This window comes from Lathyrus oleraceus, chromosome 3, assembly GCF_024323335.1.
Source record: "Lathyrus oleraceus cultivar Zhongwan6 chromosome 3, CAAS_Psat_ZW6_1.0, whole genome shotgun sequence".
Taxonomy (NCBI): domain Eukaryota; kingdom Viridiplantae; phylum Streptophyta; class Magnoliopsida; order Fabales; family Fabaceae; genus Lathyrus; species Lathyrus oleraceus.
Window position 1 is genome coordinate 234,235,709 of NC_066581.1, and position 72,089 is coordinate 234,307,797.

Genomic DNA, 72,089 nt, shown 5'->3' on the forward strand with positions numbered 1-72,089 from the left:
AAACGTGTAGATCTTGATTAAATCTCAAATGCCATGGTTATGTTCTTGAGCTTCACATGCACAATTCTGGTCCAAACTTGATGATCCAAGGCTTGATCTCTGCTAAATTAACACTAGAGAACCAGAATATGGAAGAAGATTCAAGGTTTATGTGAGAAAATTTTGAATTGAGATTGAAAGAAAATTTTGGAGGGAAAAAATTCTTAGATCTAGAAATGGTGAATTGTGATTAACCTCCCCAAATTCTGTTACAATTATCTATATATACCATGTCCTAATCTCATTTTAATTAAAATTAATCAAAGTTAATTAAAGATTAAGCAAAATAAGGGTGCATGGCAAAAATTGGAAATTTGGTGGTGCATGGCAATTCCAAACGTGAACAGTACCAAACCAATGATCAAATGCACTTAAAAACACCCCATGCACATACTAGCAATGGTCATTTGTTCCCATGATGCACCATTTTTAAATTTATGAATTTCCCTCCAAAAATGGCTTGAAAAATCAAATGATTATGTGATGAGATTTTATGAAATGTGATGAATGATTTGGAAAGTTCATGTCAAGAGAAGAATATTGCAAAAAGAACCACCAAATTTGGAGTTATGAACCAAAAGATATGGCCATTTGAAACCCCCTGCACACTTGACAATGATTGGATCATATCTCCTCAACCATCCATCATAAATTCATGATCTTGGACTTTTTGGAAATGGGAGAGAGAGATCTTCAACTTTCATGTTGGGAAAAAATTCATTTGAATCTTATTTGATGATGCAAGATCAAGTTGAATTTGAATCAAAAACTTTCCATTTTGGGAAACTTTCAATTATGGGTCACCTTCCATTTTTGGCAACTTTTGCCATGACCTCAAATTCTTCAAGATATACATTTGACATGATTAATAAGCCTCTTTTGAACATGAATGAGATGTTGAAACTCATTTCTCTACCTCCTAGCCCTCAGTTGACTTTCTATTGACTTTCTGGTTCTCAGATGACTTAGAAGTGCTCTGATCAGCCCTGAGCCTCAACCACTTGAGGAAATGGATCCAAAATGAACCCTAGCTCTTGTAAGCTCCACATAATAATCATATGATCCTCATCCAAGCAAATAAACCCCATCTCCTTGATGAACCCTGACTGGTAGAATGTAACTGATTAGGGTTGACCAGAGGTCAAAACCCTAATCCCAAGGAATCTGAGCATGAACAATGAATCCATGGAGGATGACATATCCATAATGATGATGATGTATCCTTGCAACCAAGATAATTCTCAACCTCCTTGAAGGACCAAGAAACCCTAATTGAAGCACAAACCCTCAGATGGCTAGTGATCAATTTATGAGCCCCCTCAGGCTTGAATCTCTTAACCTCTCTATCTTCTGAGAAAGACCTGGGAGAATGACTTGTTTGTTTCTCATGATATGCAATATGCAATGACTAATGCCCTAAACATGAAATGCAACATGCTAAGCTAGTCCCAAGAGAGGAGGGCAAATTTTGAGGTGTTACAACAGTGAGAATATGTAGGCATAAGGATGTGAATCCTTGGCGAGCATAATCCTAATTATTCCCCTATCATTTTGTCCATCTTCATGATGCATTCATATTCTACCTTAATTCACTTCATGTGATATAATATACCTTTAAGCCAAATACATTATCTCTTTGAGCTCCATCCAGTGTCAGCTTGTGAACCAAGAGATGTTTGCCTTGATGTCAAACACCTAATTCATTCTTTCGGTATGACAATACAGTGGGTATGCCTATGTCCCTCCACATCTTAGTTCATACCAGTTTACTCTTGGGTTCAGTTTTCTTCCCTTTTTGGAGTTCAATCATACAATTCTTTGGTTCATACCATACCTTGATATCACACTTATTTTCACCTCCCGCCACTAGTTCTATGAACTACAGAGTTATGAATTCCTTATTGCACTATAAGGATACGTAGGCATGAGGGCCTCAATCCTCACGGAGCACTTTATCTATTTCTTTCTTTTTCCCTTATTCTTTCGCGAGTAACCTCAGATATCACACACACTCAAGCAAAAACAATCAAAACGGTTCCCATGGAGTACCATGGATGTTAGGGGTGCTAATACTTTTCCCTTGCATAACGGACTTCCTTACCCAATTATCTCTTTTCCCCGGGTTTTATCGATGTTTTCCCTTTTCTTCGGGAATAAATAAAGTTTGATGGCGACTCTGTTGTATGTTCGAGCGTGCGATGCATTCGGGTATATTTCCGCTAGCTTCATATATGAATAAAAATGTATAGAAAAATATTAAATTGTGAATTAAAGAAAATGTATTAAAAATGTAAGATAAAAATGACAAAAAGAAATTAAAAAAAAACTAAATCAGGGGTTGTAAATTACAATCTGTGTGGGCTTAGATAGTAAAATCAATGGGCCTGCAACAAGGGAAGCCCAAGACTGACTTTAGTTGTGTTGTAACCAATCCAAGGGAGGTGTGTGTTTTTTATGTGGGTGTAGGAGTGAAATTTTGACCGGGCTTGAGGTTCAGCAGCACAAAGCAAAAGTTGCAAATCAGATGGGATGTAGCACATGGAGGACGTGTGAAAAGAAAATACATGGGCTTGAGGCCTATGTAACAGTTCTAAATATGGCAGAAAAGATGGGAAGCAAAGTGAGGATAATATTATATGACTTTAATCAAATAGTTGGCATACAATAAAAATCCAGATGTGAAAAGAAAGTTTGAGGGAGAAGAATAATAACTTTACTCATCACATAATCCTAAAATTTCTCACTACTACAGTATTTGTACTGACTCATTCCTTCACGTAGTCCCTCCACATGATGTGCGGTTTGCATGGCCTTGCTCCTGTGCGTATGTCCAATATTTCCGCGTTATTGTTAGCCACTTCCTTTCCGTGCGTATTTTGTGGGCCCTCCCTCTGTTTTGCTGACTCATAGGCTGCTTCTAAAATCTCTTTCTCTTTTGGCTTCATTACAATACCATCCCCATTAAAAGCAACCTTGTCCTCAAGGTTGAAAGAGGGAAACTTCTGTTGCAAGTCAGTTATTTCTTCCCAAGAAGCATCTGCGACATCATGCTGATCCTATTGAATTAAAACTTGGTGAATTGTTTGGTTGCCTTTGATAACAGTTCTAGCTTGCAACACTTTAATAGGAGTTATAATTGGTCCTCTGTCTGACATAGTCAAAGGTAACGACAAGTATTGCTCTTGGAAAGTTCCCTTGAATGGTTTAAGCTGAGACACACGGAAAACAGGGTGTATTTTAGCATGATCTGGAAGTTTGAGTTTGTAAGCTACCGAACCCACACGAGCTATGATCTCAAAGGGTCCAAAATAGCGCATGCCTAACTTTTGATTCTTCCTCAAGGCCACCGACTGTTGCCGATATGGTTGGAGCTTCACCAACACTAGCTCTCCCACCTGAAAGGTCACATCCATTTTATGCTTGTCCGCTTATTTCTTCATGTACTGCTGAGCCTTTTCTAAATTTTCTTTCAACTGCTGTAAAATTCTGTCTCTCTCCATCAGCTGCTCTTGGAGTGCTGGAGGGTCAGTAGCTTGAGGTTCATACCTTAATAAAGTCGGCAGATCTCTCCCATAAAGAGCCTTGAAGGGTGTCATGCCAATGCTGGTCTATAAGGTTGTGTTGTACCATAATTCAGCCCATGATAATGCCTTGTACCATGACTTAGGGTTGTGAAAGGTGAAACACCTAAGAAATAGCTCTACTGCCTTATTAAGGGCCTCAGACTGCCCATCAGATTGGGGATGATACGCCGACGACATTGCCAAACTTGTACCTTGTAGCTTGAACAAATGTTGCCAAAAGAAACTTGTAAACACTTTATCCCTATCAGATACAATGGATTTGGGCATTCCATGTAATTTGACAATATTGTGCATAAAAATTTCAGCCACTGACTTACTAGAGTAATCAGTTTTCATAGGAAAGAAATGAGCATACTTTGATAATCTATCTATGACCACCAAAATAATAGTGAACCCAAAGGATAAAGGAAGTCCTGTGATAAAATCCATAGCCACATCTTCCCATACTTGTGACGGTATTGGAAGTGGTTGTAATAACCCCGCCGGTACTGTGTTAGCAGTTTTAGCTTGTTGGCACACACCACAACTTTGCACATAGTGATAGATATCCTTTTTCATATCCGGCCAGTAGAATTGGGACTTTATTCTAGCCATAATTCTAGTAAAACCCGCATGACCATCCAATGAGGATGTATGTAATTCATATAAGACTTGTTGTACCAATTCAGTGTGTTGAGGAATCACAATTCATTGCTTCCAATATAACAGTCCATCTCGGAAAGTGTATTGGAGATATGAATTACCTTGGCTAATACACTTTTGTATGATGTCACTCCAATGGTTATCACTTTTCAACACTTCCTTTACTTGTTGAATGAATTGACACTCAGGCTCTGACCACGACAAGGTCATTAACCTCGATAAAGCATCAGCTGTTTGATTCTCTTTGCCAGGCTTGTACTCTATAACAAAATCGTAACCCAAAAACTTATGTAACCACTGCTGTTGTTCGGGTGTCTGGAGGGATTGGTCCATTAAACTCCGCAAACTCTTTTGATCGGTTCGAATAATGAACCTATGACCCATTAAATAATGTCTGAATTTGGCTATAGCTTCAGATATGGCAAGCATCTCTCGAAAATAAGCCGATTTCTTTTGATTGCGAGGAACTAGTTTCTTGGAAAAATAAGCAATGGGGTGACCATCTTGGTGCAACACTGCACCAACTCCGACCCCTGAGGCATCTGTTTCCAAAATGAAGGGTTTATTGAAACTCGGCAAAGCCAAAACTGGACCAGAAATCATTGCAAGTTTTAACTGGTGAAAATGCCATCTCAGCTTGGTCATTCCACACAAAACTCTCCTTCTTAAGTAATTCAGTCAATGGTGCAGCCACTCTTGCATATGATTTTATAAATCTCCTATAGTAACCTGTGAGACCTAAAAAACCCCTCAATTGCTTCACGTTCTTAGGTACTGGCCAATCCTGTACAGCTTGGATTTTATCTTTATCCATGGCAACTCCTTGACTTGTAACTCTATGTCCCAAGTACTTAATTTCTGAAACTCCAAATGAACACTTAGATAACTTGACAAACAGAACATTGTCTTGAAGTATTTTTAGAACTGCATCTAAATGGTCCAGATGTGCTTGCCAAGTAGGGTTGTATATGAGAATATCATCAAAGAAAACCAAAACATATTTTCGCAAAGCATGTTGAAAAATATGATTCATTAAGCTTTGAAACGTAGCTGGAGCGTTGGTCAGTCCGAATGGCATGACCAGCCATTCATAATGTCCTTGGTGTGTTCGAAAAGCTGTTTTATACCTGTCTTCGGGTTGGACCAATATTTGATGATAGCCAGACCTGAGATCCAATTTTGAAAAATATTTAGCCCCGAATAGCTCATCCAATAGCTCGTCTACTGTAGGAATGGGAAAGGAATCCTTGACAGTGATAGTATTTAATGCCCTGTAATCCGTGCAAAACCTCCATGTACCATCTTTCTTTTTCACCAATATGATTGGTGAAGAAAATGGGCTCGTACTTGGTTGTATGATACCTTGATGCAGCATTTCATGGATCATTTGTTCAATTTGTGTCTTTTGGCTATGAGGGTATCGATATGGTTTAACTTTGACAGGATTAGAGCCCTTCATTAATGGAATATGATGGTTATGTGACCTATCCGGTGGCAACGCAACTGGTGTGTTAAACACCGCTTTGTATGTATGCAATAACCTAGAAATCTCTGGTTTGGTATCAGTAGGTAGCTCCTTGAACATGTCCTCAACAACATTTGATTTGAGCCATTGAATGGTGAAACATTCTGCTATAGCATCAGTGTTCTGCAGCCTCTTCAAATGGTTGAGTTGAGCAACTGAAGGTCTGGGAACTTTCTCTCCTTCTAGCGTGACAAACTTTCCATTTAGAAAGAGTTTCAGTGTGAGCGAAGCATAATCAGCCACATGCGGTCCTAGAGTTGCTAGCCACGATGCACCCAAAATCATATCTGCCCCGGCCACCGGTAACAAAAACACAGGAACCTTCAGTTCATGACCCTGTATCTTAACTGACAAGTCTGAAATGACCCCTTCTGCATTCATAATTTCCCCATTGCCAACCAGAACTCTGAACGTCGGACCGGTTTCTATGGGCAGTTTCAGAAACTTAGCGATTCTTGGCTGCAAAAAATTGTCTGAACTACCACCATCAATCAACACTTGCACTTTAATGTTCTCAATTAACCCAGAAAATCTTAGCACACCCATATGAGAATCTCCTTTCATTGCATTTAATGACAAATGATGCTCCGGCTCGACGGTGGGAATGCTGTCTGTGCTGAAATCAGATGGTTTCAGGATATCCCCACTGAGTTGATCATCCTCAGTATCATCATAATGTAATAACATAAGTTGTCTGTTAGGGCATTTATGAGTAAATGAAAATTTGTCATCACACCAATAACAAAGTCCTTTGTCCCGTCTGAGTTGCATCTCTGCAGGGGAAATGCGTTTGATATTGGGATTCTTTTGGAACTGACTCATAGGTTTGGTGGGGGGTGTGTTGAGGATGGGGGCCGTGTTTCTCTGGTTAATTTCTAGTTTGGATGAATTGAAGGGTGGTTTAATATATGTGGATGGGTTGGCTCTTTGTGGTTTGTGTGTTTGAGTGTATTTTTCCTCATAGACTTTGGCTAGAGATACCGCTTTCACAATGGAGGTGGGTGTGTGAATTAACACGTCACGACGGATCTCAGAATTGAGACCACTTATGAAACAGTCAATTAAGGCATCATTACTTAGGCCGTAAACTCTATTAGATAATGATGTAAATTATAGATAATACTCAGAAACAGTTCCAGTTTGAGTCAATTTAAACAGGGTAGCACGGGGACATTCATAGATGGATGGACCAAAATCCAGTTCTAAAGCACGAGTAAAATCTAACCAAGAATGGAATGGATTAGAACGTTGTAACATTTGAAACCAAGGAACCACATCCTTATCCAGATGCACAGATGCAATAGTTAATCTATCAGGATCAGGGGTATCGTAATAACCAAAAAATTGCTCAGCACGAAAGATCCACTCATGCACGTTAGTGCCATCGAAACGAGGAAATTCGAGTTTGACATTTCTCACCTGAAACGGAGGCCTGTTGTTGAGTTCTACACCATGGCGATGCTTCGACGGTGTCTGCTGAATGAGGATGTCAAGCGCTGCGTGGATATCATCAAACTTTGATGTGTTACTAGCTTCTAATCGTTCCATGCGCTCAAGGACTTTAGTCTGAAACAACCACATCTCCTCATTAGTGCGCTTGATCTCAGCTTGCAGCTCTTTGTTTTGGGGTTCGGCCATGGTGTAATGAAAGCACCAATGTAACAGTACTAAATATGGAAGAAAAGATGGGAAGCAAAGTGAGGATAATATTATAAGACTTTAATCAAACAGTTGGCATACAATAAAAATCCAGATGTGAAAAGAAAGTTTGAGGGAGAAGAATAATAACTTTACTCATCACATAATCCTAAAATTTCTCACTACTACAGTATTTGTACTGACTCATTCCTTCACGTAGTCCCTCCACATGTTGTGCGGTTTGTGTGGCCTTGCTCCTGTGCGTATGTCCAATATTTCCGCGTTATTGTTAGCCACTTCCTTTCCGTGCGTATTTTGTGGGCCCTCCCTCTGTTTTGCTGACTCATAGGCTGCTTCTAAAATCTCTTTCTCTTTTGGCTTCATTACAGCCTAAAATGAAATGCTTGAGAAAATCCATGGGCTCGAAAGTGTTTGATGCAAAAATATTAGAAATGATTTATATGAAAATATTTGAGCACCTAAGATTTATAAAAATTGAATTGCATATTGTATCTTAGTTTATGATCCATTTTTATGAAACATAAGAGCTTGATCAGTCCATTATCATAAAAACTTCAATCCTTTAAAACTTCCTTGAGATACTTTTCCTTATTTTCATGTATTTGTCTTCCTCAAAAAAAATTATCTTCACAAAAGCTTCTTCACATTGTAAACCAAGAGAAGAAATATTTCTTAAATTTGTAAATGACAAACTAAATCGACTTTAAAACGTGGTTTTTATTGAAATTACACTACTTCTAGAGAACGATCGTAAGCCAATTAATTTATGTTGAATTAGTATAAATTTTAGTGTGTTATTTCATTATCTTATCTCTTATTTTAATTACTTACCTTCACTTTATTTTATTTTATTCATGAATATTTTAAAATTAAACCCTTTTTTTATTTTATGCAATTTTTTATATCTACAATTTACCTATGTTTTATTGTTGGTCACTTGTCCAACGTTATCTCATGGTTGTACTTTCCAGTTACAACCGGCAATTAGGTTTCATTTTTTGAAGGCAAAGATCTAATAACAACCAAGTGAATAATAACACTTTGAGGAACATTGGCCAGTTTGTTTTAATTTTAAAAAAATGGATTTTTTCTTTATATTTTTGAAAATGGATTCTATAAAAATGTTTTAAAATATTATAAATTTGTTTTTTATAAATTAAAATATTGAATTGTTCATTTTATAATATAAATATACATTATTGAAGATCAAAATATAGTCAAAATCATAATTTTTTCAAAAAGTTGTATCTTAAAAATGATTTTTATGAAAAACTATTTGAAATAGCTTCAAAATTAAGTGATTTTTTGAAAATTTGAAATCCAAATTTTTTTTCGATAAAATGATGAAATACCTAAAATAATATTTTAAGAATAACTATTCAAACCAAATTTTCATTTGAAACTTTTATGAAAAATTTCTTTGTAAATTTTTTTTACACTAAAATATGTAACACTGTAAAAATCATTTTTAAAAAAGTCAAAACAAACGGATCCCATATATCTTTTAATTTAAATTTCTTCCCTCAAAAGATTTAGCATTGATGTCTGATTAGGGCTGGATTTAAAGGTGTGAAAAAAATTGATGTGTTAGAATACATAAGAAAAACTAGTGCACTATTTTAAGACAACCAATTTATTTTAGAAAAAAATTGAACCATTGTCATTTTCATTAAATATTAAATAACTGATATTCATTCTTTTGAATCGGTAACCACCCAAACCTCTAATCATCAGAAACTATCGCACTCTCTCACGCAACCATCTCTCTCACCGGCTGAAACTTCTCCCTGGTTTCTAAAACAATCTTCCACAAAACATAAATAATAAAATATGATATGATGCATGTGTGAAAAGGAAAATCAGCACAACATTCGCCAAACATTTTAAAAAACAAAAATTAACGTTGAATATCACAAATCAACATTGGGTTCCAGCCAGTATTAAATTTACACGGCATTAGAAGTTAAGTCTTGAAATTATAGTTTCTATTCATAATCCACTCTTTAATTAAACTTTTATAGCCTTAATATACTTTTATATTTTTTTTCCACACATATATAATCTTTAGTTTAGTTCATATCCATACATCATTGAATTGAATTAATATCACATATTATAAAACATTGACCATAATATTCAACTCTATCTCATTCAATTTTCTCACGTTGACCCAAACCCAATATTCTACTTCTAATTGAGCAAACTCATATACATCATAGTTCATCATTATATTCATCACAACTTAGAAGAAAACAACTACCTAGGCAACAAAAAAAACAATGGAAGGTGTTGTGGTTCAGAATGGAGCACAAGTATCACAAGGATCATGGGCTCATAACCAATTCACAAGATATGAAAACAATCAAGGAAATTGGATGGAACAAATGAGAGGTTCTCTAATGATAGTAGCAACAGTTATTGCATCGTTAACTTTCCAAATCGCAATCAACCCTCCAGGTGGTGTTTGGCAAGAAAACTCAGGTATTCAACAAGGTTGTGCTCCTGACCAAACATGCAAAGCTGGTACTTCAGTTTTAGCTTTTGGTGATAGTGCCCAAAAGACTAGATATGAACTTTTCTTACTTTTGTGTACCGTCTCTTTCTCGGCTTCTCAGTCGATAATCGTGTTGCTGATATGTGGATTTCCTCTTCGGAACAAGTTTGTTATGTGGTTTCTTATACTTATTACGTGTCTCTCAGTGTTTTGTACCGCTGGTGCTTATGTGATTTCGATTTGGATGATACTGAATCCGCTTGACGGAACATTTTATCGTGTCACAATTTATTATGTGGTTTTTTGGGTAGGGTTGATTGTTTTGTTGTTTGTGATACTTTTGTGCCGTTTGGTGTTTTGGATGCTCAAGAAGTTCTTTCGTTTTATCTGCTGCTGCTGAAGGATTGCAGGCTATCATGAACTTTTGTGAGATACATTTATTTTTATTTTTTTTACTTAGGTAAATTTATGGGAACATTACATATTATCAAGTTGTGTTTTGTTGTTTACACAATAACAGATGTTATTGAATTGTAATTCTCTTATGTAAAATCATCTTGGTCAAAAGCACAATAATATAGTATAAATAATATATTTTTAATACTAAAATACAATGTCAATATTTGAGCGTTCAAATAACCCTACTCATTAAAGATAGCGAGAAAATGGAATAATGCATTTCTACGGTGCTAAAATGCAATGTCTATATAGAAGGAAATGTATCTCCACTTTTTGTCTCGCTTGTGTTCTCAAAGTTTTCAATCTTTACCAAAATACAATATTTCTCCCTTTTTTTTATGTTCTAAAGTTTTCAATCTTAACCAAAATCGGACATTTCTCCTTTTATAAATTGCAAAACCCACCCCTCTATATTTTGATGGTATAAATGTTACACATTATTTCTTAGGAAAGAACTTTTGCCTAGTACAATGGATGTGGTGCAACAAATTTAGAGTGCGTGAATGGCTTATCAAAATTTTATTTTATTGATGATATATACACAAGGACAAGAAACAAATTAAAGCAAGTTTGGTAGAGGTAAAGCTTTTGAGAAAGTAATAACTAAATATTAAAGAATAATTTAGAGTATGAGTAATTTGGCTTCAATAACCAAATAAATAATTGAATTTAAGAGAATTTTTTAATTTTTTAATGCACCTTATATATTATTTGTGAATTGCGTGATAATATAAAAATGTCTTCTGATTTCGGAGATGCATCTCTGGACGCATCTTAAGCAGAGTCGTGTCAAGTTTTTGGAGGTCCTGTGTAGGTTAGTCATGGTTCAACTATGAAAAAATAATTATAGGTCATATTTAACCATATTTAAACAGTGATCGAAATTTATGAATGTTGGGAAATAAGTGTGAGTTGTGTTGAGAAACAAGTGTGAGTTCTAAGTCTCGCATTGCTTAGAAAATTGGAGGTTGAGCACTTTATAAGTAAGAGGACCCATACACCTATCACCTTAAGGTTTTGGATGAATATGTGGTGTTTCTCTCACTTGTTTGGGTGAGTCTTTAACCTTTAGATGAGTGGTTGACCCAATGTGAATGTTTCCCCCCTCATGATGACCCATTAGTGGTATTATAGCTCAGTTCGAGTAAGAGATCGGCTCCTTGTGTCAAAAGTCTTCTTGACATGGTGGTCAGGCAGTGTGTCTCATTGAAGTGCCCATGACGAATAAGGATGTCTGTCAACAGTGGTACAAACATGTGAATGAAAGAGCTTTCGTTTGGGGGGGAGCATAGTGGATGAACTCACACTTGAGGGGGAGATTATTGTGAAACAAGTTTGAGTTCTAAGTCCCACATTGCTTAGAAATGTGGAGGTTGAGAATTTTATAAGTAAGAGGACTCATACACCTATCACCTTAAGGTTTTGGATGAATATGTGGTATTTCTCTCACTTGTTTGGATGAGTCTTTGACTTTTAAGTGATTGTTTGACCCAATGTGAATGTTTCCCCCTCATGATGACCCAACAATGAGGCCCTATTTAGTTAGGATTTAACCGTGAAAAATTTGAGGCCTTGTGCGGTAGCCCGCCTTGCACGCCTTCAAAGACGGCTCTGACCCTAAGTCAATAGAATTCTGAGTTAATGTGATAACCCTACGGAGATGCATATTCATGTACATTACGGAGATGCATCTTTGGACGTTATTTGTTCTAAAATGCGTCAGAACCCCTTCTCCTACCTCACTTCTAAAAAAACAACTCTAAACCTTTCTCAAACTCTCTCAACTCACATTTTCAAAACCAATCAACCAAGTTCAAAGCTTCTTCCATCAATAGCAAGTGCATCAAAGAGATCATTCAACACTGAAGTAAACTCTCAATTTGTAAGTTTTTTATTTTTGTAAACTTTTTTAGTTTTTGTATAAATTTGTAGAAATTGATTATTAGGTTATGAAATAAATTGTTTTTGCATGAATGATAGTTTATACATAATGAAAAACATCTTTGATGGTTAAAACTAACGATCAATGCATTATTTTTCGGGGTTTGGAGGTCTGCATTACTGTTATTGACGAAGAAGAAAGTTGTAGGAAATTTCAGAGATGCATCTCCATAATTTTTCAACGTTTGGATTCCTAGGAACCGGAGATGCATCACTGTAGTTTATATGTCTGCTTTTTTTTCTCTTGCTTGTAGTATTTCTTGTAGTAATTGTGTGACACTTGTCTAGTTTACTTACAGGAATTATGGTTGATAGATACGATAGACTGAGACAAGGAAGGATTGCATAGCATGTATGAGGGAAAAGAGACAGATTTCAGAGGCTCGTGTTCTAGCCCAATTCATGCAAAGGCGTCGACTTCTGGGGCTCATGTTTCTCCAACTTCTTCTTCCTGTATGAGAAGGGTGCCATATAAAAATGCATCATTTCCTCCATCTTCCCGTAGGCAACGGGTTTCACCTATTCAGGCGTTAGAGGTACCCGAGTCACCGGAGGTACCTAAGTTGTAACACCCTAAACCCCGCACATTATTTATCGCGTAAATTAAATATAACACAAAACCATGTAGGGTGTCACATTCATAACACACATAACCTGCTCCGTAACACGGGTTTCAACAGTAAATTTCAATATACATATTTCTAATAAGGATGTTTACATGACATCCAACTTATCTGAATCATACCTAGGATGTTTACACGACATCCATCTCATCTGATAGGTATTACATATTCACATAGTAACACACTCATAACTTGTCACCTCACGCTCACTTCCATTTTAAAGTATCAGCGCAGCGGAATTATCATCACAATTATGGAAGATAAAGCAAGTAATAACATCTAGTCTCAACTTCAATTGTAATAACAAAATAAGAGATTTGTAATCAATCAACTCAACATCTTAATAATTCTCAACAGAAAAATTAGTCTTATGACTTCAACATAATCAGACATAAGGAATAAAATAAGCGTTTAATCCAACCCGATTTTACATGATCAGAGCAAGGTACCACTAGTAAAAGCGACAAAATAAAGAAGTAACTCCAAGAGCTAAATTCCACTTACTTCAGTAATATAACTCTTAAGTATCTGTACGATGTCCAGGTAAAGGCAACACTCAAATAGAAGGGGTGAGAATCCATTTCAATAATAACGATATAAAATAAAGAATAGAGTACAGCATCTACACAATCATGCGCAACAATATATCACATTCTTACATCCAAATCATAACCAACATCATACACGACAACATCTCAATTATCATAAACATCATATAAAACCACATCTCAATTATAATTAACATAATATGCAACAACATCTCATCCAACAACACATCAACAACAACCAATACAAATGCAACACTTATACAATATACTCAACATCGACTCGACATGCATGTGGTACCAAATATAAACACTCAGGTTCATCTCACTTCATGATCCCCGTCATAGGATCGATTCCCTCTTGGAACCGGAACACACCAAAATCACTATCATCACCATAGGTAACGCTTCACTAATCCCCCATAACAGGAATTAGCTACTCGCACCTGATCCATCACAAAGGGATTGAGGCTCACCAAAACTCGTTACCATCAACATAGGTAACACTTCACTATTTCCCCATAATAGGAATTAGCTACTCGCTATGATTCACCACCATAGGATTGAGGCTCACCAAAACCGGACCTAAGCCCGTACACCAAGATGTATGACTCTTAAATAACATGCATTAACACAACAAGGTTCACCAGAAGGATCCCACACACATCTCATCATTTATGCATCTCATCATTTATGCATCACATCCTTCATCACGCAACAACCAATTCATGTTACCACATGAATAATATCAACAAATAGCAACAACTTATAAACTTCTTAACATCATCGACATAATAACATAATTATCACCCCACGATATTACAATAATGCAACGATTCATCAATCAAAAGTATAAACCAATACATTTATTAATATAGTAGGCATGTTAATAATTTTCAAACATATCAACAATCATTTCCATGTTATAAGTCTAAACGTTAGTTTTCTAATGCTTCAAACGGCATCAAAATCGGACTTACGGAATAAAAGTTATGACCAAAAATCGTCGGGATATGTCAGCAATTCATTAACCAACGTATGAACAAGAACTTCTCTAACACAGTAGTCATAGAAATAATACTCAAACAATTCACTTATCACCATCACGTTATATCTTTAAGAGTCAACTTTCTAATGCTTCAAACCCTAACCCAAAATGATTCACGAGTTGAAAGTTATGATCAAAATCATGCATGAAGGCGTTACTCAAAAGTTGTTGTTTTTCTAAAATTTTCAGCATGATTTTCATCTTCTTCAACCCCAAAAACGTCCATGAAATAATCACATTAATTATTTCATTCCTGAAATAAAGTTATATCTCTCTATTTCAGATATTCAACACTTCAAACGACATTCGATTTGGACTTACGGATCAAAAGTTATGGTTAAAATGATTTTGACCGAAAAACACGAATAGAGGCTCCCGCGCTGAGCGCGGTCGTGATGGACAGAATGCAGAATTTTTTGCATTTTTCATCGTTGGAGGTCTTCCGGATCTCCGATTTTGATTCCATAAAAACCCAAACGCTCAGAAAATTACAACCCATGCAATAATCTAATTATCTTAAGTTAATTTACAGTTTTAACACAATTAAATCATGTAATCGTTGTTTTAAGATTATGTCTAAAACCTTCGAAATTGCAACAATGGTGGATATAGGTTCAATCATCAAAACAGAAAAAATACATGCATATAAGGTACATGAAATTCATCATATAACCATCATATAAAAATCATCATATCATCTCAATTCAAATTATGAATAAAAAGACCCAACCCTAAGGAGGTTAAGGGTTCCTCCATTATACATTTCTACCATACTCTTTACTATTGGAATAAGTTTGCACCCTTACCTGAATTTCTTCCAAAAATTCTGAATTGAAATCTCCACTCTCTTCCATTGATCATCTTGCCTCTTTTCTCTTTGATCTTTTTTCTCAAATGTCACGTACCGTGAAAATCTCCCTTAACCTAAGTTCTTCTTAACTTTTTATTTTTAGGATAAACTTTTCCAAATCACCAACTTGACCCAAACTTAATTATCTCATATTCTTTCCTCACATTAACTTTCTCAATTTCTCATATTTGGCCCAATTATTCTATCTTCACAAATTAATATAATAAAAATAAATAAAATATTATTTTTAATTATCAAAACAATTCTAAGTTATTCTACTTACTTATATCATCTCTCTATACCCCTAACTCAAGGATACATACTCCGCCAACACCCAGCCATAAAATAAATCATCAAAATGCAAACAACTAAAATATAATAAAATATCTAATAAAAAATAGGGTGTTACAAATCTCCCTCACTTAAGAAATTTTCGCCCTCGAAAATCACCTGAGGAAAGCAGAGTCGAATACAACTCCCTCATTTGCTTCTCACGCTCCCAAATCATGCTCCCATCAGCTGGTCCACCCCAAACTACCTTCACTAAGGCAATCTCTTTACCACACATCTACTTCCTTTTCCTGATCCTCTATCCGCACGGGTGATACCTCAACAGTCAGGTTATCTCTCACCTGCACATCATCCACCTGGATCACATGAGATGGATCTAAAATGTATCTCCTTAACTGACACATGAAACACATCATGAAGATTAGCAAGCGGCAGAGGCAAAGAAATCTGATAGGTCGCCTCTCATATCCTCGTAAAATTTGGTATGGACCAGCAAAATGCGGCGTGAGCTTTCGAGACTTCAAAGCTCGACCAACACTAGTTACCGACGTAACTCTCAAAACACATGATCTCCCTCCTGGAACTCAAGTTCTTTCCTCCTCTTGTCATGGTAACTTTTCTGACGACTCTGCGACGCTTTCATCTTTTCTTGGATCATCTTGATCTTTTCAGTCATATGGTGAACAATCTCGGGTCTGAGCATAACACTCTCACCTGACTCATACCAACACAAATAGTTCTACACCTCCTACCGTATAACGCCTCATACGGTCCATTTTGATACTAGAATGGAGACCGTTGTTGTAGGTAAACTCGATCAACGACAGATAGATATCCCAAGTACCTCCTTGTTCTAGCACACAAGCCCTCAACAAGTCCTCCAAAGACTGGATAGTCCTCTCTGTTGGACCATCCGTCTGCGGATGATAAGAAGAACTCAACTTCAGCTTAGTACCCAAAGCAGCTTGCAGACTCTCCCAGAACCTCGATGTAAATTCGGATCTCTATCTGACACAATACTCGAAAGATTGCCATGCAGCTTCACAATCTCATCAATATACAATTCATCCAGCTTTTGCAAAGGATAATTGATCCCCATCGGTACAAAATGAGCCGATTTGGTCAATTTATCCATAATTACCCAAATTGAATCGCATCCCTTTGAAGTCTTCGGAAAATTTGTTACAAAAACCATGGAAATACTATCATATTTCCACTATGTAATATTCAATGATTGTATCATACCCAACGACTTCTGATGTTCGATCTTTGACTTCTAGCAGGTCAAACAAGCATACACAAATTCGACAACCTATTTCTTCATTCCTGACCACCAAAACATCTTCTTCAAATCTTGATACAAATTCGTAGAACCAGGACGAATACTCAATCTACTTTTGTGACCCTCCTCAAGAATACTCCTCTTAAGTTTAGGTACATCAGAAACACAAACTTTGTCTCTGAACATCATCACACCATTTTCATAAACTCAGAAATCACATATGTTACCTTGGTTGGTTAATGTGAGACGATCTATTAAACTCAAATCAGATCTCTGACCTTCTCCGATCTCTTCAAGGATACCACTCGTCAGCTTCAACATACCTAACTTCACACTATTAAGAGTTTCTCCACCCACTAACTCATATTTTTGAATTGCTCAATCAGTTCTAACTCTCGAGCCACAAGCATCGACATGTGTAAAGACTTCTTACTCATTATATCAGCTATAACATTAGCTTTACCCGAATGGTAACTCAAATCAAAATCATAATCCTTCAGAAGTTCAAGTCATCTCCTCTGCCTCATATTCGACTCTTCTCATCAAATAAATATTTCAAACACTTGTGATCACTGAAAACTTCAAATTTGGAGCCAAATAGGTAGTGCCTCCAAATCTTTAATATGAATACCACTATTGCCAACTCAATATCATGCATAGGGTAATTCCTTTCATGAAATCTCAAATGTCTCTAAGCATAAGCCACAACCTGGCCATTCTGCATCAACACACCTTATAGACCCATTTTTAAAGCATCACAATATACAACAAATGACTCATTTGGTTTTGGCAAAACCAAACTGGAGCAGACATCAACTTCTTCTTGAGTTCTTGGAAACTCTTTTCATAATGCATATCCCAAACATATGCTTGACCCTTTCGAGTCAACTGAGTTAACGGTAATACTAAATTTGAAAATCCTTTAATGAACTTTCTTTAGTAACCAGTCAATCCAAGAAAAACTTTTAATCTCAGTGGCAGACTTCAGAGTCTCCTATTGTAACACAACATATATCTTTGATAGATCCATAGCTATACCACCACTAGAATCACATGACCAAGGAAACTCACTTCCTTTAACCATAACTCGCACTTAAAAAAACTTTGCATACAAATGCTTCTCTTTTAATTCATGCAATATAACTCTCAGATCACTCATAGCCTCATATTATCGTCCCTCTTCTTCACTAACAGCACCGACACACCCCACGGAGAAACACTTGGTTTAACAAACTTCTTCTCAAGCAAATCTTCTAGTTGTTTATTCAATTACCCAACTCTGAAGCAGACACCCTATAAGGAGTCATCGACGCCGGACTAGTACCAGGTACTAAGTCTATAGAAAAATCCACTTCGCGTTTTGGAGGCAAATCACTGATGTCTTCAGGAAATCCACACACTCCAGGAAGATCACGAACTACTCCCTTTCCTCTAGCTTCCAACGAAGCTAACATAACAAACACTTGTGTCATATCCTTCATGGACTCTCTCACTTTCTTAGCTGATACAAATGTCACCTCTTCACCTCCATCGAATTCAAATTAACGCTCTAGAGACAAGTCGCAGATATCTTTATGGAAACATCATGAATCACACGCCACTGGCATAACACTAGTTGCCACATTGCTCTCTACTCTATGAAAAACAACATTAATAATACCTGATCACTTTCCCTAAAGGCTTCCCAACTTGACCGGTAGACAGGAATCTCGAACCCACAGCATCTTCAGTGTTAGGAACAACACAGCTTTAACATCGCATGAGCTCTTGCAATCAGTGGCACACTACACCAACTTATCAAAGTAATTGGTAAATACTTGGTTTAACTCCAAACAATTCATTCCAAGAATAACGTCAACTTGTTCCAACAAAATACAAATCATACACATCCTTAGGGAGCACGTCAAGATACTCAACACACCACTGGCTCATCTCTGGACAAAACATAGTCTTCCCCCTCACAAGGAAGCGACCAACGCAAACACTTAATTGTATTCCCTCAAGGATCTAACCATTTTTCTAACCGACACCATCCTCGAATCCGACCTCTCTTCGGATTCAAGAAAAGCACAACATTCTCAAAACAGGTTAACTAGCCAACATTGAACTCTTGCATGCAGCAACATGACATCCAAGCTCTATATAGTTGGAACATCTAATAGAAGCAGGCACTTCTCCCTCACTTGTTTCATTCCTAACCTGCAAATGGAAAACAAAACAAGCATCGATAGTGTTCTCACACACATGTCGCATACTAGGGAACAAACATAATTATCATCACAATTATGGAAGATAAAGCAAGTAATAACATCTAGTCTCAACTTCAATTGTAATAACAAAATAAGAGAGTTGTAATCAATCAACTCAACATCTTAAGAATTCTCAACAACAAAATTAGTCTTATAACTTCAACAGAACAGACATAAGGAATAAAATAAGTGTTTAACCCAACCCGATCTTACATGATCAGAGAAAGGTACCACTAGTAAAAGTGATAAAATAAAGAAGTAACTCCAAGAGCTACCTTCCACTTACTTCAATAATACTACTCTTGAGTATCTGCATGATGTCTGTGTAAAGGCAACATTCAAATAGAAGGGGTGAGAATTCATTTCAATTATAACAATATAGAATGAAGAATAGAGTACAACATCTACACAATCATACACAACAATATATCAGATTCTTACATCCAAATCATAATCAACATCATACACGACAACATATCAATTATCATTAACATCATATAAAACTACATCTCAATTATCATTAACATCATATGCAACAACATCTCATCCAACAACAGATCAATAACAACCAATACAAATGCAACACTTATGCAATGTACTCAACACCGACTCGACATTCATGTGGTATCAAATATCAACATTTAGATTCATCACACTCCATGATCCCCACCATAAGATCGATTCCCTCTTAGAACCGGAGCACACCAAAATCTCTACCATCAACATAGGTAACATTTCACTAATCCCCTACAATAAGAATTAGCTACTCGCACCTGATCCATCATAATGGGATTGAGGATCACCAAAACTCGTTACCATCAACATATGTAACGCTTCACTAATCCCCCATAATAGGAATTAGCTACTCACTATGATCCATCACTAAAACTGGACCGAAACCAATACACCAAGCTGCATGACTCTTAAATAACATGCATTAACACAACAAGGTTCACCAAAAGGATCCCCACACACATCTCATCATTTATGCATCTCATTATTCATCATGCAACAACAAATCCATGTTACCACTTGAATAATATCAACAAATAGTAGCAACTTATCAACATCTTAACAGCATCGACATAATAACATAATTATCACCCTACGATATTACAATAATGCAACGATTCATCAATCAAAAGTATAAACCAATAAATTTATTAATATAGTAGGCATGTGAATAATTTTCAAACATCTCAACAATCACTTCAATGTTATAAGTCTGAACGTTAGTTTTCTAATGCTTCACATGGCATCAAAATCGGACTTACAAAATAAAAGTTATGACCAAAAATCATCGGGATATGTCAGCAATTCATTAACCAACGTATGAAAAAAAAACTTCTCTAACACGTTAGGCATAGAAATAATACTCAAATAATTCACTTATTACCATCATGTTATATCTCTGAGATTCATCTTTCTAATGCTTCAAACCCCAACCCAAAATGATTTACGAGTTGAAAGTTATGATCAAAGTCGTGCACGAAGGTGTTACTAAAAAGTTATTGTTTTTCTAAAATTTTCAGTATGATTTTCATCTTCTTCAACCCGAAAAAAATCCATGAAACAATCACCAAAATTATTTTATTCCTGAAACAAAGTTATATCCCTCTATTTTAGATATCCAACACTTCAAAAGACTCTCGATTTGGACTTACGAATCAAAAGTTATGGCTAAAATGGTTTCGACCGAGAAACACGAACAGAGGCTCCCGCGCTGAGCGCGGTCGTGACTGACAGAATGTAGAATTTTCTGCATTTTTCATCGTTTGAGGCCTTTTGGGCCTCCGATTTCGATTCCATAAAAACCCAAACACTCAGAAAATTATAACCCATGAAATACTCTAATTATTTTATGTTAATTTACAGTTTTAACACAATTAAATCATCTAATCATTGTTTTAAGATTATGCCTAAAACCTTCGAAATTGCAACAATGGTGGATATAGGTTCAATAATCAAAATAGAAAAATACACGCATATAAGGCACACGAAATTCATCATATAATCATCATATAACAATCATCATATCATCCCCAATTCAAAATTATGCATAAAAACACTCAATCCTAAGAATGTTAAGGGCTCCTCCATTCTACCCTTCTACCATACCCATTTACTATTGGAACAAGTTCCCATCCTTACCTGAATTTCTTGCAAAAATTCGGAATTGAAACTTTCACTCTCTTCCCTTGATCACCTTTCCTCTTGCCTCTTTGCTCCTTTTTCTCAAATGTCACGTACTGCGAAAATCTCCCTAAACATAGGTCCCTCTTAACTTTTTATTTTTAGGGTAAACTTTTTCAAATCACCAACTTGGTCCAAACTTAATTATCTCATATTCCTTCCTCCCACTAACTTTATGAATTTCTCATATTAGGCTCAGTTATTATATCTTCACAAATTAATATAATAAAAATAAATAAAACATTATTTTTAATTATGAAAACCATTCTAAGTTATTCTACATACTTTTATCATCTCTCTATACCCCTAACTCAAGGATACATACTCCGCCAACACTCATCCATAAAATAAATCATCAAAATGCATAACTCAAACAATTAAAATATAATAAAATATCTAATAAAAAAACTGGGTGTTACATAAGTCACCAGTGTCACCCCAGGCACTAGAGGGACCTCGTGTTAATGAGCTAGTGCCACCCTAGGTTGATAAGGTTGATAAGTCAGTGCCAAATCAAGTATTTGAAGGAGGCCCTCTAGAGTTGTTGTTGTTGCCTCTTTACTCATACCATATTGTCAGACATATCTGGGACGGAGACGTAAAGTTAGTTGGATTCATTCTTTTTAAATTACGTTTACTATTATAATACAAGTATGATATGGATTTATTTTTCTGCAGGACCATGATCCACTGAAATTTATTAATCATAGTCGGAAGATTATTGGATTGCATCAGCTTAATGGCGAATGGATTCAGACGGCTTTATCCCTATCTGGGATGAAAGACTTATGCAAGATTGATTATGTTGCGATCAACCACATGATGTTTAATGCATTTATGGATATATGGCACACTGAGACCTCATCCTTTCATCTACTACTTTGTAATATGTATATCACACTCGACGATGTGTTGTGTTTGTTGCATCTTCCGATTAGGGAGAACTTCTATTTCATGGGAGGATTAGCAAAGATGAGGCACTCGAGTTGATGGTAGACTATCTGGGAGTTAATCTAGAGGTTGTCTTGCGGGAGTTGGAAAAAACCATAGGGGTCATGCTAGGTTTGAATTCCTGAAAAAGGTATATACATATGAGCTCCTTAAAACAAGGGAGGTTATAGGTGATGACGATAAGGTGGGGTTCCATAAAGCGTATGCTATGAGAGCATACCTGTTATATTTGGTTGGCACTGTGATTTTTATGGACAAGAGTGCCACTTATGTGAATTTCGTCTACCTACTATACTTCGAGGACTCTTAGTGGATCCATTAGTATAACTGGGGGCACTTGCTTGGTATACTTGTACTCTAAATTATCTGAGGGTTGTAGGTGGAAGACGAAGCAGGTGACAGACATCATCACACTTTTGACGGTAATATTTATTGGTCATTTAGTGTTTGTGTGTCATTTTCATTACATTTTTCAACGCCATTGGTGATTATTCGTGTTTTCCAACACTTTTCAGGCTTGGATCCTCCATCACTTTTCGTGCAACTTCGATTAATCGTGTGTACCGACCTATACTGAAGATATGTTATGTGCTTCTGCATTTTCCCCGCTCATGGGGAATCAAGTGATAGAGTCATCTTGAGTGTATCTTGACCGCTTGGTAGCCGAGGATATGCACCTTAACAGCTATATCAATCACCGTGATACACATCCATTTGACGACTTAATATTATACTCTGGATGGTTGGCTTGCGGTTCACGTCTGACATTTTCTTATTTGCCTTGGCGTGTCATGCAGAAGTTCGGCTACACCCTGAGTATTCCCAGACACCCTGTTGTCTCTTCTCCTCCTGCTATGACACGTATAAATATTGATGTCATGTTTGATGACTATCTTAGTCATCTAGTATCAGAGGAGGCATGGAGCATCATAGTTGAGAACGACTGGAGCTATGTGGATGGGTACATCACGTGGTTCTTCATGGTGACACATCCATATATGGTGCAAACTGCTCCATGAGATTCACCTAGGTTAGGTCATCAGGAGATACTAGAGGAGGAGCTGGCGCAGTTAGATCATGCTCATGACGTGTTACCTAGATGTCTTTGTATTGTAGAGATTGCGCGGGGAGGAATTGACAGAGGTATCTTTCATGTGCGAGTGCAACTTCCGTTAGATGTGTTTTATATGATGTCAAAACTAGGATACTTTAGTGTAAATGAATATTGGACGGTATCATATAAATCTCTATGTGCATCTTAGCATTAGGAAGCATAAAAGTATTTAAAAACAATGTGGGAAAGGTCTCATGCATCAAACATGCATGAAAACCATTTTTTGTGAAAAATAGCAGTACAGGTTGACACATAGAACTATAGCTTGACCTATTGAATAAGTTTTCTGGCTATAAGTCGACACATAGAACTAAAGGCCAACCTATGGAAATATTTTCTTAGCTATAGGCCGACACAGGAAGTCTATAGGTCGACATGTATGTTGTTGTATTAATGCTTGTGTCCTCTATTTTATGTGTCAAGTCTTCAAGTCGACATATAGGGAGCACATAATTGTCATAGATCAACACATGACCTTGAACAGGTCGACCTATGCATCGAACAGGTCGACACATAACCTATATAGGTCGACCTATCCGATATTTTTCTTCAAAAATTCATATTTTTATATCCTCCCTTGCATTACCTTTTGCCCTAAATCAACCATGTATATAAATACTTCATACATGTATCATTCTCTAGCAAGGTTTCTAGAGTGAGTAAAACCTACATAAATCTAGGATTTCAAAGCATCTCATCATATTCAATTCAATCTATGCATACACACAGTTAAACTACACATAATCATTATTTTGATTGGGTTCCATCTAGACGAGGATTAATAACGTCCAATTAGATTTGTTGTACCAAGAATATTTGGTTGATATTTTTCAGGGATTCAAATAGGAAAATCGGTTTGGGGTTTTCCTTAAAGATATTTAGGTTTTGAAGGTTTTTGACAAGATTGTGCAAATAAGACTAGGTCGACAAGGGAGTAGCGTAAAACAGTGGATCGTGTTGACAAATCTTGGGTTCAACAAGTATGCGTTTGGGATTAATTCAGTCGGATGAAATCCTTGAGACAAAGAGGTCACGCAAGGAAGTAGCAACAACATATGAATTGAAGCGGAATTATTGGTGACTTGATCAATCTTTGAACAAGGTTTTTGGAAGTGCTAGAGTCAAGAACAAACTTAGGGTTTGTGGGATTTGATTTCTCACCTCTTGTATTCATACATTTACAATATAAGATTTATTATAATAATATCTAAATTTGAATTGAGGGTGGGTGTACCAATAGCGAGGATGATTGGGGAACTGTCTAAATAAATCATTGCATACTCTTTGTTTCTCTCTATCTCTTTTATTTTTCGACTCGCAAATTGTCGATTGCATTATTCATCGGATCAACATAGTTTGGATCATAATTTTCATTACATTTTGAATAGTGTCTTTGTTGTCTTGATCATTAACCATTTGGTTGTGATTGGATTTCTTAGAACAATAAACACCATATAAAATTCCAAACTTTATTTTTCGCACACCAAGTGTTCGACAAATTGTTTGACTTAGTTTTTTGTGTGTGGATATCATTTGAGATAGACTTTTACTATTGTAGAGTATTTAATTTGTTGTGCTTAAAAGTTGTTGATTGACTTGTGGATTATTATCATTCTATTGGTACTATTACGTATATCCGAGCTTTTCAATAGTAGGTTCAGTTAGACGATTTTGAATCCGGGAAATATTTGAAACGCGCTTCCGCGCCAAAAAAATTCTAAATCAAAGTTTCAAATAATTTTTTAACTTGGTATCTATTAAACCCTTCTATAGATATAGGCATATAGTCTAACAAGTGGTATCAGAGCTCTGGTTATTTCCGGTCTTAAGATTTGCTTATTAGATAATGGCTACCGAACCTAAAGGGGCGTATAATAGAGCACATATTATCACCGGCAAAAATCATGTCTATTGGAAAGCTTTTATGTGTATCCATATCAACTTCATTGATAAGGGTGTATGGGAAATCATCACCAATGGTCCTAATCAAATTACAATGACCAATGGGATGAAAATGATAAGAAGTTGTGGTCTCATGATTGGAAAACACAAAATATTATCATATTCGCATTAGGTATTGATGAGTATTATCGTGTCTCTCATTGTGAAACCGCCAAGGATTTGTGGGGCGTATTAGAAGTTGACCATGAGGGAACTAATGAAGTCAAACAAGCTAGGATCAACACATTGAACCAAGAGTTTGAACTCTTTCATATGAAGCATGGTGAAACCATTGTCGACATGCAAAAGAGATTCACACATATTATTAATAGAGTAAATGCTCTAGGTAATCCTATATCCAATTCTATTTCTACTAACAAGATTTTAATATGTCTTAATAGGGAATGGCAACCCAAGGTCACCGCTATCAAATAGGCGAATGATCTTAAAGCATTTGACCTTACCACTTTGTTTGGTAAATTGGAAGAACGTGAGCAAGAACTCACTTGCTTGTAAAAACATGAAAAAGAATATGAAAATATGATGAAGAAAGAGAAAGGTAAAGACAAGGTGGAAAAGAAGAAGTTCATTGCTCTAAAGACTTCTAGTTTCAAGTCCTCAAAGAATGAGCCTAGTGAGTATGAAGAAAGGGATGACAAGATCTCCGATGATGATGATGTTGGGTTGTTTGTCAATAGATACCAAAGTTATATTCGGAAGAATAAGGTCAAGTACTCCGAAGGAAACTTAGCAAAATTTAGAAGGGAGTCCAATTCTTCAAAAGATGGTGAGAATAGGAAATGTAAATTTAGAAACTCTTGTTATAATTATGGTGAAATTGGTCACTATATACCGGAATGTCCCATGATTAAGAAATACAAAGAAAGAGGGCATCACAAGAAGCCTATTAAATCTAGAAGAGCTTATGTATCTTGTGAGAGTGCAATTGATTCCTCAAGCGATGAAAGTCCCACTTCAAGTGTAGAATCGGCTCGGATTTGTCTTATGGCTAATGGAAGGAAGAAGAAACAAGTAAGTCCTTCTAAACTTGAGCTTTCTAGTGATTTATATTATTCTAAATTGCAAGACGCTTTTGATAATCTTCATAGAGAAGCATTAAATTCTTTTAAGAAATTAGTTTCACATGAAAAGATATTTTTGCAATTAGAAGCTAAAGTATTAGAATCCGAAAGGAAGTTGAAAGTTGTTAAGAGATTTATGATAAATATTCAAAATGACAAGAATATGTGTGAATAACCTTCTAGGTTTAATTGTGAATCTTGTCATAATTAGCAAAAAAAGATAAATGCTCTTCAAGTCAAATTAGACACAAATTTACAACCTAAAAGTGCATTTGTTATTGATCCTTCTAAGTATGAAAGATATCTGAATCATTCATACAAAATGCATAAAAATTTCAAAAAATATTCGAATGCTAAAAGCATAACTCATCATAATATATCTTGTCATTATTGTTGCAAAAAGGGTCATACCATTGAAAAATGTAAATTTAGGAAGAAGTTATTTCCTAAAGGAGTCTCTCAATGGTTTCCTAAATGCAACCTTAATTTCACTCACTTCCAAGGATCCAATGAAAATTGGATACCTATTTCCTTTGTTTAATTCTGCAGGTTGAATGTCTTGAATATATCGAAAAGATGTGGTATCTTGATCTTGGATGTTCAAGGCATATGATGGGTGACATATTATTTTTCATTGATTTTGTGCCAAAGAAAAAGGGATTCATCACTTATGGAGATAACAACAAAAAATATATTCTTGGAAAAGGTGGTGTAGGTAATTCCTCATCTACTACTATCTCTGATGTAATGCTTGTTGATGGTCTTAAACACAACCTTCTTAGCATTAGCCAACTTTGTGACAAGGGTTTTAAAGTCACTTTCACTAATGCTTGTTGTTAATTTGAGCATAATGAGAAAAAGGATTGTGTGTTTAAGGGCTTGAGAGTCAATAATACTTATATGCTAAATTTAGATGATGTGTCCTTGGTTGGTACTAAGTGCCTTGCTACCATAAGTGAAAATTCTTGGTTGTGGAATAGGCGCTTAACCCATATTAACTTTGACTTACTAAACAAGGTAAACTCAAAGGATCTAGTCATTGGTCTTCCTAAAATGAAGTTCATAAAAGATCACATATGTGAAGCATGTCAAATGGGGAAGCAAACGAAGGTATCTTTTAAATCAAAAAATGTTGTTTCAACGTATAAACCTCTCGAACTTATTCATATGGACCTCTTTGGTCCTAATAGGACCAAAAGATTAGGTGGAAACTATTATGGCTTTGTTATAGTTGATGACTATTCTAGATTTTGTTGGGTTATGTTTTTGTCTAGTAAAGATGAGACATACCCGACTTTCAAACAATTTGCTAGATTTTCTAAAATAAAATGAATTTGAAAATTGTTTCCATTCGAAGAGATCATGGAGGAGAGTTTGAAAATCTTCTTTTTGAAAAGTATTGTGAGAAACGTGGTATTGAGCATAACTTCTCGGCTCCTAGAACTCCACAACAAAATGGGATAGTGGAGCATAAAAACCGAGTTTTAAAGGAGTTAGCGAGGATGATGCTTAATGAAGGTAATTTACCAAAGTACTTCTGGGTCAATGCTATTAGCATGGCGTGTTATGTTTTGAATAGGATATTGATACGTCATATTCTAAACAAAACCCCCTATGAATTACTTAGAGGTAGAAAACCTAATATTTATCACATTCATGTCTTTGGATGTAAATGTTTTATTTTAAACAATGGAAGGAATAATCTAGGTAAATTCGATATTAAAGCCGATGAGGGTATCTTCCTCGAATACTCACAATCTAGCAAAACATATAGGGTCTATAACAAGAGGCTACTTATTGTTGAAGAGTCTGTTCATGTTTCTTTTGATGAGTCTTTTTCAAAATATGTTGGGAAGGGTGTGTCTTTTCATGATATAGGTGTGTCTTTGGATGACATTCTCAATGAAGCCGATGAAGGGATTGATCAAACTCAAATGGATAAAAATGAGAAAGTAGAAGATGAATATCACAAAAAGGAAAAGGAGGAGAGTCCAGTTGTAGTAGACAACCTTCCTTTGTCTTAGAGAACATCCAAAGATCACCTTGTTGATAATATTCTTGGAGATATCACAAGAGGCATGACAACACACTCTAAGATAAGTAACTTTTGTTATCACTTCGCTTTTGTGTCACAGATTGAGCCTAAAAATTCTAAAAAGATGCATTACTTGATAAGCATTGGCTTATGGCAATGCAAGACGGGCTAAATCAATTTAAAAGAAATGATGTTTGCGACCTTGTCCCGCGTCCAAAACATCATCAATTAATAGGCATAAGACGGGTTTTTAGGAACAAGCTTGATGAAAATGGAGTGATAACTCGGAATAAGGCTCAGTTAGTCGCTCAAGGGTATAACCAAAAGGAGGGTATTGACTATGAGGAGTTTTATGCTTCAGTCGCCCGACTTAAGGTCATACGCCTTCTTCTTGCCTTTGTTTTCTCTGAGAACTTCAAATTATTTCAAATGGATGTGAAAAGTGCATTTCTAAATGGTTACATTAATGAAGAGGTGTATGTGTTGGTGTTAGCCCTAGAGGCCAATACTTTTGGTACTTGTATCGAATTATTTATTAATAATAAAAGGCTTTTTCTTTATTATGTTTGTTTAATAAAGTCCCTAGAATAGTTAGTTTGTTTAATGTATCAAGTGTGACTTAATCATGAGATCCCATTAAACATAAGGCCACTATTCTTAAAGTATTTGTAGTCGAGCTTTGTTGTAAAGTGGGATAACATTAAAGCATTAAGACTATTATGTATATAGACTGACGATCACATCTCATGGATCATGGATAAGGAGTTATCAAGTCTTAAACATATGTATGAATATTAAGAGAAATATTTATACTGGATTGACCCGCTGTAAGAATACTATATAGAATGTTATGCAAAGTGTCATAAGTTATTCTCATGGTGATAATGGTGTATACCACCCTTCGACCTGAAACCACTATGGACCCTAGATGTAGAGTCGAGTGCCTTATTGCTGATGAAACATTGTCCGTAACTGGATGACCATAAAGATAGTTGATGGGTACTCCACGAAGCATACTGAGGGACATGAGTGACCTAGATGGAATTTGCCCATCCTGCATAACAGGATAAATGTCTACGGGCCCAATATTGAACTGGACAAGGATGACACGGTCTATGCCTTGTGTTCAATATAAACATAGGGGAAAAGGGTAATTGTACACATAAGTATTATCACAAAAAGGATTTGTCAAATCACATGACATTTTCGTGTCTTCGGTAGCAGTGATGTGTTACTAGATACCGCTCATTGTTTATTATGTTAAATACGTGATTTAATATAATTGCTAATGTCGCGAAAACCTACAGGGTCACACACAAAAGGACGGATTGATGAGAGATAGAGTAACTAAGGAACGCCGTAAGGTACGGTGCACTTAAGTGAATTGTAGAACATCATAAGGTACAGTGCACTTAAGTAGAATACGAAATATGGTAAGGTATCACACGCTTAAGTGATTTTGGCATATCATAAGATATGGGCTTTTTAGCTTGCAACCCACACAAGTGATTCTATAAATAGAATCCTTGTGTAGAAGCATTTGTGCAGTTGTAATTTAGTTTCTCTCTCACTCAAAGCCTTCATTCGTAGCACTTAGCACTGAGATTGAAGGAATCCGTTCGTGTGGACTGAGTAGAGGCGTTGTCAACATTCAACGTTCGTGATCGCTCCGTAGATCTGGATCAAAGGTTTCAATCACCACAAGAGGTAATGATTCTATCATTGATCATGCCCATTCGTAAGGATCACTAAAGGAGAAATTTTTAAATTCCGCTGCATTTTGGATCGCTATTCTCCTTCATTGGTATCAGAGCCACTTACGAAACCATGCATCTAATAGCTGTTTATTTCTTGTATTTTCTGTATTAGTATGATTAAAAGACAGAATGAATCAAAGAATAAACGAGTAACTAAATATGGCATCACGTGTGTACGATTTGGATGATTGATGTTGACTATGCTTTAGAATCCGCGTTAGTATGGTGAAGCAGCGATACATCGATCGTCCATAGGTTACGCAATTAAGATCGATCAAGTTATATATATGATATAAGTAATCCTGATGCAAAATACGGTATATATGATATATTGTTTCTGTTTTGTTCATTCAAACACTTAATGGTTGTTTTCCTTTGAGCGATCAATGGTCATTTGCTTCTTGATCCGAGATTAGTATGGTGAAGCAATGACGTGTTGATTAATCATACTGAATTAACATTCGAAGTGTGTTTGACGGTCTGAAATTGGTGCATTAGGGTTCATGACGGTACAAGGTTGTGTTGTCAAAGAGTTATGCGGTTAGGGTTGTGACTGTGCAAGATTTGTGCTTTAAAGTATCAAGTGTTGATGCGAAAAACGACGTCGATTTCAAATGAATTGTTCATTAGAATTTTGACCGGGCAGCGGAACCCCCGGCTAACTCTGCGTAGTGTGATAGGTCGCCGAAATTTAATTTGGTTTATTTAATTAATAGAATTTAAATTAATAATAATAATGTGTTTATTATTATTGTCTTGTGGTGATCGGTTATGGCCTTAGTTTTCCTTTATTTTGTTTTGAGATTTTAAAATACGGCCTGCGTGTTGTGCCTCTCTTGTAATCTCTTAATGTAACTTCTTTTCTCATCTCACTCCCTCGTATGTAAAACGAGTTTATTTTATGTAATGTAATGTTATGAAGAAGGAGAAGAATACAATATCAAAGGAGAACAACCTTGAAGATCTTGCCTGGAGAAGCTTAGATCGTTATTAGGTTAGCTTAGGTTCTCTCATTGGCTTGGGAGAACAATTGCGCTAGGGGCCATAACTGTTTCATTTTGTATGTATGTTGATGCATATGAATGTATGTTGATGCATGTGAGAGACGATTTATATGATAAATAAGCCGGTGAGATCAGAATTATTGCCAATTCCCTCAAAATAAATATTAAGTTTATGCTTTCCAAGTTTTAGCACTCATCAAGACTAGTATCGAATAATGTAGGTTTCGCCTACGCGAGGTGCATGTTCTATATTAGTAAGGTTCGATGGGATAATTGTAATATCCAATTGCTAAAACAATGGGTCAAACTTAACTAAACAAATTATAATAAGATTATATATGTTTAGAAGAAAGTGTTGGAAATGATCAATGTGATGGATTGGAATAAGGAGTTATTCACCCAACTAAAATATTTGAGAGTTGTATTATATACAATTGGAAGGAGTTCATACCTAAATAACCTATTTTTGTGTAATCCGCCTACGCGGACTTAAAACAAAGTGAAATGTGGATCTCGACCCACTAGAGAATCTTCCAACGGGATTTTCTGAATCAAATGGTGAGGATCATTTATTTTGAGTAAAATAGTGGAAGAATACTTAATTAAAGGCCTAATTAAATATGTTATTGATACTTATATTTTCATTATTTTCATGTAGATTACCATGATAACAAACACCTTTAACAATATTTTGCAATCAATCCTTGATAAGGAAAAATTGTCTGGGACAAATTTTCTGGATTGGCACCGAAATCTGAGGATTGTCCTCAAATATGATAGAAAGTTGTATGTATTGGAGAAACCTGTTCCTGAAGAGGAACCTCCTAGTTTTGCGCCTAAGGCAGAAAGAGATGCTTATAAGAAGCATGTCGATGATGCCAATGAAACTGCTTGCCTCATGCTAGCTACCATGAACTCAGAGTTGCAAAAGTAACATGAGAACATGGCAGCATTCGATATGATCGAATACTTGAAGATGCTCTATCAAAGAGCAAGCAAAGCCCACAAAGCCCTTTTTCAAGGAAAGTTAGCTGAGGGAGCCCCTGTAGGTCCTCATGTGCTCAAGATGATTGGGTATGTGGAGAACCTTAAGAGGTTGGGTTTTCCCCCTCGGAAAGGAACTTGCGACTGATTTGATCTTGCAATTGTTGCCAGATAGATTCAGTCAATTTATCCTTAATTTCAATATGAATGATATGGACAAATCTCGTCCTGAACTACTAGCCATGTTAAGAACTGCTGAGCAGAATCTGAAGTCAAAAGGGAAGTTCGTTTTGATGATTGGAAATGGAAAGAGATAGACCAAAATACCCATCAAGCAGGGTGATAAAGGGAAAGGCAAGGAAGTTGCCAAACCCAAACCCATTGCTCCTGCTTTGAAGCCTAGTGAAGGCATAGCAAAGGAAGGCACCTGCTTCCATTGCGGTAAGACCGAACACTGGAAGAGAAACTGCCCAAAGTACCTGGAAGATAAGAAGAATGGAGTAGAGACTTCAACTTCAGGTATTTTTGTTATTGAAATTAATTTATCTACTTATGCATCATGGGTATTAGATATTGGATGCGGTTCTCACATTTGTACCAATGTGCAGGGGATAAAAATGAGTAGAGATTTGGCAAAAGGTGAAGTTGACTTACGAGTTGGCAATGGAGAAAAGGTTGTTGCTTTAGCCGTAGGAACTTATGTATTGACTTTACCTAGTGGTTTAATAATTCAATTAGAGAACTGTTGTTATGTACCTGCAATTATTAGGAGTATTATTTATGTTTCTTGTTTAGACAAGTTTGGTTTTTCATTTATAATAAAGAACAATTGTTGCTCCATTTATTTGAATGATATATTCTATGCTACTGCACAAATGAACAATGGACTATATGTCCTTGATCTTGAAATGCCAATTTATAACATTAATACTAAAAGGATGAAAACTAATGAGTTAAATCTAACTTACCTTTAGCATTGTCGATTAGGCCACATAAATGAGAAACACATTTCTAAACTCCATAAAGATGGACTCTTCGACTCTTTTGAGTATGAATCATATGAGACATGTAGATCTTGTTTAATTAGAAAGATGACAAAGTCTCCATTCACAGGAAAAGGTGAAAGAGCTAATGATCTTTTAGCCCTCATACATACTGATGTATGTGGACCACTGAAGATACCAGTCAGAGGAGGTTTTCAGTACTTCATCACATTTACTAATTATTTCAATAGATATGGTTATGTGTATCTAATGAAACACAAATCAGAGTCGTTTAAAAAGTTCAAGGAATTCAAGAATGAAGTACAAAACCAACTAGGTAAGAATATTAAAACTCTTCGATCAGATCGAGGTGGTGAGTATTTAAGCCTAGAGTTTGATGACCATCTGAAAGAGTGTGGAATCATATCCCAACTTACTCCTCCTGGAACACCCTAATGGAACGGTGTATCTGAGAGAAGAAATCGAACCTTGTTAGACATGGTCTGATCCATGATGAGTCACGTCGATCTTCCAAACTCCTTTTAGGGACATGCACTATTGACAGAAGCTTACACACTTAATTGTGTTCCATCCAAAAAGGTTGAGAAGACACCATATGAGATATGGAGTAGAAACCACATATGTCTTACATTAAGATTTGGGGTTGCAAAGTTTATGTGAAACGACAAATTTCAACTAAGCTTGAGCCCAAATCTGACAAATGCTTATTTGTGGGGTATCCTAAAGAAACAAGAGGGTATTACTTCTATAATCCTTCTGAGGGCAAAGTGTTTGTCGCTCGAACTGGAGTTTTCCTAGAAAAGAATTTTATTTCCAAAGGAATCAGTGGGAGGAAAGTAGAGCTTGAAGAAATTCAAGAATCACAAAGTATTAATACATCTATGGAGGAATTAGAGCAAGAAACACAAGTAGTTATGGAAGAGCAACCTGCTCAAGTAGAACAAGACCAACGTAGGTCAAGCAGGATACGTCACCTACCTGAGAGATATGGATATCTCATAACTGATCAAGGTGATGTATTACTCATGGATCAAGATGATCATGTGACGTACCAAGAAGCCATAATTGGTCCTGAGTATGAGAAGTGGCAAGAAGCCATGAAATCTGACATGGATTCCATGTACACAAACCAGGTTTGGACCTTGGTAGAGCCTCCTGTAGGAGCTAAACTTATAGGATGCAAGTGGGTCTTCAAAAAGAAGACTGACATGGATGGTAAGGTACATACCTATAAGGCAAGACTGGTTGCAAAAGGATATAAACAAATTCATGGGGTTGACTATGATGAAACCTTTTCTCCAGTTGCAATGCTTAAATCTATTCGGATTTTACTTGTTATCGTTGCATATCATGATTATGAAATATGGCAGATGGATGTCAAAACTGCTTTCCTTAATGGGAATCTTCTTGAGGATGTGTACATGACACAGCCTAAAGGATTTGACATACCAGAAGAAGCCCAAAATATATGTAAGTTACAAAGATCAATCTATGGATTGAAGTAAGCTTCTAGAAGCTGGAATCTTCGTTTTGATGAAATAGTAAAAAAATATGGATTCATCAAGAATGAAGATGAGTCTTGTGTCTACAAGAAGGTTAGTGGGAGCATGATCATCTTCCTGGTCTTATATGTAGATGACATATTACTCATTGGAAACGATGTCCCTACCCTACAACAAGTAAAGTCTTGGTTAGGAAATGCTTTTCTACGAAGGATCCGGGTGAAGCAACCTATATATTAGGAATCAGGATCTATAGAGATAGATCACAAAAACTACTTGGCCTAAGTTAGAGTACATACATAGACAAAGTGCTGAGATGCTTTAATATTTATGATTCCAAGAAAGGATTCATACATATGCAACATGGCTTGTGTCTATCAAAAACACAATCCCCTTCAACTAAGGAAGAAAGGGATCACATGAATAAGATTCCATATGCATCTGCAATACGATCTATCATATATGCCATGTTATGTACTCGACCATATGTCTCGTATGCTTTAAGTGCAACGAGTAGGTACCAATCTGATCCCGGTGATGCTCATTGGGTAGTTGTCAATAATATCCTTAAGTATTTGAGAAGGACTAAGGACTCATTCTTGATATATGGAGGTCAGGAAGAGCTTGCTGTAATTGGATACACTGATGCTAGCTCCCAGATAGATAAGGATGAATTTAGATCGCAATCTGGTTATGTGTTTTGTTTAAACGGTGGTGTTGTGAGCTGGAAAAGTTCAAAGTAAGATATAGTTACTAATTCTACAACTGAGGCCGAGTATATTGCTGCCTCAAGTGCAGCAAAGGAAGTTGTTTGGATCAAAAAGTTCATTAGTGAACTTGGCATAGTTCATAGCATTGTGGATCCCATTGGTCTCTATTGTGATAACAATGGTGCTATCGCACAAGCTAAGGAGCCTAGATCTCACCAACGATCCAAACACATACTTAGGCGTTATCACCTCATTCGAGAGAAAATAGATAAAGGAGATGTGAAAATATGCAGAGTACCTACACTTGACAATATTGTTGACCCACTGACAAAGTCTCTTGCGCAGCAGAAGCATAATGGCCATACTAAATCTATGGGCATTAGGGGTATGTCTGATTGGCTCTAGTGCTAGTGGGAGATTGTTGGTGTAAGCCCTAGAGACCAATACTTTTGGTACTTGTATCGAATTATTTATTTTAATAATAAAAAGGCTTTTTCTTTATTATGTTTGTTTAATAAAGTCCCTAGAATAGTTAGTTCGTTTAATGTATCAAGTGTGACTTAATCATGAGATCCCATTAAACATAAGCACATTATTCTTAAAGTATCTGTAGTCAAGCTTTATTGTAAAGTGGGATAACATTAGAGCATTAAGACTATTATGTATATAGACTGATGATCACATCTCATGGATCATGGATAAGGAGTTATCAAGTCTTAAACATAGGTATGAATATTAAGAGTAATATTTATACTGAATTGACCCGCTATGAGAATACTATATAGAATATTATGCAAAGTGTCATAAGTTATTCTCATGGTGATAATGGTGTATACCACCCTTAGACCTGAAACCACTATGGACCCTAGATGTAGAGTCGAGTGCCTTATTGCTGATCAAACATTGTCCGTAACTAGATGACCATAAAGACAGTTGATGGGTACTCCACGAAGCATGCTGAGGGACGTGAGTGACCTAAATGAAATTTTCACATCCTGCGTAACAGGTAGGCATGGCAACGGGGCGGGTCGGGGACGGTTTTCACCTCCCCCAAACCCAAACCCGAATCCTCAAACAATCTTCGTTCCCCGCCCCAAACCCAAACGGGGATGGATAATCAAAACCAAACCCGTCCCAAACGGGTTCGGGTTGGATTCGGATATCCCCGTCCCGTCATCATTCATTTAGTGAAATCAATTTTTTTAAATAGAAATATTCATTTTTCCCAAAATAAAATTACATTACGAATAATAAAATAAAACAATCTAAAAAAATTCCATACATACATTTCAAATATTTTAAATAATAAATCCAAGTTAGAATATTAAAACATTGATCACATATTTAATATTCTAAATTATCAAAAATAAATAATAAAGTACATAATAAAATAAACGGGGCGGGTTCGGGGGCGGGTTCGGGGGCGGGTTCGGGGTGGGTACTAGAGTCCCCATTACCCGACCCATCCCCATATTTTATAATCGGGGAAAACCCAAATCCAGTCAAAGCGGGTTTTCCCCGTCAACTTCGGGGCGGGTTGGGGTGGGTACCCTTGGGTATGGTTATATTGCCATGCCTAGTAACAGGATAAATGTCTACGGGCCCAATATTGAACTAGACAAAGATGACACGGTCTATGCCTTGTGTTCAATATAAACATATGGGCAAAAGGGTAATTGTACACATAAGTATTGTCACAAAAGGATTTGTCATATCATATGACATTTTCGTGTCTTAGGTAGGAGTGATGTGTTGCTAGATACCTCTCACTATTTATTATGTTAAATATGTGATTTAATATAATTGCTAATGTCGCGAAAACCTACAGGGTCACACACAAAAGGACAGATTGATGAGAGATAGAATAACTAAGGAACACCGTAAGGTACGGTGCACTTAAGTGAATTGTAGAACATCATAAGATACGGTGTACTTAAGTAGAATACGAAATATGGAAAGGTACCACACACTTAAATGATTTTGGCATATCATAAGATATGGGCCACATACACTTAAGTGGGATTTTTAGCTTGCAGCCCACACAAGTGGTTCTATAAATAGAACCCTTGTGCAAAAGCATTTGTGCAATTGTAATTTCGTCTCTCTCTCTCTCTCTCTCTCTCTCTCTCTCTCTCTCTCTCTCTCTCTCTCTCTCTCTCTCTCTCTCTCTCTCAAAGCCTTCATTCGTAGCAGCTAGCACTAAGATTAAAGGAATTTGTCCGTGTGGATTGAGTAGAGGTGTTGTCACCATTCAACGTTTGTGATCGCTCCGTAGATCTGCATCAAAGGTTTCAATCGCCACAAGAGGTAACGATTATATCACTGATCATGCCTATTCGTAAGGATCACTAAAGGAGAAATTTTTTAATTCCACTGCGCTTTGGATCGCTATTCTCCTTCAGTATGTTGCTCAACCTCCCGATTTTGAAAATCACGAGTATCCAAATCATGTTTTCAAATTAAAACGCATTTTGTACGGTCTCAAACAAGCACATAGGGCTTGGTATGAGTGACTAAGCAAGTTTTTAATTAATCAAGGATACTTAAGGGGAAAGGTTGACACTACTCTTTTTATTAAGCGCCATGGAAATGATACTCTTCTTGTACAAGTATATGTTGATGACATTATCTTTGGATCTACTAATATGCAACTTGTCAAAGAATTTTCTAAGCTTATGCAAAGAGAGTTTGAAATGAACCTTATGGGAGAGCTAGATTACTTCCTAGGTCTGCAAATCAAACAACTAAATGAAGTCAGATTTTTTTGTCAAACCAAGTATGGAAAGGACTTGCTAAAGAGATTTGGCATGGTTGATGCAAAGTCCATTGACACTCCGATGGTTACAAACGGTAACTTGGAAAGGAACGAAAATGGTAAGAATGTGGAAGTGAAGAAATATAGAGGTATGATAGGTTCTCTTCTATATCTCACTGCATTTAGGTCAGATATCATGTTTAGTGTCTGTATATGTGTCCGATATCAATCAACCCCTAAGGAATCTCATCTCAAAGTCGTCAAACGTATTTTTAGGTATCTTCATGGTACTTTAAATTATGGGTTTTGGTATTCCAAAGGGAGTGATTGTAGCTTAGTTAGTTACACTGATTCCGACTTTGTCGGTTGCAAGTCGGATAGGAAAAGCACTAGTGGGACTTGTCACATATTTTCAAATTCCTTAGTTAGTTGGCATAGCAAGAAACAAGTTTTAGTTGCTTTGTCAACTGCCGAGGAAGAATACATAGCGGTCGGTGGTTATTGTGCTCAAATTAATAATTACTTTATTTTGATATAAAACTAAGTCGTATTCCAATTTTGTGCGACAACACTAGTGCCATTAACCTAACTAAGAACCCGGTGCTACATTCTCGTACTAATCATATTGAGATCCGTCATCACTTTCTATGCGATCATGTTGAAAAAGGCGACGTCATTTTTTAGCATGTTAATAGTAAAAATCAACTAGACGATATTTTTACAAAACCCCTTGCGACTGAGCCCTTTTTTAACATTCGATGGGAATTAGGAATTCTTGACATCTCAACATTACCTAAATGTTATGTTAATCCACTTTGACTATATCTTTTCTATCTAACATTTCTTGACAAGCATACTTCATAAGAGTGCATTCCTCATCATTTCACAAGCAAGATACTATTGTTTCATTTTCTGTTTTTGTGTGTTAGCTTTTTCTTTTCGCATGCCGTTTATGGTCCATATGATTGATCTTCTTGACATATAAGATAGTTCATGTATGATCACTTCCAACAATGTCCAATTGTTGTATGTCAATTCATATGCTTATAGTGACGTTATGATATCTTCATTTCCTTGAAATATTGTAATTTGGTGCATCAGTTTGTTATCTATTTTCTTTATGATTTGTGATTGAAAAGGTTACATTGTTATCAATATCCTTGATTATGAGTCATTGTTATGTTTTCATCTATTTTTGGTTTGTGTGGTGGTACTTTGTTTATCGCCTTGCTATAGCACATGTGTGAGCAGCATTTTGGGAGTACCAAGGGTGTATGTCACGTAATCATATCGTTTTTGTAGTATGTCAAGTATTTTGTGTTCACTTTGTATCCTTCATTTTTCATGATTGTGTTGTGATTATGTGGCATAAGTTATGACAATTTGTTCTATTGTTGCATTATTGTCTTGTATTTATGTTTAAGTATTTATTTTCAATATGCAAGTCATTCTATGTGAGTGTTATCATATTGATGTTCTTATCTTTGCAAAACGCCTTTGTGTGTTATATTCGTTTATGCGTGATTTTAGATTCTTCTCATGGATTGTTTCGCTTCTTTTTGAAGTTATCAAAGAGGGAGAAGTAAGATAAAGATGGATGAAGTTGTAGGGTGCATACATTCAGGGGGAGCTGTTCATTGCAAACGCATATGCATCGTCTCAATTTTTGTCATCAAAAAGGGGGAGTATGTGAGTGCAACTTCCGTTAGATGTGATTTGTATGATGTCAAAACTAGGATACTAGTATCCTCTGAATCTCTATGTGCATCTTAGCATTAGGAAGCATAAAATTATTTATAAACAATGTGGGAAAGGTCTCATGCATCAAACATGCATGAAAAATCATTTTTTGTGAAAAATAGCAGTACAAGTCGACACATAGAACTATAGGTCAACCTATTGAAAACGTTTTTTAGATATAGGTCGACACATAGAACTACAGTTTGACCTATGGAAAAAACGTCTTGGCTATAGGTCTACACATGAAGTCTATAGGTCAACACGTATGTTGCTGCATTAAAGCATGTGGCCTCTGTTTCATGTGTCGAGTCTTCAGGTTGACACATAGGGAGCACATAATTCTCATAGACCGACACATGACCTTAAACAGGTCGACCTATGCATTGCATACGTCGACACATAACCAGTATAGGTCGACCGATATTTTTCTTCAAAAAATTTCATATTTTTCTATCCTCTTTTGTATCTCCTTTTGCCCTAAATCACCCATACATATAAATGCTCCATACATGCATCATTCTCTAACAAGGTTTCTAGTGAGTAAAACCTACATGAATCCAGGATTTCAATGCATCTCATTATCTTCAATTCAATTTATGCATACACGTAATCAAACTACAAATAATCATTTTTTGATTGGGTCTCATCTAGATTATGATTGATAACGTCCAATTAGGTTGGTTGTACCGAAAATATTGGGTTGCAATCTTTGACGGATTCAAATAAGAAAACCGGTTTGGAGTTTTCCTTCAATATCTTTAGGGTTTGAAGGTTTTTGACAAGATTGTGCAATTCGGATCTGATCGAGTGAAAGCCTTGAGACTATATCAGCAAGGGAGTAGCGTGAAATGGTGGATAGTGTGCGCTTAGGATTAATTCAATTGGGTGAAAACCTTTAGACAAGGAGGTCGTGCAAGGAAGTAGCAACAATAGGTGAATTGAAGCGGCGTTGTTGGTGACTTGATAAATCTTTGATCAAGGTTTTTGAGGTGATAGAGTCAAGAACAAACTTAAGGTTTGTGGGATTTGATTTCTCACCTCTTGTATTCATACATTTGCAAAGTAAGACTTATTATATTAATATCTCAATTCGAATTGAGTGTAGACGTACCCATAGTGAGTTGATTGGAAAACTGCCTAAACAAATCCTTGCGTACTCCTCTTTCTCTCTATCTCTTTTATTTTTCGACTCCCAAATTGTTGATTGCTTTGATCACCGGATCAATATAGTTTGGATCATAATTTTGATTATATTTTGAATCTTGTGTTTGTTGTATTGATCATTAACCATTTGGTTGTGATTGAATTTCTTAGAACAAAAAACACCATATAAAATTCCAAACTTTGTTTCTTGCATACCAAGTGTTCTACAAATTGGTTGACTTAGTTTTTTGTGTATGGATATCGTTGGAGAGAGACTTTTACTATATAGAGTATTCAATTAGTTGTGCTTAATAGTTATTGATTGACTTGTGAATTATTATCATTCTATTGGTACTATTACGCATATCCGAACTTTTCAGTAGTAGGTTCGGTTAGACGATTTTGAATCCGAAAAATATTTGAAACGTTTCCACGTCAAAAAAATTCTAAATCAAAGTTTCAAATAATTTTTTTACTTGGAATCTATTCACCCCCCCCCCCCCCCCCCCCCCCCCCCCCCTCGTAGGCTTGTCGTCTAACATCTTAATGGTTTTGAGGTGAGGGATGTCCTAGATACCATTATGATGGAGGCACGAGAGACACTGATATATCAGAGATATCATTGGAGGACGGGGGACAGATGAGGTTGAGGCGTTCGATGAGCTCTAGTCCAGCATACACAGAAGTTAATAGTTCTTGTATTTATTATCGATAGTATTTTATTCTAACTTATTTCGACTATATTGTGTATTTCGACTTCATTGTGTATCGACTAATGACTTATTTTGACCATTTGAATTTATGTCATTTTTTTATATATCGATTGTATGGTTTAACATTCATCACATTACATAAGTCTTAACATTTATAAATCATCATTTTCATGTGAGTAACCATAAAACTAACTTTACTTGCATATTTTCGTAAATCCTAAACGGAGATGCATATCCGGAACAATAAATATTTAAAATGGACCTTTCAAAAAGGAATGCATGAGTTTGTTTTAAAAAAAAATCGAAGATGGATCTCCAAATCAATTAATGTTTTGACTTAAGATAAAGTGCGTCCAAAGATGACATCTCCGAAATCTGAGAGACATTTTGAATTTTCCAAAGTATTTATTCACCTTATAAGATGGGATAAGAAATTCCCAATTTTAAAGATAAGAATGGAGGAGGGATTTGACCAAATACCAAAGACGTGTCTTGGACCCATGGACACAAGGACCAACATTGTAAGGTATTTTAGGGAGAAGAGAATGATTATCATCTAAAAATTAGAACCAAAAATTATCTTTTGGGGTCCCTAAAAACAAAATTAGAACCAAAAATTATCTTTTGTAGTCCCTAAAAACATAAGATTAAAATTTTACCATGGTTGGAAAATGACTTAGCGGGCTCAACAATCAGAGAAACTAAGAAATGACCAAAAACACAACAATTCATGCATAAAAGATTCAAAAAGGGATAGCTAGCAGACAAACCCATAAGCCAACCCATGGTATAAATGTAATAGGAGATGCCGACTAACATGCAGAGACTCGGCTACAATCAATTGTGACCGGGTGGGAAACATATGGATCTTTCCAACAAAGGTAGTTGATGGGATTGGGGTGAGGTCAAGTGATCTCCCATGCAAGAGGATCTTGTGTCAGTTCATGTACGGTGACCGATCGGTCAGATGCTTCTGGGTGAACAATAGTGCTGCCACTTTGTACACTGAGCAATATTGACAGTAAGTGTCCAAAACAGCTAAAACCCTATACAAAAGAGAAAAATGGTCCAACCAAAATGCTCCTGTACAAATTTGAACAACCTGAACAGAATATGAATAATTTCTCATATAGTAATATTTACTAGGAACTCAGAAATGCAAGAGACATGAGAAAATAGTATGCAGAAACCTAACATTTAAGTTTGAATCCATCCACCTAAGCTGGTAATTATGAATGTCTATTAATAGGAAAGAATATCAGAAGGAATGAATGATAACTATGATCAGTCATCAATTTCAAATGATTATATTTTCATGAAGTAAAACAAGAATCACAAGTTGGGTTTTCAATTTTCACTTTGTTCCACCAGAGTAATACACCCTTAATTCCTCCATACAGCCTAGGTTATAATAATTCACATGACAAAACTGCAAGCCAGGGCAACAAAACAGATCATCCGCACTATGATTTAACCAACTCGGTTGTTGATAGTTTGATAAAGAGATTTAAGTTGTGTATTCCATTTGTCCACAGCTGTATACTTCTTCATTCCTTTCGACCTGAAAATTGTTTTTTAACATTAATAAAATACCAGGTTTTAAATACACAACAATTTAGGGACCAAATCCAGTTGAGAGGAATTAAAACATATAAACTGACTTATCAGAGCGTTCCAAAAGCCGGTTCACTTGATCAATGTGTCCTTGAATTCTGTTATCCAAAATAAGTGACACCAGTAGCTGCTCAACATCATGCTCAGGTACATTAAGTTCCTGCCAATTAATTGTTTTATCGAACAAAGTATTAGATCAATTATAATTCATGTGGCTCACAAATTCAACTCAATAAACAAATATTACTATTAATGAAAGGAAAAGGCAAAAGCAATTCAAAAAGGAAAAACTTAATCAGTAATGAGTAGCAGGTTCTTAACCCAGCAAAAAAATGTTTGGCTTATTTAATTCACAATCAGCCCCAGGCTCTTAACCAACACACCATCAAACCCTTAAACCAATACCGGAGGGAATAGCTGTCAAATCATAAGTGGAAATTTTTTATAGAAAAAGGTGTATTTAACTATTATTCTCCATTTCTTCATTCCATTAATTTGTTTGATGGGCTGGGGCAAGGGTTAGCTGAGATTTGAAGTTGAAAGGCATTATGCAGTAGTACTGTAAGTGCTATCTACCTTAGATATAAATGGGATCCTGATTCTTGTATATGGTTTGATGAGTTTCAGCAGGACCTGTGTTCTGATATTCTTTAGCAAATCCTCAATGTAATTTCTGATAAATGGATCATCCATGATGGTTCGTCTGTTACTCTGGAAAGAAAAATATTCAATATCCAATTCCAATAAATATTGGGTAGAAAAATAAGATAAATATGTTGAGGTCAAACTGGAGAAAACACGCTATCATGCTAGACTCAATAAAAGTACCTTCAGAATTTTCTCAAATTCCAATATTTCATTCCGTTGATAGGCTGCTATGAGATTTGTCATTGCCAATATCTCAGGGTCATTCTTGTATCTGCAATAAATAATATGTTGGGTAAAAAGAAAAAGAGGGAGAACCATCCTCAACTTAGAGGGACTAAATCAATGAATGAGATAGCCGAAAAGTGGAGTACAGATGAACAAAATCAAAGGGCTTACGGCTTAGCTTCCTGCCCATCAAATGGATTTACTTCAGACTCCATCAACATGTTGGCAAGAACGAGGTACCTAATACACAGCAGCAAATTAACAATTATGGTTGAAGATCTAAAATACAAAGAATGATTGAATGATTTATTTTGACGTAGTCAAACATAGCTGTAATCTAAGGAAAGCAATATGTAGTTTAAAGATAAGTATAGTATCTTCATAAAATTATCACTGAAACCGATAATACGCATTATGCAGTTAAAAGATAAAAATATCATCTATCTTTATAAAAAGTATAACTAAAAATGACAATTCACATTTAATCATATTTTTGGGAATTACCAATGTAAAATGCAGAGGTATGCATATGCCATTATAAAAATTATTAAAAAATTGAAATGTGTAGTAACAAAAGCTAAAAGAAAATTGGGTTGCTTACTTCAAGCATTGGATACGCCTCTGATTCCCAGCTTCATCATAATTCTTGAAAGCTTCAAAGAAATCCGTAGCTGCTTCGGCCCACTGGCGCTCTGCCATATGCATTTTACCCCCACATTCGTGGATTATCCCCATTATCCTTGGATGGGGAATTGCTGACTTAATAGTAAGTGCTTTCTGGTAAAGTTGCTGCATTCAATATAGTTGAAATTATAAGGTTTACGGTAGGAAGGGGGGGAGGGGGGGAATGGAACAGTAAAAAAATTATATTTGGTGTGTGATATCTTACAAAAGAAAAAGCATCAACCCCTTTGATATAATTACTACAACCTCCGTCCCTACCCTAAAAATAAGACCCTCTTGGAAAAAATTGTCCCTTTTTATAAGACCCAGAGTAGTCATTCCGGAATAGCGGCGCAAAGCGGCCGACCACAAAAGTAGGATAGCAGGACCACAAAAGCGGGATAGCATGTGGCAGGATCACTGCTCTATTTGATTATTTTTTGGACAAATTACATATAATAAGTATGAACATATATTTAATGTAAAATTAAACAAACAACTCAACTCATAAAACATTCATAAATCAAAACACACATGACTCCTGAAGTGCATAAATAAATATGAAAGAAGATTAAGATTGAGTCTCTCAACTAACATTTTATTGAAAAACACAATTATCCTTAAAAAGTATATTTAAGGGTGATTTCAGTTTTTTAGAGGGGAAACGGATAGCGAACCAGAAACTGCTCCGGGCCAGGAACCACTATGCTTCTCTATCCCGCTATTAACCCTATAGTGGCCGCTATAGTGTTCAGCACCGCTAAGCCTCTTCCCATAACGCTCGGCCTCCTCTCCGCTATAGCGGAATAGCACCGCTATTGGTCTCTATTGACTACTCTCACCCTCTTTATGATTTCAAATGCATTTTTCTTTACCAAAATACACCTATTTATTTAACATTATCAATTGCCGACAAATTTAATATCACTTCCAATTTTCTTAATTCTCGTGATTTTGCCAAAGGGGTGGATGTAGTAGATTCATGTCCCAACTAATTAAGGAAACAAGTCATGAAATACAAAAAAAATAATAGAAGTGGAAACATTCTGATGAAACCGTATAAGATAGTCTAGAATGTTTTAAGATACAACTATGATATCATGAAACACTTTGAAGAAATTCTAACACTTTCCTTTAAGCCTAAAGCTTAGTAAGGTTTAAACTTGTTATGAGTAGATCTACAAAAATAATATAAATGTGACTCAAATGAGCACTAACCCCTATATATATCTAACATTTAGACTCTTGATTATAATTATGCTAGGACATAAATCATTAAATAAGGAAATATTTCCAAGTAATCATCTAGAATGCTCTAAAATACTCTGAAAGTAGTGACATAATTATGAAAGTATTTTTAATATTCAGATATTCCAACAAATATCACGAACATTGACAAATTCTGGTGAACAAAGTTCCATAAGCATTAGACACAAATCAACCAATCAACCAATCAATAAAAGAATTCAAAAGGTCATAGTCAGACGCGTGCACTACATCACACCAACAGTCTTGATTTCACATGATAATATGAGCTTGGTTGGATGTGTTTTCGGATCTAATGAAATTAGCATGCATAATAGCATTCCCCTCCTTTTCAAAGATGAACCAAAAGAAAATACATTAGTGGGGAAATTTTTATATCTTCGTCAATCTAAAATTTCTACACTATTCTCTATCTTCCTATGAAAAAGCAGATATACAATATATGTGTCAATCATAACCTCAAATACAGGCAAAGTACTTATTTGTCAATGAGCTTTAAGAAAACTTCATTTTCTAGAAATAAACAGTACTTAGAAAATGAAACTAACTCTAAGAGATGCGCTCAGAAATCTTGCTTATCCACAAACAATATGAAACACCTTATAAATAGTTAAAAGCTGAATTATAAAAAGCCACCAATAAACTGGAAAGGAGCATCATTACTCATGCAAGTGACATGAAAAACTATTTCTTATAGCAAATGCCAACCTTGAGTTTTTTGTTGTTCTTGGTCTCTGTGTACATTTGAATTTCAATTGCATAAACCTCCAAAAGTTGAGTTCCTTTCTTATGGTCATCTGTACCATCCTCTCTTTGACAAGATTTGTGAAGTTCCTTAAGGATCTGACAGTACAACAAATCACTATCTATTTAATACTAGTAGATACCAATAGATACAAAGAGTCATTTAACTTAAGTCTGAAAGTAAGATATACCATTTCCCCCCACCCACCCAAAAAAAAGACATGTTACCTTACTCATCCGTCCATATTCCCCAATGTCAAAGAAAATCTTACACAGCTTCAAATTTGTCTTAAACCACAATCTCTGCAAAATGAGTGGCAAAAATCAAACATAGAACCACAATAATAGGAGAAACCATGAGTAGAAGATAATGCCAAAATGGATTAACCTCATTCTTTGCTTCTTCAAGAGCTCGAAGAGTTGTTTGGTAGAACTCCTGCAGAAGGCCAAAATTCTGGCTAGCCGAACCAGACACATAGTCCATAATGCTGTTTATGCATTTTTCACTATAGTTACGGGTCACTGCTGATTTGATATATGTCAACATCTCCCTGTAGGCTTCCATCATCTCTTTATATCTTCCAAGTCTATAATAAAGCTTGACAGTTTGCTTCAGAGCTTTAAATCCCCTGGTAACAAGTATAATAAATATGGCATGAGGTATAAATTGGTTTATTATCATTGTGAAAAGATTTTAAGACAATACCACTGTGCAGTACATGAATAAGAATATGAACAAGAAACAACAACAACAACCAAGCCTTATCCCACTAAGTGGGGTCAGCTATATGGATCAAATTATGGCATAATGTCCTATCAAAGACCGTGTTTCTATCCAATTCGTTAATCTTGAGATCTTTATAGTTTCTCTTATAATTTTTCTAAGTCTTCCTCTACATCTAATTGTTTGACTCCTCTCCATCTGGTCTACTCTTCTTACAAGAGAATCTACATGTATTCTCTCGACATGCTCAAAATACCAAAGTCTAATTTCCACCATCTTTTCTTCTATAGGTGGTACCCCAACACTTTCACAAACTTGGTTATTTCTAATTGTATCTCGTCTAGCCGTGTTTCCCCGAATTTAAAAGAAAGAGAAACATTCATGTTTGGAAAAATAAAAAATAAACACAAGCAATAACAGATTGTGACATCAATAATGGCATAGAAGAATACTACAGCAAAAATACAAAACCACACATTTAAGTTTCACTGACTTCAGCATCCATATCTATTTTATAGTGAAGTACTAGAGACAAGAGTTATTACCATTCTGCTTTGTCTTGTTCCATGCCAACTACCTCAGAAAAACCAGAAAGTGCGCCTTCTGGATCAGTTTCAACCAAACCTGTAAACAAGCAGAACATTGTCCTATAAGATGAATATAAAATACAAACCAACCAGCCTTGAACCACAGATTAAGAAAAATCAAATCTCAAAACATTGCAAGACAAATTTAATATAAGAAATTATTTAAGATGTTCCATTTTATTTTTAGTTTGACAATGAAGAAACACAGTCCCCTAAAATCTAAATCAACTAGATAATTAATCAAATTTGTAGATTCCAGCCATGATGTTTATCATAAAAAACCACATTCAAATAATTGTTTATAAAAAATACAATGATGGAAATTTGAATGGAACTATTTAATAAGCAAGGTACACATTCTAATTCATAGAGCTTAACTTTGAAATCCCAAAAATAAACCTAATTCAATTCATAGATGTAAAAAACAGTGAAAGGAATAATAGTTGTTGAAAATACCTTTTGAATTGTAATATTGATTCTCGATATCAACATCTTGTTCCTCTTGTTCCTCGTCAGAATACTCAAATCCATAGTCCTCCATATCAGCATCTACAGAATAATAGATGTAATGTAACCACTTAATTTGTTTAGGTCAGTAGGTAAACTGAAACCAGACTATTATATAATGCTTCGATTTTTTATGCCTTAAAATATGAATATTTCAAAGAAGCATAACTAGCCAACTTATTAAAGAATGCCCTTCTAACTACCTATTGAAGTATCCTTTCTTTTACAATAGGAGGATTACAGATCATTGGATTTATGGCATAATGTCTATGCATACCAAATTAACAATAATCAGTTGCATTATCTCCTCATAAAACCCACAAGAACATGAACAAATATATATAAAAAAAATTATTTCACTCAAATCTTCGCTCCTTTTTGCAGTTGAGATTCCCGTAAACTAGCCTCAACACAATTAAATGAACATCGGCAACACATCGACATCAAGTATTACCGACTCGCTTAAACACTCTAGGGTTACAGAGTTTGCGTTCAATTGCGTCACTACTGAATAAAATCATGAAACCTAAAGTGTTCGGTTCAATAGTTTCCATCGAATAAATCACGCATATGAACAAAGCGTTATTCAAATTCAAAGTTTCTTCAATCGGAAAAATAACTATGCAGAAATATATTCTTTTTAAACGATTAAGCTTCAGAAGTAAAACGAATAGAAGGAAAACGCTACTACGAAGAAGCGAAAGAAGAAAAGAGCGCGTACCAGAAGCCATGGTGTATGAAATTGATCGAGTTTGAGGATCCGAGTTAGGGTTTTATAGTTGGAAGTGGTGAGTCGGCAACGCCGAGTTGGTCTCTAAGGTGCGAGTGGGGAAAATAACAAAACCCGGTGAGGTAGTGAGGAGAATGGCAAAGGAAAAAGTGAAAGAGTTATGAATGATGGTGTAATAAGTAATGTGTAGAGTGTGCTTTGGTTTCTTAGCCCATATCCAATTTCGAACCTCTATACAAGTGAATTTGGGCTTTGCAATTTACTAAATATTTTTGAGAATTTCTTATCTCATCCTATGGAGTAGAAAAACACGTTAATATAAAATCTAAAATATCTCTTAATTTTCGGAGATACATCTTTGAACGTATATTGTCTTAAGTCAAAACATTAATTGATCGGGAGATATATTTCCAAAATATCTTAACACATATCAACTGTGTCTCTCTTTAAAAGACTCATTTGACATGTTTATTGTTCTGGAGATGCATCTCCGTTTATAATTTACGGAAATGCATCTTCGTAACATATCGGAACAGTGTATAATATGTTAGTTTTATATTAGTTTTATGGTTATTCAAATGAAACTGACGATTTTTAAATGTTATGTTCCATGTTATGTGATGAACATTAAATCATACAATTGATATGAAAAAAATGATGGGGGTAGATTGCTTCATTGTAAAGTGAATCAAGTGAAATCCATGCCATAAAAAAATATTATAAACAATTATTAAAAGATATTTATTGGTGGGATTTGGCACTTCTTTCTCGTGTGCATTTTCACTAGAGATAATCTTTCTCAAAAAATGACATATATAAATTTAGATGGTAAAAAAATAACATATATAAATAAAGTCAAAATACATAATAAAGTAGAAAGAAGTCAAAATAAAATACAATCGATATACAAATACTATATACTACTGTGTATGCCTCACTACAACTCCTCGGCCTCCTCGAGTTCCTCGATCTCCTCTATCATTTGTCCTCTAACGTTGTCTCTGGTACATTAGTGTCTCCGTCATAATGGTATCTAAGACATGTCTTACCTCAGATCCACCAGGGAAGATACCTCTATCAATGTCTGCTTCCGCAATCTCCATAATGCGACGACATTGAGGCAAGACATAATGAGCATGATCTAACAGTGTTTGCTCATTCTCTAGTATCTCTTAATGAGTTAACTTCGGAGGATCTCCTGGAGCATCATGCACCATATACGGATGTGATACTCTGAAAAACCACATGATGTACCCGTCAACATAGCTCCAATCGCTCTCAGTTATGGTACTTCGTGCCTCCTCCAATACCAAATGACTAAGATAATCATCAAACATGGCATTCATGTCTCTACGTGTCATAGCATGAGGAGAAGATACGACTAAGTGTCTGGGAATAGTCTGAGTGTGGTTGAACTTACTTATAACGCGCTCAGGCAAATGAGGAAATGTGACACGTGAGCCGCAAGTCAACCATCATGAGTATAACACAATGTCGTTAAATGGTTGTTAAAGTGCATATCCTCGGCAACCAAATGGGCAGGATACACTCTAAACGGCTTATCGCATGGTTCCCTATGAGCAGGGAAAATGCAGAAGCATGTGACATATCCTCCATATAAGTCGGTACACACGACCAGTCGAAGAAGCGCGGGAAGTGCTAGAGGATCCATGCCGAAAAGGGGTTAGAACACACGACTTGTCGGTAAGGGCATTACAAAAATATAATAAAAACAACACACAAATATTAAAAGATCAATAAATATTACCGTCAGTAATGTGATGTTGCCTATGACCTACTTCGTCTTCTACCTACACCCTTCTGATAACTTCGAGTACAAGTAGAGCAAACAAGCGGTCCTCAGTTCTACTCATGGATCCGCTTGAAGTACCGTAGGTAGACGACATCCACATAAATGGAACTCTTGTCCATAAAAATCATAGTGATGACCAAATATAGCAGGTATACTCTCATAGCATGCGCTTTATGAAGCCCCACCTGCTCGTCATCACCTCTAACCTTCTCTGCTCTAACTAGCCCATCTGTATATACCTTTTCCAGGTATTCAAACCTAGCATTAGCCCCTCTGGTTTTTTCTAACTCGCCTCATGGCAGCCTCTAGGTCAACTCCTAGATAGTCTACCATCAACTCGAGTGTCTCATCTTTGTTAACCTTTCTATGGTCTAAAAGTTTCCCCATAAACGGAAGATGCAGAAAACACGACACATCATTGAGTGTGATAAATATTTCACCAAGCGGTAAATGAAATGACGATGTCTCAGTGTTTCATCTCTTCATAAATGCATTAAGCATCATGTGGTTGACCGTAATATAATCGGCCATGCACAAGTCCTTCATCACAGACAAACCAGTAATCTTTCGCACGTGGTTAATAAACTTCAACTGATCATGGTCCTACAGAAAAATAAATTTATGTCAGAAACTTATGATATAATAATAAACGTAATTTAAAAAGAATGAATCCAACTAATTTTACTTCTTCGTCTCAGATATGTCTGGCAATATGATCCGAGTACCGAGGCAGTAATGACAATCCTACAGGGCCTTCTCCAAATGCTTGAGGTGGCACTACCTCATCAACCTCAACAAACTGAGATGGCCCTAGCTCAGTAGCCTCATTAGCCTGAGGTGGCACTGGCTCACCAACATGAAGTCCTTCTGATGCATAGGGTGGTACTAGTGACTCAATTACCTCTGGCGTCTGAATAGGTAAACCTTGTCACCAACGGGAAGGTGAAGGTGTTAGACGAAGGAAACGATCAAAAAGGGGGTGAATAAATCACAATAAAATTTTCTTCTATTAAAAATTTTGTTTTAAAAATGTTTATTATGGGAAGCAGAAGCAATTATGGATCAACACTCGTTTATCCTGAACTATTATAAGAAGTTTTCAAATCAAAACTAATAAAATATCAGCGATTACAAGTAATGAGGTTGGTTACGCAGAGGGAATGTATTAGCACCCAAATTGTCATGGGTACTCCTAGGGAACCCCTTTTTGTATGCAAGTGTTTTGGTTGAAATTGATGTTTGATAAAAAAGAATGAGGAAATGAAAAAGGAATTCATTAATTATATTTTGTGTTTGACAACACCTTCGGTCTTATGCCTACGTACCAACATAAAAATGAGGGATCAAAACCCCGTAATTATATCCTAGGTCAAACAAGGTTAAAGGACCTTAGACAAAAAAATTCAGAATTTTTGGAAAGTCAAAAGTATTTTAAAATATTTAAAAACAAGTCCAAAATCATTTAATTCACAAAAAACATTAGAATTAATCAAAAAATGATTTTAATTCTGAATATGGAAGAGGAAAATATTTAAAGATTTTTGGTGAAAGTCCCATATTTTTTGGATTAAAAATTGATTTAATATGAATTAAACAAAATATGTCTAATTAAAATAAAATCAGAATTAATAAAATAAATGGAAAAAACATGGGCCATCAGATCTCCCTCATCAATTGAGGTGGCAGATCTGATGGCCACACGCTTAGGGACTACCAAACACGTGAGTCAATACGCTGTAACAAGAGTCAAACAAAACAAAGGCCCTGATTAAAACGTGGATGCATGATCAGATGAATGGGAGAGTGCCAACACATCACCGGAGCTAGGGCTCCGATCATCTTCTCTGGTGGACCTCACTGGACTGGTCCACCACAAACTTTCATGAAAATAAAAGATGCATACACTATTTTGAAGAGAAAAATGTCAGGAATCCAAATCTACCCTAAGAATTTACCAATTCTCACTATATTGAAAGATACGTGGAATTGAAAATCGAGGAGTATGAACTGAGTTGCTTCGATTTGACCTTAAATAAACTCAATCTTGTTTCCTACATTGGTAGGTCTTTAGACAATCAAAGAACAAGCAAAATAGTGGAGAATTGATGGAAAATTGAAGAAGAGAAAATCTAGAAAATTCACCTTCGGTTTGCTTTAATTGAGCTTGATCTTTCTTCCAATTTGGCTTGGCTTGCTTCTAACAACTTGCAAGAAGTGAAATGGATGATCAAAGGGCTTGGATTCTCTGAGTTTCAATTCCAAAAGAGAATGATAATTTAAACTCGATTTCAAGAGAAATCTTCAAGTTTATCCTTTCAATGGAGGTTAGGGAAGATGCAGGTCAAAGCTTGGGCTAAGGGATCCTCATTTTGAGCTTAAGTACCGTGTATTTATAGGCTACCAATTGTTTTCCACACCATTTCAAATTTTGCCAAAAATAGTAATGTCATGGTGCACGCTTGCATGGGCATGCACAAGGCCCATGAAATGATGTAAATTAGTAAAATATCAAATCCAAATGATGCTGAAACAATAACATGGAACCATGCAATGTTGATTTTAAAATTGGTCATGAAATATTCCAAATTGGGTCATGCATTACACCCATGAGCAAGTCACTCAAAAATGCTCTAAATGCCATGATCTTGGACTTTTTGGAAAGGTAATATGAAGGGGAGCAACTTTTTTGTTGAAATCTTTTCCATTTGGAGCTTGGTTCATGATTAATTTTGAAGTGTAAGTTGGAGAAATCAAACATAATTGAAAATTTTCTAAGTTAAAAGTCAAATGACCATTTTTTCCACATTGAATAACTTTTGCTATGAGCATCAAATGAAAATGGTTCCTTCTTAAAAGTTATATCTCGTTAATTCCTATTTAATTTGATCAAAATTTTGACACCATTTGAATATTTCATGAGGGATTTATGGATTTTAGAAGTTGAGGAAAAATGCTTGTTCAATGATGATGGCCCAAAATGACCTAAAATATTTCCTCTTGGTACATGCCCTTCCAAGTAGAATTTGACATTTATCAAAGAAGTAAAGTTGGAGAATACATATTGAAATAGATAATGAAACTTGGATGGCCTTCATATCATAAAAATTGAGCAAGCTATGGTTCTTAGAAGTTGACCTTCTATCTAGGGCACAGACAAAATGACCTATAATCTTTCACCATAACAAATGACTTTCCAAGCAAAATTAGCTCTTGATGCCAACATGAAAGTTGTTTGGAATGTCATAAAGAGTAAATTTTCTTTTGGAATCATTTTAATATAACATAAATTTTAGGAGATAGGGTTTAGGGAACCCTGGATTTGACTAGTTGACTTTTCTGGTCAACCTCCTTGAACCAACTTGTAAACTTGAAGTTCTTTTGATCTTTGGGGATCATGGAGAATAATAATATGTTTCAGATGATGTATAATGAAGTATACCTTGAGATATTTTACCAATTAATGAAGAAACTTGTTGAGAAAGTCACACAAGATACCCAGATGAATTAGGGCTTCCAAGGCAAACAAGCTTTAAACTCTTGATGAATTCTTGATCAAAATAACAATTAAAGTACACGGGGATCTATATATGATGCTTAGAACCATTGTGAACCTTTTCTTGATTGACCTCTTGCACCGAGGGTCTCAAACCCTAGATATGAACTTGATGAGGCACAAGTGGACACACACACACTACCTACAAAGAAACAAAGCTACGCATAGACATATTTTTGGTATTTTGGTTTGTAAACAAAAGAAAATAAAGTATGATACAATCACAAGTGTGCTTGGTGATCTCTCCCAATGAAAACCTAATGAATGAAGGGTGAGGAGGATATCAAGGTTTGATCCTAAAGCCAATGCAAATGATGAGATAACATGAGGGATCTTAGGGTCAAAATTGGGGTCTTAGAGTTGCCCTTATTTAAGGTCATTCTAGCCAAGGATGTGAAGGTTAAAATCTTTGTATCAACTCGGTAGAATGGACTTAAATAACAATATCAAGAAACAAATTTTGGTCCTTAAGAGACCTCATGATGCATATTATATGAATGCAAAAATAATCTTTGTGGGGAATATATTGCCATAAAGGGAAAAAAAATCGGAGAGACCGAAAGTCTGCAGGAGCATAATGCATTTCTTAAGGAACACTCACTAGGGAGACAGAGAATCTGGGATAAAAGTTATGCATAAACCAGGATACAACTTGGAAACTACTGGAGACATAAGGGGATTTTCCATGAAAATAAATCAATGGAAAGACTCAGACTGGGGAGAAAGGAATCTGCAGGGGACGAGAGTAGATCAGAACAAAATCGAAATACTCAAGCCAAAAGGAAATTCAATTTCACAAAGAAATACGAATCCAAACTCAACTAGGGAAGAAAAAACTTTAACATAGGATTGAAAGAGACATATTATCTACCACCGGTTACTGGGTAAGAAGATAATATATTCGGACAGAGGGACATCTGTTACCGGTTAGGATAGACATATCAAGGATGACTCGCTGAAGAGAATGAGGAATATTCATTACCGGTTACTGGGTAAGAATAACCTATTGGGGAAAAAGAAACCAAATAGGATTTACAATTACCTTTTACTGGGTAGGAAACCAAAGAGAGAGTATCCGTCACCGGTTAAAGTGATCATATCAAGGATAAACTCAAAGGGAAGAATATCTGTCACCGATTAAAGTGAACATATCAAGGATAGACTGTCGGGAAAAATAGGGATTATAACTACCGGTTACTAGGTAGAATACCAAAGAGAGAGTATCTGTCACCGATTAAGATGAATATATCACGGATAAACTCAAAGGGGAGAATAGGATTTATATCTACCATTTATTGGGCAGAATATCGTAAATAAGAATTACAACTACCAGTTACTGGGTAGAATACCATAAAAAGAGAGAATATGTCAAGGATAAACTCTATAGGGAAAGAAGGAATTACAACTACCTTTTTAAAAGGTAAAATACCAAATAGGAAGAATATCTATCACCGGTTAAGATGAACATATCAAGGATAGACTTGCTGGGGAAACGAAAAATGAATCCGCTGGAGAAAATCAAAGAAGTAAATTACCTTTTACCGGTTAATGGGTAAATTAACACAGGTAAAGTACTCAATCATCAAGAAGGATATTACTGGTTACTGGGTAATAAACCCTTGGGGATCAAAAGATATATCTAGGAAAGAACTAGAAAGAAACGGTCAAGCAAGACTCAACCCAATGAGGATATAACTCAGGGGGAGTGGTTCCATCCAAGTAATGAACTAGGGAAGAGTCTAAAATAACAATCATTCGTGAGGCAATAACTCAGTGGGGAAAGAGAAAAGATAAACTCTTTATGCTTAAGGGGCTAACACTCTACAATTGAAGAAGGACAAACACACGAAATTTGCATGGGGAAATGATATCACCAAAGCAGGGGATCAGAAGAAAAGTCAATATGATAATAATGCATAATTAAATATACGATGTTATGTTTTATGCATGTATATGCATGAATATGTATATGATTATGCTGACAAACGAGCATAAAGGATACAAACAACTATCTGAATTATCACAACTAGATACTCGGCTAATCTCGACAATATGGGAACACCAACTAGAGAACCTGCTAGGGATGAAAAATAAATCATCGAGGATATAAAATTTTGACTGCAAGATGAACTCAACTCTTGCTCGAGAAGGGCATGCAGAACATGCATCCGGCCAAACACTTTTGAAAACTCAGCACTCTGAGGAGACAAAAAATATATATCCATAACAATAAAAACAAATTCAACTCAAACTTGTCATACCCCAATTTTGTCCCTACCCGATACAATTTTTATCTAATCCATGGCCATACTGCACATACATGCTTTCATTATTTCATCATCATAATTTCATTGAACTTTCATAACCAAATACATATTACACGGACTCAAGGCATGGTGTTTACACCCGGGAAAAACTGGGGTTATCCGGATAAAGTTCTGGAAAAAAAAAGAAAAAAAAATTGACTGGGTAATCGATTACCCTAATCATGGTAATAGATTACCCATATCAAAAATTGGTTTTTTGGCCATTCTGGATTGTGTAATTGATTACCATAATCATGGTAATCGATTACCCAGACCAAAAAATGATTTTTTGGCCATTTTGGACTATGTAATCGATTACCCTAATTATGGTAACCGATTACAGAGACCCAAAATTGAGTTCCAGGCCATTTTGGATGGTGTAATCGATTACCCCAATCATGGTAACCGATTACACCTGCGCAGGCAGCTGTAGTAGGTACGTTTTTTACACAGTGTACTTTTTGGATCACCCCCTTTTTTCACCTACTTTCCCTATAAATAGAGGTACTATTTCCCCTTATTTTTCATGCTTCCTAGCCCCCAAAAGTTCTGTCCAAGTACCATTTACTCACCTCTCCAAACCTAGGTCAAAACAAAAAAATATTTCTCACTTAGAAAAGTCACCCCACCAACTTTTTTTTTGTCCTCTTTCATATTTTTTTTCAAAGCTCCTTACTCTCTAACACTCACAACTCAGCCCCTTCACTATACTTCCACCATAAACACTTTCATCCCAAACCCCTTGCTCTATATCCAAGCTCAACACCACTTAAACCTACCATTTTTAACATTTTTGGATAATGATTTTAGCTTAAACTTTGTTAACTTTTTGGTTATGTTTTTGTGTTGAAAATGGTTGTTTATTCTTGTTTGATTTTTTGAGAGGTTTTAGACTCAAGCTTGTAAAACATGATTAACTTTGGTTTACATCTGCTTTTTTTTTTTATTTCTTGCTCTTGCTACTTTTATCCACTATCTCTAATCAAACTTAGTATTTTGTTTCATTTGCTATTTATTGTTGACTTGTTTTCACATCTATTTGGTTGATGAGATCTATTAGATAATGGCTATGGTTGTTTATAGTGGATAAAACCTTCAATGTTTCAAACCTATTAATGATTGATCAATAGATCCTTCATGATACTTTGAGGCATTGATAGGTTGCCTCTATTTCAACCATGTTTGGGTCATTTGATACATAGATGAAACAATTTTTTTTACATTAACTTGTTATTCTATTTGCTTATTGTTGTCCTACTAACCACTAACTACTAACTCCTAACATTTATATTATTGCACTTTACTTCCTTGCAATTTATTTTATTGTTCACTTTATTTCAAACACTTTAAGTTTATGTTTATGTTTATGTTTATGTTTATTGTTATCTAACCATATCATTTACATTATGCTAATCTATTTACTCTCTCACTATCTTGCTAAATAAAATAGGAGTAAAAACAAAAATAAAAAGAACAAATCATAATATTGATAGATGGACTTAGGGTTGCATAACTTTCTTTGTTACAAATCTATTGTTAGTTGATTTTTCAATCATCTTCAATACTCTGTATCAATGATAAACTATCCCTTAATGTGTCATATTTTAGGTCTTTTTGACCTATAAAAAATAGTCCTCAAGATGTTCATTTTGTACATATTACTAACCACTAATTATACTTCATTAACTTTTTTTTATCAATAACCTTTGTTATTGTGATTTTTGGTTTCCATTAACTTGTGATTTATTTTGTGTCATTTACATTCACTAACCATTATTATTGTGATATTGTCACTCTTTATCTTGTGATTTACTTTTATGTCATTACCTTGTAATTTATAGTCAAGTACTCATTATCATCATCATTGTACAAACTCTTCATGCATGTTTATTTACTTTTTATTTATTTTGTTGTCATCATACATTAAAAATAAAAAAAACATGATAAAATGGTAAGACCAAAAATATTCACTCCACTCTTAATCAACTTGGACTTAGAGGATTTTATCTTAGGACCTTTGCTTTGAAGCCTTTTCATTACTCTTTGTGATACTTTGTAAACACTTGGATTTTCATCCGTAACTTACATGCATGTTGTAAGAATGGCATCATGGCACCACATTAGGGGGACATGTTTGTAAGACCATTATCCTTTGTTTAGTTTAGGTTACTTTAGCACACAAAAGGCTTTCTCTTGGGCTACCTTACAATGGGACTCTTTAATTTCTTGTTGGTTACTTTGCATTCACGTTGCATAAGCCAAATTTCATAAGTAATCTCATTTCAAAACCAAGCTCATTCAATTCATCATCAAATCATCAAACCACAAATAAATCATATAATTCTCGATTCAAATGTCGAGCCCATTTTCAAAACACCCTTGTAAGTCGATCGCTTTTAAAGCATCGCCATCAACCTCACATAGCTTACTCTTAGGCTTTCTTACAATGAGATCTATTCGATTTTTATCGAGTAGAAGAGCAATACACTATATAAATTCACTTCATTCAAAACACAAATCTAAAACCTCGATCCAACGTCCAGTATTTTCTCTCAAACTCAATTGAAATACCCCGATTAAATTAAAACATTTTTTTTACAATAAGTTAAATAAAAAAGGAGTTGACTTTGAGTTTTCAACTCCACTCCTCAATTGGACGAATACGAGTTCTCTTACTCGGTCAGTCGAACAATTGACATTTTTTCGCAAATACAACTTAATCAAATCGCTTTCTTAACTATACGAAAAGGGAGATGATTTTGAGCTTTCAACTCCTCTTCTCAGATGCTTGGATATGAGTTATCTCACTCAGCTATTCAAGTACTTATCTTTCATTCTAAAATACATCAACCATATACAATCTTATTTTCGTAAATACTCATATGAAACAGAGAGTGGTTTAGAGTCTTCTATTCCCTTTCTCGGTTATTAGGATACGAGTTGTCTTACTCGACTATCCGAGTAATCGTCATCCAACCAAAAATATCTCAACACATCAAACCTATCTTTTGTCGCCCTCGTGCGATCATAACCAATCAAACAAAACACCCAACACATTAATTCAACTTGTCACCTCCGTGTGATCAAAACTCTTTTCAAAAAGAACATTATTTAATCCTTTCTGATGCGTACAACAAGCTAATGCTTAAGCCTCCGCCGAGAGTAGACAAGCCAACATTTAGCCTTTAGGATGCGTTCTAAAAAGTTGTTCATTAAAAAACACCAACCAACCGTAGTTCCCCGAACTACGAATGCTCTGACTTCTTTATTACACCATAAGGATACGTAGGCAGGAGATTGTTGTATCTTCGCGAGCACACTAATAAAAAACCTCCCCTTTCCCTTTTTATAAGGTTCTCATCCATTTTTATTTTCAATATTTTATAACCCAAAGATAACAAACAAACATAAATTAACACTCGAAACACAAATTATAACTAAAAGGTTCCCGTTGAGTACAACGGACGTAAGGGGTGCTAATACCTTCCTCTTGCGTAATCCACTCCCGAACCCGAATATGGTTGCGACAACCATTATTCTATTTTTCAAAGGTTTTATCGATATTTCCCTATTCCTTCATTGGGATAAATAAAGTTCGATGGCGACTCTGTTCGAACATAAATTTTTTCCGTGACCATCGCGAGGAATTGTATTTTTCTAGATGCGACAGATGGAAACTCTGTTGGGGACTAGCTGCAAGCAAAAGAGAGTGAAGCCTAATTTAGTTCAGTTTCTATATTGTGTGTTAATCTTGTTTGTTTATTTGTTATTTTTTATTCTGCCATTATTATTCTGTCATAATTATTATATTGTGATTTATTGACTATGTCTTATTTGGGGTTCTCTGGTTGGTGATACTTTGTGAGATAGGCTCTCCACCCGAGTCTAAGAAAAACCATAAGATTAAGTTGGTGGTCACGTAGTGGGCGCCCACAAGGAGTCTTCCTTGTTGGGAAGAAACGAAGGCCCCGCCTAGAGGAGATTCTCTTGAGATATTATTGCCCGACGAGTCTTCGTCACGACGATAGTATTCTCAAGTTGGATCAATGACTCTAGGGACCTTTTAACCCATTATATCTGGTGGTTATGTAGTATCTACCTAAAAAGTCCCAGACTTATTGGGTTAATACGAAAGCCCCAATCAGATGAGATCCCTTGGGCATATTACTACCTTACAGTGGTATTCCCAACCTCGATCTATGACTCTGAGAACCTTATTAGAACCGTGGACTCGAGAGTTGTGTAGTATGGACTCACTAGGAGTCTTCCTCTTTGGGACTATACGAAGGCCTCACCCAGATGAGACTTTGTTTGGGGATGTTATTTGCATATGAGTTTTCATCATGACAATAAATTTCCTAAATATTGATTGATGACTTTGGGAACCTTTTAACTTTATCATCCTCCCAAAAGGGTTTTGTTTAGTAACCAAGAATACCCACTCTCACGACCTGTATATTAACCTACATATGGCACGCATAACATCATTCATAACATAACATTCGCATTATTTTATTTCCAAGGAATCTGAGTATCATGAGTTGCAGGAATTCAAGAAACATGGAATCAAGCAAAAGAAACATTTACTCTTTCAAGTTCAAGGATCCCGATCTAAAGAGCTTACGCAACTTGGTCTCTCAGATGCACCCAGTATACAGAATCAACTTTGGAAAGAATTATGGCAATTTGCTCAGCATCCTCAATCAACAAGTGGACCATACAACCTTAATCCCTTTAGCCCAATTCTATGACCTACCTTTAAGATGCTTCATATTCCAAGACTTCCAGCTAGCACCAACGTTGGAAGAATTCGAGCGTCTTGTTAGGATTCCTATAAAGAACAAGCCACTATTTGAAGGGATAGATGAATCTTTGCCCCTTGAGGTCATTGCTAGTGCGTTTCACATGGATGAAAAGGAAGCAAAAGCTAACCTAGAGACCAAAGGGAATACCAAAGGATTTCCACTAAGTTTTCTCTTGGAAAGAGCTCATACCCTATTGAAAGCAGAAAGTTGGGATGCTTGTTACTCTGCTATTGCATTGACCATCTATGGCGTCGTCCTGTTCCCAAATATGGATGGTTTCGTAGACATGGCTGCCATTTATGTTTTCCTTACTGGGAACCCAATACCCATTTTGTTAGCCGATGTCTACTATTACATAAGTCATAGGTATACTAAGAAGAAGGGATTGATTGCTTGTTGTGCTCCTTTATTGTATCAGTGGTTTCTGGAACATCTTCCGAAGACAGGTGCTTGGGTTGAATAGACAGATGTTAGTTGGCCTCAGAGATTGGGATCACTCCAATCTGAAGATCTCTCTTGGTACTCCAAAGAATACATCAACATGGATATCATATTCAGTTGTGGAGATTTCCCAAATCTACCGCTTATTGGAACTCAAGGATGTGTGAATGCTAATCCAGTCCTATCACTCAGACAACTTGGCTACCCAATGGAAGGCCCTCCAGAGGCAAATTCTTTGGAAGCTTTCTTGTTACTTGACTTTGGGGTTGATAATCCTAGCTTATTCCAGCGAATCAAAGAGGCTTGGGAGAATTTCAATCGAAAAGGGAAAGTTGATTTAGGGAGAGCAAATGGGATTACAAAAGAACCATATTTTCAGTGGGTAAAGGAAAGGGTGCAGATGATTAGAATGCCATTTGTCATTCGGACACCTATACCTCTTCCTGAACCTAAGATCACTCATGTCCCTATTGAAGAAATGGAGGAACTCAAGACCACCATGGCAAAGCTAGAAAAAGAGAATGAAGAGCTACAGATAAAACTCCAACAAACCATCAATGAGAAAAACAATATGAAGTGGGAGCTTGAGAGAAAAGAGGCACAACTTCAAGCCCATGTGGAAAAGTTCAACAAGGAGGAGCATAAGAGAAAAAAAAGATCAAAGTGGGATTAGAACAAGCTGATCATTGTTTAGATACTCTTAAGGGTCAACTACGACAAGCTCAGAAAGAATGTCAAGACAATGAGTGTTGGTGGCATCTAGCCACGAAGGAAAACAAGACGATAAGGGATACACTTGGGGCTCAGATAAAAGAACTCACCAATTTTATTCGTCATGCAAAGTCTAAAGTAGATCAGGAGCGCCGACTCAAGAATATGGCCACTGAAGCTTCTAGGGTGTCACCCATGATATGGGAGGAGAAGTGTCGAGAAGTAAGAGATGCAAGGGAGTCTGTCAGCTATTGGAAGAACCAACTAGAGTCATTACGCCAAGACAACTCCATATGGTTGAAAGAGCGAGACTATGTGATTGAGGATTATGAATCCTTTAAGAAGACCATAGACTTCTTACAAGTAGATAGGGATAAGTTCCGTGCAAAACTCGATGGGCTAGTAGGATTCTGTAATTGGGCGGCTAAAGAATTACCATGGAAGTTGAGAGACGCAGTCGAAGAGTTGAAAGAAGATAACACTCCTCCAGCCATAATCAGTTTCATTCTGCTCTATAAAGGGTTGCTGAAGAGATTCAATGAGGAACTAGAAGAGCTTCAGGCCAAAAAGCTAGTTGTTTAATTTGCTTATGTCTTGTATTTTGTTCCTTTAACAAATGTACTTTTGAACTATGACCTTTTTGGACCTCTATGGTATGTACTTGAATGAATGAAGTTTAAAAAATTACTCCATTATTGTTATTCCAAGTATTTCTTGTTTCTTCGAATTACTAACAACTAATGAAACTTGAATGATTCCCTAAAAATAAAATATGCATAACATTCGCATCCTCATTATGCATCACGCTTCATAAAATTCAAAAAAACTTACCCAACCTTTTTACCCTTTATCCAGCCACACTGACTAATTAACACCGATACGAGACGCGAAGCAAATACAAGATGACCTTAGAGCAAGTTGAGGACAACCGGATTACCATGAGGACAGACATCAATACGACCCAGGAGAAGATGGATCAACTGTTGGAGACAATGCTCGCGATCGCTCAGAGGGAGAGGATTGAGAAGGAAGAAGCTAGGGCAAAAAGGAATGATAGCACGCCAGGTCTGAACCCCCAAGACGAGGGTTACGTCCCCACCAAGAAGAGACTTGTTCAGATACCGGTATGAGGCAAAGGAGATGGAGATCGCGCAGAACCTTCTGATACGTCTACTCATCATGGATCCGAAATTGGAGATGACCAGTATGATGTATTATATATGCCTGATCAACCAAAACCTAAGATACTTCCAGATCCTACTGCAGATAGGCTCTGTGCCCTGGAAAAGAAGATCAAATCCATATAAGGAAACAATATCTTCGGTGCTTCTGCCATGAACATGCGTTTGGTATCGAATTTAGTCATCCCGCCTAAATTTAAAACTCATGATTTCGAGAAATACAAAGGACAGACTTGTCCAAGAAGTCACCTGGTAATGTACTTCAGAAAAATGGCTGCTCATATCGAAAACGACAAACTACTTGTACACTGTTTCCAAGACAGTTTGAGTGGGGCATCTCTGAGATGGTACATGAGCTTAAAGTAAGGGAGGATTGAAAGTTGGGAGGATTTGGTTGACGCATTTCTCCGTCAGTACAAATATAACTTAGATATGGCACCCGACCGAATGCAGTTGCAAGGGATGGCTATGAAAGAGACTGAGTCATTCAAAGAACACGCCCAGCGGTGGAGAGAGTTGGCTGCTCAGGTAGATCCACCATTGTCTGAGAAGGAAATGACCGGGATATTTGTGGACACCTTGAAGGACCCATTCTTTGATCGATTAGTGAGCAGTGCAGCATCTGACTTTGCACATCTAGTCATAATTGGAGACCGCATAGAGAAGGGGTTGAGGGGTGGAAAGATTCCAGGAGCAGTGACAACACCTAGCACACCAAAGAAGTATTCTGGAGGCTTCCCGAAGAAAAGAGAAGATGAAACAAACGCCATATCCAGAAACTATAAAGGGAATCAACAAGCTTCATATGGTCAAGTCGTCGTCGTGGTGCCTATACCCTATCAACAGCCAATGCAGCAACAACAAATGTATCAACCACAACATCAACAACATCATTAATAGCAAAATACTGCACCACCAAGACAATTCAAGCCAAGACCTCCAAGAAGGAAACTTGATCCCCTACCAGTCCCTTATAGTCAAATATTCCCATATCTGCAAAAGGAGGGCCTTCTAACATTGAGGGAGTTAAAACCAAATGTTTTTCCATATCCACCTGGATACGACGCTAATGCCCATTGTGAGTTTCACATGGGAGCACCTGGTCACACCTTGGAAAATTGTTTCGCATTTCAAAATTGGGTACAAGACTTGATCGAAGCGAAAGTCGTCTCATTCACTCTAAGACGCCCGAACGTGAACACCAACCCTATGCCGACGCATAACGATGCTTCCGTCAGTGCCATTGAGGAGAGTGATCAAGGCAAATTGATATGTAAGGTTGAAGAGATTCAAACCCATATCACCATGATAAGAGCACAATTGTTAAAGAGTGGTCTGATCCTGGAAGAGCTGGTTGAGGAAGAGAACAATGAAGAGTTGAGGAGTTTTATACAATAAATGCTGGATCGAGGCGAGTTACCGATAAATTATCGTGTCAAGAACAAGTGCCAGGAAAAGATAGCCGTGGTGGACATCCCCTATGATGAGGTTAAAGTAGAAATACCTATAAGCCCGTTGGTGATAGAGTTTTCAGCACCATTCGAATATAAAGATGAGAAGGCAGTCACATGGATATATCAGCCCAAAGCTTTTAAGCAGGGGCAGGAAGATCAACCTTTGATGATCAACGAACCAAATGTCACTTCAATTGTGGGGCCAGCAGGAATGACGCGTAGTGGCCGAGTGTTCGCACCACGAACTAGTGATATTTCTGCAAAGACAAAAGGAAAGGAAGTTGTTGTCCAGATCCCCATCCCTAATCAAGAAATGGAAGACGTGCACCTGTCCCCTAAAGCTGCGGTCACTCGTGAAGAGGCTGAGGAACTTTTTAGAATAATCAAGAAGAGCGATTATAAGATGGTGTATCAGCTAAAGCAAACACCTTCCAAAATTTCCATGTTATCTCTACTGCTCAACTCAGAAGCACACAGGAATTCGTTGTTGAAGGTATTGAGCGCCGCTCATATCACGAAGGATATAACAATAGAACAGTTTGATGATGTGATAGCTTGTGTAACACCCCGATAAAATATGATAATTATTTAAATTAAGTTAATAGTATATTTATTAATTTAATTAAATAATTGGATTATTATTGGAATAAAATAAATTGGAATAATAAGTTGGAAGATATATAAGAGTTCCATTGGGTAAAAAGGGTTTTTCACGTGAAAACCAGAGAAGCGACAGAAAGTGAGAAAAGGGCCAAAGAGGAAGAGTAGGAGAAGAAGGTTGAAGAAGGAAGAGCTTGAAGCTAAAGGATTGCCGGATTTACTCAGGTAAGGGGGGTTTATCGTCGTTTAATGGGTATTATGGGTTAACATGTAATGGGTAGTAATAAGCCGTTGAATTGACCCTAATTGGGATGATTGAGTGCTGAAAAATTGTGATGAATAAGTTATGTTAAAGCTGTAATTGAATCTGGCTTTGGGTGAGTTGTGATTTTCCGAACGTGTAGCTTTTTACGGAATTGGAATCGGAGGTCCGGAAGTCCTCCAACGGCGGAAAATGCGGAGAATTCTGCATTCTGCTTCGTGTTAGCGCAGGAACAACTTTCTGTCTTGCGTTAACCGGTTAACCCAGGGTGTTAACCGGTTAACACTGTTATGAATTGAGAAATATTGCTGTCTGTCTTGCGTTAACCGGTTAACCCAGGGTGTTAACCGGTTAACACTGTTAAAATGTACCAGGAAGCGTGTTCTGTGTTGCGTTAACCGGTTAACCCAGGGCGTTAACCGGTTAACACTGTTTGAAAAGTAGAAAAACTGATATTTTAAATATTGTGAACAATTGATGATTGGCCTATATTGGTGTATGATATAAGAGGGATCAATTTCCCGTTGTTTTGAGCAGTGTAGGTATTAGTAGAGTGTGCTAATACTGTGATTGATTATGTGGCATGACATAATATAATTCTGTGATAATTGTATTAAGGATGTATGATGGTGTGCATAATGTTGTGAATATATCTATTATATATGCTATTGTGAATGGACTGTTTATGGCTTAGAGTGTGAGCATATGTCCATTTGTGGATTGTTGATGGTTGCATGCTAGGTGATTTAGCGTGTATGATATGGCCTTTATGGTGGTAGCTAATTCCCATGGTGAGGAATTAGTGAGTGAATTATTGTGGATTGTTGTTGATGTTTGCATGCTAGGTGATTTAGCGTGCATAGCATAGCCCTTGGGGTGGTAGCTAATTCCCATGGTGAGGAATTAGTGATGTGAGTCACTAGGTCTCAAATGAGTGGGACTAGTGAGCTTGGTAGCCGTATCTGGATTTGATCGGTGAGGTTGAACTATGTGTTCACGAATAGTCGGTACCGCATGCATGGAGTCTCATTGCATAATGTATGTATGGCGTATAATATGAATGGATGTATTCCAATATTATGCGTGTGTTTTGTGGTTGTGTTGAATATGATTGTGATTATGAGTTGGTGTTGCCGTTACTGAATGTGTGATCTGATTAGGGTGATGAAATGTGTTAATTTACTTAGCATTACATGATATTTTATAATGCTTATTATATCGATTGAGGAACTCACCCTTACAACTATGTTTTCAGGTAACAAGCAGTGATTGAGTAGAAGCTAGTGATTGGAGTCTAGCGTAGTTCATTAGTGAGTCATGCTCTGGTAGATGTAACATCGGGACGGGATGTTTTACTTGTTTTCATTTGGTTGTTGAACAACTTTACATGTAATATGTTACATGGTTCGAATGTTGTTAGATTTCTATCCGCTGCGTATTGTGCAATGTTTTATTTTGATTAATAAATGAGCATGACAAGATATTTTGGTGAATGGTGTGAAGTGTCAAGTGTGACACCCTTAAATTGCATATCTACTCTGATTTGTATTTTGTGTTTAATTAATTATTGGGGTATTTTAGAAGGGTGTTACAGCTTGTGTGTCCACTAGGAATTTCTTGGGTTTTAATGATGATGAACTACCAATCGAGGGAAAGAACCATAACAAGACCCTCCATATCTCCTTAAAATGCATAAATACTATATTGTCAAGAGTGTTAGTAGACATAGGTTCCTCACTGAATGTCATGCCGAAGACAACTTTGATAAAGCTGCTAATGGAAGGGATAAGTATAAAACCTAGTACCCTAATCGTAAAAGCATTTGATGGCTCAAGGCGAGCAGTGATAGGAGAAGTTGACTTGCCAACCATGATAGGTCAAACTATTTTCAATATCACATTCCAGGTCATGGACATACATCCTGGTTACAGTTGCCTACTTGGGAGACCCTGGATTCACTCCGCAGGTGCTGTCACCTCTACTCTGCATCAAAAGTTGAAATTCATTATAAATGACAAGATGATTGTGATTGGAGGAGAGGAAGACATCTTGGTTAGTCACTTGACATCTTTCCGATATATCGAGGTAGATGGTGAAATCACTGAGACACCATTCCAATCCTTGGAGGTGGTAAACATGATGACCATCCAACAGACATTGGAGACCCCGAAATCTGGACCATCCATGGCCTCGTGGCAAGGAGCTAAAGCTGTTATGGAAAGTGAAGATGCTCAAGACTGGGGCAAAGTGGTGGAAGTAAAAGAGAAACGAGACAAGTTTGGCCTGGGGTATGACCCATCATCAGACAAAGCCGGTAACCAACCTGACAAAGAGAAGATTCTATCTGTGGAGAAAACATTCACCAGCGCTGGCCACATCTTTGGCAAGCAGGTGGCAATGATCAATGAAGTAATTTCAAAAGTAATTTCATCATTTTAGACAAAACCTTGTGCTCTGTCCAAGGCACATTGGCATGTTATAGGGCCTCCTTTATCTTTTTTCAAGAGTTTTTATCATAAATGAAATGAAGTTTTGCATCCAAATTTTTGTTCCTTTCCTTTCGTTTTGATTTATTTACAAAAATGGCAATCAATTTTTATGCACGCACTTTCTAAATAAACTGCATAAATCATAACATGCAGAAACACCACCGAGATCATTGATAATGACACTGCTACGGTCCAATATGACTTTGATTGTCCAATCTACCAAGCTGAAGACGAAGTGGGGGAAGATTGCGAGCTCCCTGAAGAGTTGGCCAGATTACTCAGACAAGAAGAGAAGGTCATTCAACCACACCAAGAAGACGTTGAAGTTATCAATCTGGGAACAGAAGAAGATAAGAGAGAGGTGAGGGTAGGCGCCGCACTTTAAAATACAGTGAAGACAAGACTGATATAGCTCCTCCACGAATATGATGATGTGTTTGCTTGGTCATACCAAGACATGCCTGGATTAGATACTGATATTGTGACTCACAAGCTTCCCCTTAAAGAAGAATGCCCTGCTGTCAAACAAAAGTTAAGAAGGACTCGACCTGATATGGCTCTCAAGATCAGAGAAGAGGTGAGAAATCAATTTGACGTTGGTTTCCTGGAAGTCTCAAAGTACCCACAATGGGTTGCTAACATTGTACCAGTACCGAAGAAAGATGGAAAAGTCCGCATGTGCGTAGACTACCGAGACTTAAATAGAGCCAGTCCCAAATACGATTTCCCATTACCTCACATTGATGTATTGGTGGATAATACAGCTCAGTTCTCCGTGTTTTCCTTTATGGATGGTTTCTCTGGATACAACCAAATTAAAATGGATCCCGAGGACATGGAGAAGACCACGTTCATTACCCCTTGGGGCACCTTTTGTTACAAAGTAATGCCGTTTGGATTAAAGAACGTTGGGGCAACGTATCAACGTGCCATAGTGACTCTCTTTTACGACATGATTCATGAAGAGACTGAGGTGTATATCGATGACATGATTGCCAAATCCCAGACAGAAGAAAAGCACATAATCAACCTGGAGAAATTATTCGCTTGTTTGAGGAAGTTTAGGTTGAGACTTAATCCTAATAAATGAACATTTGGGGTTCGATCTAGGAAGCTTTTAGGCTTCATTGTAAGCCAAAAGGGAATTGAAGTAGATCCTGACAAGGTCCGAGCCATTCAGAACATGCCTGCACCAAAGACTGAAAAGGATGTTCGTGGTTTCTTGGGGAGACTAAATTACATCGTCAGGTTTATCTCTCACCTTACTGCAACATGCAAACCAATATTCAAGCTTCTGAGGAAGAATCAAGGCGTGGAGTGGAATGAGGACTATCAGATAGCCTTTGATAAAATCAAAGAATACTTGCAAGAGCCACCGATTCTAATGCCCCATGCCAAAGGGAGACCTCTCATCATGTATCTAATCGTGCTCGATGAGTCCATGGGTTGTGTATTGGGACAACAAGATGAGACTGGTAGAAAAGAGTATGCCATCTATTATCTGAGCAAGAAATTTAATGATTGTGAGACCAGATATTCATTACTTGAAAAGACTTGTTGTGCACTCGAATGGGCCGCTAAGCGTCTCAGGCAGTACATGTTAACTCACACGACTTGGTTGGTATCTAAAATGGATCCCATCAAGTACATATTCGAGAAACCAGCTCTCACTGGTAGAATTTCCCGATGGCAGGTGTTGTTGTCAGAATACGATATCCAATATGTTGCGCAAAAGGCGATTAAAGGAAGCATATTAGCAGACCATCTTGCTCACCAACCACTGGAGGATTACCAATCTTTGAAGTTCGACTTCCCAGATGAGAACATCATGGCTGTTAAAGATGTTGAAGACTCCGAACTAGAGGAAAGTTTGAAGCCAAAGCAGGTTGGACGCTCATGTTTGATGGTGCCTCAAATGCAATAGGCCATGGAATTGGGGCAATGCTGATGTCTCCCAAGAATTTCCATCTACCATTAATCGCAAAGCTTTGTTTTACCTGCACAAATAACATGGCCGAGTATGAAGCTTGCATACTAGGGTTGGAAGAAGCTATTGAGTTGAAGATCAAGATAATAGAAGTATTCGGGGACTCCGCTCTAGTCATACATCAAATCAGAGGCGATTGGGAAACAAGACATGCTAACCTAATTCCATATCGGGATTATGTGCTGAAGCTACTCCCAAAGTTCGACGAAATCACTTTCTCTCATATTCCTCGAGAAGAGAATCAGATGGCAAATGCCTTAGCAACTTTGGCTTCCATGTACAAATTGATATGGCCCAACCATCAGCCTCATATTGAAATTAGGCGTTTTGATGAACCTGCTCATTGCCTAGCGACAGCGGAAGAGCCAGATGGTAAACGATGGTTCTTTGATATCAAACAGTATCTAAAGAAGCGGGAATATCCGGCAGAGGCTTCCAACCTTGACAAAAGGACCCTCCAGAGGTTGGCATCAAAATTCCTCTTGAATAGAGATGTATTGTACAAGCAAAACTATGACATGGTTTTGTTGAGGTGCGTGGACAAAAACGAAGTAGATCAGCTTATGAGGGACATACACGAAGGGTCTTTCGGTACGCATGCCAATGGGCATGCCATGGCAAAGAAAAATCTAAGGGCAGGTTACTACTGGTTGATGATGGAAACCGACTGTTATCATTACACCAGAACATGCCACAAGTGCCAAATCTATGCTGACAAAATACATGTACCGCCTACTCCGTTAAATGTCATAGCATCACCTTGGCCTTTCTCTATGTGGGGTATCGACATGATTGGAATGATAGAACCCAAAGCGTCAAATGGACACAGATTTATCTTGGTGGCCATAGATTACTTTACCAAATGGGTGGAAGTCGTGTCTTATGCGAATGTCACAAAGCACGTAGTCGCCCGTTTCTTG

The 72,089-nt window shown here is 36.5% G+C and overlaps 3 protein-coding genes across 3 annotated transcripts; 2 read left to right on the top strand and 1 right to left on the bottom strand.

The window, feature by feature from the left end:
• The first annotated feature begins 9,534 nt into the window (after nucleotides 1-9,534).
• On the top strand, nucleotides 9,535-10,557 carry LOC127126541 (uncharacterized). Its single transcript, XM_051055482.1, has one exon. The coding sequence runs from the start codon at nucleotides 9,729-9,731 to the stop codon at nucleotides 10,341-10,343; it is 615 nt and encodes a 204-aa protein (XP_050911439.1). The 5' UTR covers nucleotides 9,535-9,728; the 3' UTR covers nucleotides 10,344-10,557.
• A 27,596-nt stretch (nucleotides 10,558-38,153) lies between these two features.
• On the top strand, nucleotides 38,154-38,801 carry LOC127130611 (secreted RxLR effector protein 161-like). Its single transcript, XM_051059587.1, has one exon. It carries the CDS (start codon nucleotides 38,154-38,156, stop codon nucleotides 38,799-38,801), a length of 648 nt encoding a protein of 215 aa, XP_050915544.1.
• A 4,316-nt stretch (nucleotides 38,802-43,117) lies between these two features.
• LOC127126542 (COP9 signalosome complex subunit 2) lies at nucleotides 43,118-49,740 on the bottom strand. Its single transcript, XM_051055483.1, has 12 exons — nucleotides 49,559-49,740; nucleotides 48,787-48,879; nucleotides 48,289-48,367; nucleotides 47,408-47,648; nucleotides 47,248-47,322; nucleotides 46,984-47,118; nucleotides 44,948-45,135; nucleotides 44,518-44,586; nucleotides 44,302-44,392; nucleotides 44,050-44,184; nucleotides 43,521-43,633; nucleotides 43,118-43,420 (listed from the first exon to the last, which is right to left on the bottom strand). Exons 1-12 carry the CDS (start codon nucleotides 49,566-49,568, stop codon nucleotides 43,330-43,332), a joined length of 1,320 nt encoding a protein of 439 aa, XP_050911440.1. The 5' UTR covers nucleotides 49,569-49,740; the 3' UTR covers nucleotides 43,118-43,329.
• Nucleotides 49,741-72,089: the final 22,349 nt, after the last annotated feature.

Bases quoted from the DNA above. Each gene is read 5' to 3' on its own strand.
- LOC127126541 (XM_051055482.1), top strand. From the start codon at position 9,729: ATGGAAGGTGTTGTGGTTCAGAATGGAGCACAAGTATCACAAGGATCA.
- LOC127130611 (XM_051059587.1), top strand. From the start codon at position 38,154: ATGCAACTTGTCAAAGAATTTTCTAAGCTTATGCAAAGAGAGTTTGAA.
- LOC127126542 (XM_051055483.1), bottom strand. The intron at 47,323-47,407 runs GTTAATCCATTT...CTCATTTTGCAG, and splicing joins TTGAAGAAGCAAAGAATGAG to AGATTGTGGTTTAAGACAAA. The intron at 44,185-44,301 runs GTACTTTTATTG...TTTTCTTTCCAG, and splicing joins AATTTGAGAAAATTCTGAAG to AGTAACAGACGAACCATCAT.